Below are 72,089 nucleotides of genomic sequence, written 5' to 3' on the forward strand. Positions count from 1 at the left end.
AGGTCATGTGCCTCCATCCCTGACAATGATATTGTTAAAAATAGGAGCAAGAGGGTGGGACTTTGAACAAAGCATGCATGTGGTTGAAATGAATACACCGGTGTTATTATACCATGTTATTACCAGTTACCACTGTTTTAGGAATGGACGCCACGTTTAATGTGTATTCCTATTTGTATGTATTTGGAAATTATGTGTGTAATTTTGTATTTACGGAATATTAAATAGCTCAATCTCTACCATTGTATTAATTTCAACCACGTGCTTCATTCAAAGTCCCACCCTCTTGCTCCTAATTTTAACAAAATCATTGTCAGAGATGGAGGCACATGACCTTACCAGGCCATGGCCTCATTTAAAGTCCCAATGTTTCCCCTCCCCCTTTTGCCCAATTTTTGCATTTTCATGCTAACTTATGCCCAGGATGGGACTGGGAACCTTTGGTTTGGGGGATAAACACAATCAAAAAGACCTTTTATGGCAGAGAGTGGGATAAAGAAAGTGTTCCAAATCTGGCAAAGATGCAGCAGCCATTGGTGCTCCTGAAGGCCATGGCTTATTGTGACTCATTTTATTACATCTTCCAGCATCAGTCTTCCTTGTGGCTCTTGGTATATGTCACATGACATCTCGACCAGGTGCTGTGATTGTGGGCCTTAACGGGGAGCAGGTAGCTATATAATGTCCAGCAGTTGTCATTGCTTTAATCAATATTAAATCTTTTACTGGGGAAGTTCTCCAACTCAGGGCTACCAACAACTTTTTTAGTTGAACTGGCCCTGAGAACAAATGCCTCCCTATCCTCAGTCCTATTAATCTCATGCATATGCCTAACTGTTTGAATTTTGTAGAATTTTGTAAAATTAATTAAAATGAATTGAAAATCTTGACAATCAAGACTAAATTATTAAATACAAATAGAATAAACATTGATTTATTAGCATCCAAAATGGCTCCCTTCCCATAGTTAACATGTTTTTCTTTACCGTGATAAGCGATGAAAGGTTTTCTTCATACATGAACAGAAAATGCATGGGGGATGTTGGATACAGGCAAACAACTTTTTCTCTGGTGCTTTGTGGTTGAATCCGCTGCCAATGATGCAGCTGGTTACAAGATAAGAATTTAGTTGAATTCCAAAAGTCCCCGAAAGGAACAAGCCAAGCAAATGTCCTGAGGTTTTCTTGGATCATGGGTTGAAAATGCAGAAATCAAAAGATACAGTTTGTGGTTAAAAAAAAACAAAAAAAAAACATTTTTAATACAAACAGGACTTTTTCAGTAGTGAATTTGATTGGGAAAATATACACGTGTAAAATTTATAAGCTTATAGCATCTAGAAATAGCCAGGCTGAGAACAGACAATGTCTCTGCTACTGAGGACATACTTTACAGACAAATAAAAGCTGTAGTCAGTGGCGTAGCATGGGGTGGGGGGCAGCCAGGCCGGTTGTCTCGGGCGCAACATTTAGAGGGGCACAAAAATTAATCCCTTGCCGTCTCGAGTCCCACACTGTGATTGAGTGTTGTCCCGTGTCTAATCATAGTGTTGGCTGCCTGGTGACTAGCACTGTGCTGCTGCCGCCACCCTCTTTGCCTCAGCCCAGGCCTGGACTCCCCACACCACAGAGCTTTCAACCGGGACCACACCAATCCCAGTCCCAGCTCCTCTGTAGCTCTCTGTGCTGTCCAGCCCACATGTATTGAGGGAAGCCAGCTATGGCTAGCAGACGGGGAGGAGGAGGGGGTATACAGCTCACCCCAGACACCCTACCAGTCCAATCCTGGCCTGCTCCTCAGAAAACTCAGGGAGTGTGATTGGAGCACTGCCACTGTCCCAGAGGAATTATCAGGTGGTATGCGTCACAGATCGGGTTGGATGGAGCACAGAGAGGAACCCGATCTCTGTTGAACTCCCCGTATATAGATGTCATATGAAGGGTGATGGGCCCAGTCTGTGTATAGAGACGATTAGCCGGGACAGCCTGAGTCTGTTCCCTGGAGGAGGACCGATGAGAATTGTACACACAGATCTCTTTGTCCGTAGGGTTCAATACCAAGTTGGCCCACCCTTTGCAGCTATAACAGCTTCAACTTTCCTGGGAAAACTGTCCACAAGGTTTAGGAGTGTGTCTATGGGAATGTTTGACCATTCTTGCAGAAGCGCATTTGTGAGGGTCAGGCACTGATGTTGGATGGGAAGACCTGGCTTGCAGTTTCTACTCAAATTCATCCCAAATGTGTTCTATTGGGTTGAGGTCAGGACTCTGACCTCAACCAAGAAGAGATTAAATTGGTTGTATACCCATTCTGATGACTTTTCTTTATGTGGACAATTGAAGGTTTTATAATTATTTGCTTTAGAAGAATGTCTCCTTACCTGCTTTCTTGCGGGATATCTGTGTAATTGTGGCTAATGACGTAGCCCACGCATGCGCCGTATGTCCAAACTTTCCAGCAAGCAGAGACTCTGCCAGAAAAATGCAGTGTCTATGCCAGGGTTGCATCATTTCCTATTGTCAACGTCAGCCCCGTCATCCCGCAATGCCAGCCACAGGATAGTCTGATTCGCTCGACATTCGTTTCCATAGTAACCGGAAACTAAGAAGAGGCTTGGATACTGCAATTAGTGTGCATGTACAGGATTACAGAGAGGAAAATGTAATGTGTGTGGAAGTAAATCAGGAGACAGACACAGAAGACCACAGTTGATATGGCGACGACTATGACAGAGCAGCAGCGTTTCAAAAATACAGTCTTTTTACAGTAAGAACAATTTTTGGGCTTAGTCGTAGTGCCCATTTTATTCTCAATACATCTGTAGGTTGTAATATTGGTTAAATCATTTTTATTTTGACGAGTTTACTACCGCTTTAATAATAGTACATACTTTCAATGTATGAACAGGTATTATTAGAAAAGGGCCCAATAGGAGTCCTGGTGGAATTGTGCACATGTACCTGAGTATTACTAGTTTTTAATAGATATTTCTCCACATGTACTGTATGTTGCAACAAAGTCCAGTTGCAGGGGTCCATGAGGATGCGGTGGTATCTGTCTTTGTGTCAGATACCTGAAGAGAAGAACTGTGGTCATGGGGAGATTCTCCAATTGTTGTCCAATCAGCCTGGAAAGGAGCTTCCTCCTGGCAGGAACTGTGGTGTGGCACTGGAACTCAGAGTCAGTGTCACAGATCAGCTGCGGAGCTGATCTGTGTCTCACCTTTACTGCAGTGGGTCAGCTGGCATCTGTTGTCCACTGTCTGGTGTTCAGCTCTGTGCACTCTCCAGCTATGGGAGTCGACACCCTTCACCTGTTGCCTAATATATGATTCCTTCTTGCTACTTCCTGTCCAGCCCTCATGTGCTTCTCTATTTAAACCCCTTTCAAACATGCTACTGGTTGCATGAGCAACGTTTGTTCCTAGCTCCCCTGTGTAACCTGTTTACCTGTCTTCTCGTGATCTGATCTTCTGTGTACCGACCCGGCTTGTTCTGATTACGTTGTCTGCAGCCCGCCCTGACCTTGGCTCACTACCTGGCTTTCCTTGCTTCATCCATCCATCCATCCTTCTCTACAGTGTCTTCGGGTACTTCCCTAGCGAGCAGGGTGAACCCAGGGGTCATGACCTGGGGTCAGCACGCAGATAAGTCCAAACCTTCGTGAGAGGGTCACTGGCGGAACACCAGCTGACTCTTAGATTCCACGCCCTGGGGGATCCCGTGTCACCTGCTCGCCTGAGGGTTCGCTGTAAGTAGTATCGTGACAGTCAGCCTATGTATTTTATTCATTAGTCCCTCTTTTATAGTTTCTAATCTGGCATGCATCCAGACCTGTAAGGCCTCGTACACATGGTGGGAAATTCAGAAGGGAAAAGTTTGAAGATGAGCTCTGCGGATTTTCGGATCATTAGTACGGTGCATTTGACAGACAATTTGACTTTTACATCAGACAAAATCAGGCTATAAAATTTTTGTCTAATGTTAACTCAATGTCTGATTTTTGGATGGTCAGTACAGAAATCCGCTACACAAAAGTCAAAATTATAAACACGCATGCTTGGAATCAAGGAATGACTGGAAAGAGTTTGGTCTTGTAATCTACTGTCCGTAATCTAGAATTAACATTTGTGATGCGGCAATTGATGAAATGTCAAAATTCTCATCTTCCTTAATGGGATAATAATGAAGCTGCTTTGCATGCAGTTATGCCAAACATATTTTAAAAGGCATTTGTTTTGTATGAACTGAAAATCGCGAATCAACACTCACCAAACTTCTACTAACATGAAATAAGCAGAAGGGGCTCAAAGGGTGGCGCTTGAGAAATTAACTTCCTCTTTATACTCTCATAGTACATAACTACGTACATGTTTGTCACATGAAAATTTGTGGATAGTTAGTATGCTAGCCAAAATCCTCCACACGCCCTGTTGACAACAATCAAACACTTGGTCGTCCAACAATCAAACCATGTGTATGAAGCTTTAGCCTATGATCCGATGCGGCCACTGGAAGCCTAACTTGGCTTTAAGCTATGCTGCTTATGAAGCACTAAACTAAAACAAGCTATAGAATCTCAGACCAGAAGGGACAGGGTTAAAGTATAACTAAACTTCCTGTTCACAGCAGCACCCACATCCCAGCGCTTGAAAGTAAACCGCGCCGATGCACTGATTACAATGGGAGTAGATGGTGAATCAACTAGCAATCATCTACCAAACCCTAAAAAATAATGTTTTGTTTGATCAACCCTTTAATCAAAGGAGAGAGGAGGACCAAATATGCATTTCTTTAAGATATTCATATTAGATGAATTTATCTATTAAAATGATGGCAGCTTTGCTTCTTATTCCTGACCAATAAAGGATTTTGGGCACCTCCAGTCCTCTGCTTATGAACTGTGCTGCAGAATCCAAATGCAAAATAAATAAAAACTATGCATAACAAATTAAATTTTAAAGTGAAATCAGGAAAGTGAAAAAAAAAACAACAACAATGACTGATGCCCGGATGATTGTCAGTTTGGAAAATGGTTAAATCATCACAGAGAACTTCAAATAAGCTATAAATTAGCACACAGGCTGACATTTTAGCATGAAATAATGGAAAGCATATTGCCAGTGTAAAGTGTACAGAAAATGAACATCCTTCAATTTGATGACTGCATGCATAAATAACTGAACGCCGGGTGCTAGAAGTGATAGTTGCTGTACATTTCATGTGTACGCCGTACTTCAGCCATCATAGTGCTAAGTGAAAGATTGCTGAGTGCTAATGGTCTTCTTCCTTATGACGGATGAAGCTGTACTTCATCTATGGGGAGATGGTTTATTATAGCTGGAATTGGCAATGGGGAATGAATCATTTTACATCATTTGCATTTGGCATTGGCCAGGCATGCAGCACCATCGTTTATAGTTCTAAATGAAATAAAAGTGAAATTGCAATAACCTTTTTGTATGTGCATGCTTCAAATGTCCGGAAGCAGTAGTAATACACTGTACTATATTAAAGTGTTTGTAAAGCCTGACAATGAACTTTCCCTCTTTGTTCTCTTTCCTTCTGTTAAACATACAACAAAATGTTTGTTGTGTCTATTTAATCAGTGCAAAGATGAATCTTTTGTTTCTTCCAGAAATCTTGTGTGCTGATAGCTTCTGCCCGGGGGGGGGGGGGGGGTAACTAGAACCTTCAGGGCCCCGGTGCAAGAAACCATGATGGGCCCCCTGACCCCCCTCCCTTTCATCTGACCCCCGTGCTTCCAATTTTGGGAGGGTGTCACTGGACATCCTCCCAGAACTCTGCCTCCCGTATGCCCCCTGGGACATGCATCCAGCACAATCATGGTGGCCCTTTACCATGTGATTAGCTGATCACATGTCAACAGAATTGCAGGGCATTGGTAGCCCTTTCCTCCCACGCTGTGTCTGTGTAAGGAAAGGAGGGGCGTTAACTGCCAAGAATGTCAGTACATAATCAGTGCTGCCTATCAGTGCTAATCAATGCCACCTATTGGTGTCCATCAATGCTGCCTATCAGTGCCACCTGTAAGTGCTGTATTTCAGTGCCGCCTATCATTGCTCATTACTACTTTCTATCAGTACCACCTATTGGCAACCATTAATGCTGCCTACCAGTGCCCATCAGTGCGGCTTATCAGTGCTCATCAATAGCGCCTATCAGTGCTGCATTTCAGTGCCGCCTATCAGTGCTCATCAATACTGCCTATCAGTGCCACCTATCAGTTCACATCAATGCTGCCTATCAATGCCCATCAATTCCGCCTATCAGTGCCGATCAATGCCACCTAGTAGCACCCATCAGTGCTGATTATCAGTGCTGCCTACCAGTGTTTCATGTCCATCAGTGCCGCCTTTCAGTGCCACCTATCAGTGCCCATCAATGCTGCCTATCAGTGCCCATCAGTGCTCATCAATGCCGCCTATCAATGCCCATCAGTGCCACCTATCAGTGCTCATAAATGCCACCTATCTGTGCCACCTATCCATGCCACAGATCATTGCTCACCAATGCCACCTATCAGTGCTGCATATCAGTGCCACCTACCAGAGAACATCAGTGTCACCTATCAGTGCTCATCAATGCTGCCTATGAGTACTCATCAATGCCCATCAGTGCTCATCAATGCCCATCAGTGCCGCCTATCCTTGCCACAGATCATTGCTCACCAATACCACCTATCAGTGCTGCATATCAGTGCCACCTACCAGAGCCCATCAGTGCCACTTATCAGTGCTCATCAATGCTGCCTATGAGTACTCAATGCCCATTAGTGCCACCTATCAGTGCCCATCAATGCCCATCAGTGCCAACTATTCGTACCACAGATCATTGCTCATCAGTGCCACTTCAGTGCTGTATATCAGTGCCACAATCAGTGCCCATCAATGCCACCTATCAGTGCTCAAAAATGCTCATCAGTACCGTCTATTCCTGCCACAGATCATTGCTCATCAATGCTACCTTTCAGTGCTCATCAATGCTGCCTATCAGTGCTTATCAATGCCCATCATTGCCGCCTATCAGTGCTGCATATCAGTGCCACCTACCACTGCCCATCAGTGCCACCTATCAGTGCTCATTGATCCCACATATTGGTGCCCTTCAGCGCCTCTCCAATCAGCACTGCCAATCAGCGCAGTCGATCAGTGCTCACCAATGCCGTCTGCCTCCTCAGCACGGCTCTGAGCAGAGAGCGTATCTGTCATACAGCTCACAGCCATCAGTTCTCCCTGCTCCCTCCATCCTTCCTTGCACGGGATGAGAGAGGAAACATAGCTGATCTGCTCCTTCACCCCCTCCCCTCTCCTGTGTGTGTACTGCGGGAGTGTGAGCTTGGGAGCTTCACACATGACTTCGCACAAAGCACACACAGGAGGAGAGGGGTGACAGGGAGGAGGTTATTAAATGAGGTAAAGTTTCACTTTTAAAAATATACCCAATCACGTGCAAGGAAAATAAAAAAAACAGCAGTTTTCCTTGCACATGATTGGATGATGGAAGTCAGCAGAGCTTCTGCTCATTTACTAAGTTCTGGAGCAAATGTACTTGCAGAGTGCACAGTACATCTGCCTTTAGTAAATCAACCTCATAGATTGTGCACTTTACAAGTGCAGTTGCACTAAATTTCACCAGAGGTGAAGCTCTGCTGATTTTGTTGCGCAAACTGTTGGCGCTAAATAAATTCTGTATTATAATAATAATAATAATAGTAATTTACATCATCCAAGCATGAGCAAACAAAAATGTTGATTTTTATAAAATTTTCCTTGCATCTGATTGGGTATTCTTTACAAAGTGAAGCTTCAGCGCATAAACTAAGCTCTGGGGAAAATGAGTGCAGCTGCTCTTGCAAAGTGCACAGTCTATAGTAAATCAACCCTAAAGCCTTGTAAACACGATCCGATTGTTGGCAGGGGATTGTCTGTTGATCAAAATCAGACCGTTAGTACGCTCCTTCAGACTATTGGTATGTATAAGTGATACCATATAAATTAACAGCTGCAGTGAATAAGACCTTGCAAGTACAAAATGATACTAATAATAAAAATAAATATACAGCGCTAAGTGCCACAAATGTTAAATAAGTATCTATTTGCTGGGAAGTCCCATACAGAAGATTTGTTGCAAACATCAGAAGCAATAAAAAGTTCCAAATCCCAATTAAAGTGCTCGTGCTCTACAAAGTGGATATGAATCCGTGCTTAATAAGTGCTTGATATGTGCTCACAGGACAGTGCCCCCACATGGATGTGAACTCACCCCTCCAAATGGACCAACTATTTCTAGTTTGGTCAAACATGCATGTAGGACAGTCCCCGTGGATTTTCTGTGGACTGATGTAGTTCGGGATGGATACTTCCTCATATGACTGGATATGATAAAGAGGGCCTCATTCCTCTATATACTAGTGTTGTTTGGGGTAGATGTTCCTCATGCAAATGACAGAAAAAGCCTCATTGTGCAGCAACGTTTTAAAAACATTTATTCCATATAAAAAACAGTAATTAAACTCAAATGTAAGGGTGCCTATAAACCTGGCACCCGGTGTGAACAGCAGGTGAGTTTCCAGGAAATATGCCCAAATGCAGTGGTATGCCACCACCGCGGTATACTGGTTAATTTCCTTGGACCAGAAGTGTGAAACGATGCTACGGACCAACCTCTACATGCGTTTCAGCCAACCAAATGGGCCATCTTCAGGAAGCTGTGGTTCCGCCATTTTGGTTAAGGGTACCGATCCGTTCAGATCCGCCTGTCAGTTTTTCAGGCGGACCTGAATGGATGCTCCATAGAGCTCTATGGAGCGTCGGATGTCAGCGATGACATGTCCGCTGACATCCGACCCGCTCCGATCCGAAAAAGTGTGACGGAGGAAAAAGTTATTTTTCCATCCATCATCGGATCGGGTGACGACGGACACTGCGGTCTATCGTCATCCAATCTCCCATAGGGGAGAGCAGCGCTGTGACAGGTCCGTCCCTGCGCAGTGTGCAGAGACGGACCTGCCATCTCCCTGCTCAGCAGAGATCGCTCCGGCGATCCCCGCTGTGCAAACGGATATCCACGGGGCGGATCAGCACTGATCCGCCCCGTGTGAAAGGACCGTACTTCTGGTCACATATGTGATTTTATCCAATCAGGATTTATTGGGATTTTTTTTACCTGCTATTTACTCTAAGGTGCTCACAATCTTTTTAATAACGCATTTGATGTAACAAATACTTAAAACACCATACCTAATCATTGCAGTATGATGTACAGTGGTGTGAAAAAGTGTTTGCCCCCTTCCTCATTTCCTGTTCCTTTGCATGTTTGTCACACTTAAGTGTTTCGGAACATCAAACCAATTTAAACAATAGTCAAGGACAACACAAGTAAACACAAAATGCAATTTGTAAATGAAGGTGTTTATTATTAAAGGTGAAAAAAAATCCAAACCATCATGGCCCTGTGTGAAAAAGTGATTGCCCCCCTTGTTAAAACATACTATAACTGTGGTTGTCCACACCTGAGTTCAATTTCTCTAGCCACACCCAGGCCTGATTATTGCCACACCTGTTCACAATCAAGGCATCACTTAAATAGGAGCTGCTTGACACAGTAAGGTCCACCAGAAGATCCTTAAAAGCTACACATCATGCCGAGACCCAAAGAAATTCAGGAACAATTGAGAAAGAAAGTAATTGAGATCTATCAGTCTGGAAAGGGTTATAAAGCCATTTCCAAAGCTTTGGGAATCCAGCGAACCACAGTGAGAGCCATTATACACAAATGGCGAAGACATGGAACAGTGGTGAACCTTCCCAGGAGTGGCCGGCCGCCCAAAATTACCCCAAGAGCGCAGCAACGACTCATCCAAGAGGTCACAAAAGACCCCACAACAACGTCCAAGGAACTGCAGGCCTCACTTGCCTCAGTTAAGGTCAGCGTTCATGCCTCCACCATCAGGAAAAGACTGGGCAAAAATGGCCTGCATGGCAGAGTTCCAAGGAGAAAACCACTGCTGAACAAAAAGAACATCAAAGCTCGTCTCAATTTCTCCACAACACATCTTGATGATCCCCAAGACTTTTGGGACAACATTCTGTGGACCGATGAGACAAAAGTGGAGCTCTTTGGAAGGTGTGTGTCCAAGTATATCTGGCGTAGAAGGAACACTGCATTTCAGAAAAAGAACATTATACCAACAGTAAAATATGGTGGTGGTAGTGTGATGGTCTGGGGCTGTTTTGCTGCTTCAGGACCTGGAAGACTTGCCGTGATAAAAGGAACTATGAATTCTGCTGTCTACCAAGAGATCCTGAAGGAGAATGTCCGACCATCTGTTCGTGTACTCAAGCTGAAACGAACTTGGGTTCTGCAGCAGGACAATGATCCTAAACACACCAGCAAGTCCACCACCGAATGGCTGAAGAAAAACAAAATGAAGACTTTGGAGTGGCCTAGCCAAAGTCCTGACCTGAATCCTATTGAGATGTTGTGGTATGACCTTAAAAAGGCCGTTCATGCTCGAAAACCCTCTAATGTAACTGAATTAGGACAATTCTGCAAAGATGAGTGGGCCAAAATTCCTCCAGGACGCTGTAAAAGCCTCATTGCACGTTATCGCAAACGCTTGGTTGCAGTTGTTGCTGCTAAGGGTGGCCCAACCAGTTATTAGGTTTAGGGGGCAATCACTTTTTCACACAGGGCCATGATGGTTTGGATTTTTTTCACCTTTAATAATAAACACCTTCATTTACAAATTGCATTTTGTGTTTACTTGTGTTGTCCTTGACTATTGTTTAAATTGGTTTGATGTTCCCGAAACACTTAAGTGTGACAAACATGCAAAGGAACAGGAAATGAGGAAGGGGGCAAACACTTTTTCACACCACTGTAGATGATGAGATCAGAAAGTTAAAATTATAATATAACTTCCAAAAACCGTAATAAACCGGAAGTGAAAGAAAAAACGTTATTTTCCTATCGGAGACTAGTTTGCGCCTGCAAATACACATTAGCGCCATTTGGTGATTGTAAATGGGTAATCAACTCGCTATCTTCACAATACTAGTGTTGTTTGGGGTAGATGTTCCTCATGCAAATAACAGAAACAGCCTCATTGCGCAGCAACGTTTTTAAAACATTTATTCCATATAAAAAACATAGTAATTAACTCACATGTAAGGGTGCCTATAAACTTGGCACCCAGTGTGAACAGCAAGTGAGTTCCCAGGAAATCTGCCCAAATGCATTGGTATGCCACCACCACGGTATACTGGTTGATTTCCGGGACCGGAAATGTGACATGATGCTGTGGGCCAACCTCTACGTGCGTTTCAGCCAATCAAAGGGGCTTTTTTTTTTTTTTTTTTTTTTAGAACAAATGTTGGATGACAGGCTAGTACATTTTCAGCGGACAACAGTCTGTTGTCTGATTTTTGTATCGTCTGTACACAAGTCCATCACACAAAAGTCTAAAGTACAAACACGCATGATCAGAAGCAAGGAATGAGCCGGAAGCGTCCGATCTTGTAAACTACTGTTCGTAATTGAGAATTAACATTCGTGACGCGGCAAAATATGGAATGTCAAAATGCAGTGCACATTCTCTTCTTCTTTAATGGGATAATAATGAAGCTGCTTTGCTGGTGATACCGATGGAGTTATGGCAAACATATTTTAAAAGGCATTTGTTTTCTAGTGATATCAAGAAAAATATTATTATGATTGTTGTTTTATTTTTTGGGCAAGTTACCACAACACCATTATCCCGTAGTTTTTAAAATCAAAGACACAGCTATGTTGGTGTTCTTTGTTAATTTTACATTGTATTTTTTAAAATGTAACTGCCTACTCCCAAACTGTCATTTGAAGTAAAACACATAGCCAAGTATTATTCTACACATTGTTTTTTACTGTGCATCAAAAAAATAAAGCAAATAAAATTAGAGGTGCTATCTGTCATCCAAATACAAATAACATTCTATGCATACAAAAATATAGAAAATATAACAAATAAAATAACTATTCCAAAAAATAAAAAGGAAATTAGTAAGTGGTGAAGGGGTGAAAATCCCCAGTCCAGCGGGCTTGTTGGGGGTCTTGTGGCTGGTATTGCCCCTAACCGCCATGCTGCTGTGGTGGATGGGGTGGCTGTGGAGGTGGTAGATGTGGGGCCACAAAATCACATAGGTGTGTGTTTTCTGAAATTTGACCCCTCACCCCATTGTTGAGGATCTGCAGGATGAGTTCCTCACCCCTGCTCCTTTGCTCGCTGTCCATCTCCCTTAATTTATTGGCCATCACCACGGCAAATCCCTCAGCCTCATCTGGGTCTGTCCGGATGGCAGTAGTGGCCTGGCTGAGGAAGGCAGCTGTGACCTTCTCCATATTCCTGCTCTTCCTGGCCCTTTTAGCAGAAGGGCATAGGGGAGGCATCTGGGACTCTGTCTGGCTGCTGAGTGCTGGCTCCTACAGACTGACACTTTCCTGTGTATGAAAATGGGGCAGAATTAGAATCTTTTTTAGGGTTTGGTCATCAACCACACACAATTTTGATCTCCTCACTTTTGCAAATTGAATGTGGACAAATAGAAAAGACTATGATTCCGACCTAAGCAATTCTTGTTCAAATCATTTTTGATCACTAATGTCTATTGATATGGAAACCACTTTTTTAAGGCAGAAGTTTTTAACAATAACGTCTAGTTATCATCATTGTATTTTTGGATACAAATATGTTCAATAATGCTATACCTAGGTGAAACTGGGGTCCTCCACATCTTCTTCCTGCGCAGCAGGACCTGGGTGTACCTCAGGAGCTGTGGCCTCAGCAGATGTCGAAGAGAGTGTAGACAGCAATGGCCTGGGTTCAGTCTGGTCAGTCAAAAAACGCAGGCTGTTGTAATACAACAGCCTGAGGACATATATGTCATCTGCTGCTGATCCAGATCTCTTCGTCCATGACCTTGTTGAGCTCCCTTTTAAAAGTACTCCTCAGGTGGATTATTTTTGTCTTGACATAGTTGATGTCTGCCCTGGGGTACACTAGTTTCACAAACTCAAACAGTTTTTCCAAAGCTGTCTTCCTCAATATTTTATTAGAACAGTTTCTAATCTTGACCTTCCAGAGTGTCAAGAAGGACGTTCTGATCACTCGGCTGTTCCCAGAAATCTTACCTGCAGAATCCCCAGCAGAAGAGCCAACCGACGCACACTGGTGCACGTTAATGCAGGTGGGTGCACGCGGGTGTGCGAGGGCGCATATGGGTGCACGCGAATGCGCGCTGACGCTAATGGGCGCACGGTAATGATATTGTATGCGCGCATGCGCACAGTCATGCGCGGGTGTGTGCAAACACGCGCGGACGCGCAGTATGACGGATCTTGGTGCCAAAGGGGCTATTTAACCACTTAACAACCGCCCATAGCCGATTAATGGCTTCAGGGCGGTTGTTTAACTCTGAGAGGCTGTTAATTAACGGCCTCCCAGAATTCTGCTCTCGCGCGCCCCCTGGGGCGCGCACACGAGAGCATCCGTGACCGCCGAGTCCAGTGGACCCGGCACATCATGGATCACGGTAAACGGCCGCTCATCGTCAAATGACGGAGTGATCACTTGTAAACAAACCGGCGTCATGTTATGACGCCGGTTCCTCCCTCCCCCTCTCTGTACCGATCGGTACAGCGGAGGGGAAAGAGATCGGTGTCAGCAGCGCTGTGGGCTGCATCTGCAGTGCCCACATCGCTGCTCACCGAATTTAACCCCTCCATACCCTGGCAATACTCTGTAATACCAGCTAATACTCTGCAATACCCCCCAATACTTTGCAATACCCCCCAATACTCTGCAATACCCCCCAATACTCTGCAATACCCCCCAATACTCTGCAATACCCGCCAATATTCTACAATACCCGCCAATACGCTGCAATACCCGCCAATACTCTGCAATACCCCCCAATACTCTTCAATACCCCCAATACTCTGCAATACCCGCCAATACTCTCCAATACTCTCCAATACCCGCCAATACTCTCCAATACCCGCCAATACTCTGCAATACTAGCCAATACTCTGCAATACCCGCCAATACTCTGCAATACCCCGCCAATACTCTGCAATAACCTGCCATAAATTGCCATACCCATCCATACTTGGAGATACCCTGCAATACCCAGCCGTACACGGAGATACCCAGCCATACTCGGAGTACCCAGCCATACTCGGTGATGCCCTGCAATACCCAGCCATAGGCGCCCTCACCGCTTCTACCAACTCGCCAATTACGATCAAAGCCAGAATCTTTTTATTTATTTTTTTTATTTTTATTTCAGGCTTCCCAGCCTAGAGGTGATATGTGGGGTCTTATTGACCCCCAGATCTCACTGTAAAGAGGACCTGTCATCCCATATTCCTATTACAAAGGATGTTTACATTCCTTGTAATAGGAATAAAAGTGATCAAAAATTTATTTCTGGGGAAAAAAATGTCAAACTAAAATAAAGTAAAATGAACAATAAAAAAAAAAAAGTTTAAAGCGCCCCTGTCCCCATGTGCTCGCATGCAGAAGCGAACGCATACGTAAGCCCCGCCCACATATGAAAACGGTGTTCAAACCACACATGTGAGGTATCGCCGTATACGTTAGAGCGAGAGCAATAATTCTAGCTCTAGACCTCCTCTGTAACTCAAAACATGTAACCAGTAAAAAAAATTTAAAGCGTCGCCTATGGGGATTTTTAAGTAGCGACGTTTGGCGCCATTCCACGGGCATGTGCAATTTTGAAGAGTGACATGTTCGATATCTATTTACTCAGCGTAACTTCATCTTTCACTTTATGCAAAAATTGGGCTAACTTTACTTTTTTTTTTTTTTTAAGCACAAAACTGTTTTTTCCCCCAAAAAACGCGTTAGAAAAATTGCTGCGCAAATACCATGTGAGATAAAAATTTGCGACGACCACCATTGTATTCTCTAGGGTCTTTGCTAAAAAAAAATATATAATGTTTTGGGGTTCTATGTAATTTTCTAGCAAATAAATTATGATTTTTACATGTAGGAGAAAAATGTCAGAATTGTCCTGGGTGCTCCAGAACGCCTGATGGTGCTCCCTGAATTTTGGGCCTCTGTATGTGGCCACGCTGTGTAAAAATCTCACACGTGGTATCGCCGTACTCAGGAGTAATAGCAGAATGTGTTTTGGGGTGTAATTTGTGGTATGCATATGCTGTGTGTGAGAAATAAACTGACAATATGACAATTTTGTGGAAAAAAAATAAAAAGGAAAAAAAATCTTGATTTTGCAAAGAATTGTGTGAAAAAATGACAACTTCAAAAAACTCATCATGCCTCTTACTAAATACCTTGGAATGTCTTCTTTCCAAAAAGGGGTCATTTTGGGGGTATTTGTAATTTTATGGCATGTTAGGGTCTCAAGAATTGAAATAGGCCGCCAGTACTTCAGGTGTGATCAATTTTCAGATATTGGCACCATAGCTTGTAGACTCTATAACTTTCACAAAGACCAAATAATACCCACCAATTTGTACTTATTTTTACCAAAGATATGTAGTAGTATAAATTTTGGCCAAAATGTATGAAGAAAAATTACTAATCTGCTAAATTTTATAACAGAAACGAAGAAAAATTCTTTTTTTTACAGAATTTTAGGTCTTTTTTCTTTTATAGCACAAAAAAAAAAAAAATGAGAGGTGATTAAATACCACCAAAAGAAAGCTCTATTTGTGTGAAAAAAAAGGACAAAAATTTCATATGGGTACAGTGTTGCATGACTGAGTAATTGTCATTCAAAATGTGAGAGCACCAAAAGCTGAAAATTGGTCTGGTTATTAAGGGTGTTTAAGTGCCCAGTGGTCAAGTGGTTAAAGGAACCTGTCACCTTGCCTCCCTGCTGTCCGGTCTACAGCATTCCTGAGAGACCCCCCTGCTAATTCCTTGTTACCTGATACCTGTTACTCGGCTTGCCTCTGACTACCCTCTGTTTGCTGCCTACCACCGACCCTGGCTTGTCTTGACTATTCTTCTGCCTGCTGCTTTGGTACCGATCCTGCCCGCCTGTGTATGACCTGGCTTGACTCTGACTACGCCTTACCTGCCACCTTGGTGCTGTTCCTGCCTACCAGCGTCCAACATGGCCTGCTTGAACATCTGCTAGTGTCCTGATCTACAAGACACCTTCCTCTCTGTTCTGGCATTCCTGCTGCTCCTGCTCTTCGCTGATCCCAGTCCCAGCCTGCATCTGGTTCTCATCTGCTACTTTGAGTCTGGACCAGCCCTTTTATTTGTGACCTGCCAGGCACTTGTGCCCCTTCTGTGCTCCTGAACATCTGTCTGCTCTACCAGGAGTTCTTGAGCCAGAGGAATACGAGAAGCTGCTCCCTGCATCCGTGGGCTCAACCATCAGGTATGTGACACAGAGACAGGGCAGCTCCCGGTACAGGTCAATGAACTGGGGCAGAAAATCAGGCGCAGTAAATTTATCCGTCATGATAAATTATGTGGTGCCTGCAAGACAAAACATAATGTCTGGCTTAACTCATAAGCTGGTCCCAATATAGGCCTCAGTCTAAGCAGTATAGGCCACTAATCACCTATGCCCCAATTTCCAATTATACCTTTGTTTTATGGCTCCTTTCTTGCATTGGCAATCATTTGTCCTCCACTCCAAGATCTTTCCTATGGCTGTTCCATCGACCGTGCATTCTAGCTTTATATACACTGCTCATGCATCTATATATGTGTGTTAGGGCAGAACTTAAGGGGTAACGAACACTTTCTGTTTGCTGCCTGGCTCATCAGTGCCCATTAATGCAGCCTTGCCAGTGTAGACATGGGTGGAGGAGAGGCCCCGGGATCACAGTCACACAGAGTCATGCCTGCTAGGATGATCATCATATAGCCCCTATCCCATAGCAGACAAGAGGGGTGGGGGGCAACTGCTGGACTTTTTAAATGTTGGCACTTGTCCAATGTTTGCCCTCTGTAAAATTACATCACCTTCCCTTTTCTATGCATTTTTCACAGAAAAACAACCAGAGTGCAGCATGGTGGTGTCCACTAGTCAGGAGCAAACACTGACATCAGACTAAGTGCAAGGTTGGTCAACTAATGTAGCAAAATGGATGCTAGAAACAGATGGGACTTGGGGTGGCTTAATGAAAGGTGTGTTTCTTTTTAGAGGAAAGTGGGTGTGGTGAGCTCACCCAGGGTGTTTGTTTGGAGCCATGGGATCTGAAAACTGGACCCAGCACAGACCTTGCCATTGTGGACGTCAAATCCCCTGATGTGAATCACACTGAGGGCCAAAGTGACCCAGAAGAGGAAGAAAGTATTCAGGAGCCTCTTGTTTGTGCAAGTAAGTATTCTTGAAATCGGGCTTCAAATGTGTATGCATGTCAAATGTTTAGATGTCCAAACAAAACACCCACTCCACACCAGTGGCGGCTGGTGAAGTTTTAGGATGGAGGGCGCAAGACCACGCCCCTCAGATTTGCCCCCCCCACTTCTCACAAGCCACACCCCTTATCGAATCAACATCATATACCAGGCTGCACATTATACACTGGGCTCTACTAAAGCAGATGAATCATGCCTATCTTGTGTATAACCACATCAGGCACCTTTTCTGCAACCTGTAAATCGCACATATCTGCCTTCTGCAACCTGTAAATGACACATATCTGCCTTCTGCAACCTGTAAATGACACATATCTGCCTTCTGCAACCTGTAAATGACACATATCTGCATTCTGCAACCTGTAAATGACACATATCTGCATTCTGCAACCTGTAAATGACACATATCTGCCTTCTGCAACCTGTAAATGACACATATCTGCATTCTGCAACCTGTAAATGACACATATCTGCATTCTGCAACCTGTAAATGACACATATATGCATTCTGTAAATCGCACATAACTGCATTCTGCAACCTGTAAATTGCACATATCTGCATTCTGCAAGATGTAAATCTCACATCTGCAATATGTAAATCTCACATCTGCATTCTGTAAATCACACATCTGCATTCTGTAAATCACACATCTGCATTCTGTAAATCGCACATATCTACATTCTGTAAATCGCACATATCTGCATTCTGTAAATCGCATTCTGTAAATCGCACATATCTGCATTCTGTAAATCGCACATATCTGCAACCTGTAAATCGCACATATCTGCATTCTGCAACCTGTAAATTGCCCATATCTGCATTCTGCAACATGTAAATCGCACATATCTGCATTCTGTAAATCACACTTCTGCATTCTCTAAATTGCACATATCTAGAACCTGTAAATTGCACATATCTACAACATGAAAATCGCACATATCTACAACATGCAAATCGCACATATCTACAAAATGCAAATTGCACATATCTACAACCTGTAAATTGCACATATCTGCATTCTGTAAATCGCATTCTGTAAATTGCACATATCTACAACATGCAAATCGCACATATCTACAACATGCAAATTACACATATCTACAACCTGTAAATTGCACATATCTACAACCTGTAAATCACACATATCTACAACCTGTAAATCGCACATATCTACAACCTGTAAATCGCACATTTCCACCGCTGTCCCCTGTAGTTCGGTGCATCCATCTTCTCCGTAGGGTCTCGCAGCTCCGCCGCTGCCTTTAGGCGTAATGACGTCACTCCCACGCATGCGCACGGGAGCCGAGACGCACGGCATTGCGCGGCATCTTCGTCATCGAGGATGCCACGTTCAGTGCGCCTGCGTCTTCGGGCAAATATCTTCTAAACCATATAGGTTTAGAAGATATTTCTTGGACCTACAGGTAAGCCTTAATCTAGGCTTACCTGTAGGTCAAAGTGGTTTGTAAGGGTTTACAACCACTTTAACCATCTGCAGCCCTGTCCACGTTTTGATGTTTATTTTTCTCCTTAGTATCTTACCTAAATTATGACCTGATCTTATCTTTACTACGCTCTTGCAGGTCTGATTCTGAAGTGGAAATGTTGTTCTGCCAGGCAGGCATCCTTTATTAACCGCTTCCCGCCCGCCCTATAGCCGAATGACGGCTTTAGAGCGAGCGCTTTCGTCCGGGAGGCCGTCCCTGGACGTCCTCATGTTTACTTCCGCAATGCGCGCCGCCGCGGGCACGAATCAGCGAAGTTTTGTGTTTGCTGTGTCCCCCAGAGACAGGCAAACACAGATCGCTGTAAACGGCCAATCACAGCGGCCGTTTACAGCACGATCGGCATGTCCAATGTGAGATGATCTCATATGTAAACATATGAGATCATCTCTCAGTGCCGCTCTCCCTCCTCACACAGACAGCGTGTGAGAGGGGAGAGATGAACGGCTGCAGCGGCCGTAAGTGGGGAAAAAAATAAAAAAAGTGCCACCCTCCCCCAGTGCCATCCGTCCTAGTGCTACCTGCCCCCAGTGCCACCTGTTAGTGCTATCTGTCCCCAGTGCCACCCGTTGTCAGTGCCATTTGTCCCCAGTGCCATCTGTCATCAGTGCCACATAGTGCCATCTGTCATCAGTGCCACATATTAGTGCCATCTGTCATCAGTGCCACGTATCAGTGCCATTTGTCATCAGTGCCACCTGTCAGTGTCACATGCCATCTGTTGTCAGTGTCACATGTCATCATTGCCACTTATCAGTGCCATCTGTCATCAGTGTCACGCGTCATCGGTGCCACATATTAGTGCCATCTGTCATCGGTGCCACGTATTAGTGCCATCTGTCATCAGTGCCACGTATTAATGCCACGTGTCATCAGTGCCATGTATAAGTGCCATCTGTCATCAGTGCCATGTATAAGTGCCATCTGTCATCAGTGCCACATATTAGTGCCATCTGTCATCAGTGCCACATGGCATAAATGCCACGTATAAGTGTCATGATTGCCACGTATCATTGCCATCTGTCATCAGTGTCACATGTCATTGTCCTGGTGCTCCAGGGCCTTCAAAAATTTAATAGGTAGTCAACATGTTAGATGTGTAATTTATGCTCTTAGAACACCTGATGGTGCTCCCTGCATGTTGGGCCTCTCTATGTGGCTCTATGTGGCTGTGAAAAAGTCCCACACATGTGGTATTGTAATACTCAGGAGGAGTAGCAGAATTTTTTTGGGGTGTCATTTGTGGTATACACATGCCATGTGAGAGAAATAACCAATTACAATGACAATTTTGTGGAAACAAATTAAAAAAATGAAAAATCTTAATTTTGCAAAGAATTCTGGGAAAAAATGACAACGTCAAAAAGCTCACCATGCCTCTTACTAAATACCTTGGAATGTCTACTTTCCAAAAAGGGGTCATTTAGGGAGTATTTGTACTTTCCTGGCTTGTTCGGGTCACAAGAAGTGAGATAGGCCACCAGTACATCAAATGTGATCAATTTTGTATGATTCGCACCACAGCTTGTAGACTCTCTAACTTTCACAAAGACCAAATAATATCCACTAATTTGGGTTATTTTTACCAAAGATATGTAGCAGTATAAATTGTGGCCAAAATTTATGAAGAAAAATTTATAATTTGCATAATTTTTTCACAAACAAAGAAATATGTGTTTTTTTTCAAAATTGTCAGTCTTTTTTCATTTATAGCGCAAATAAAAACCCCAGAGGTGATCAAATACCACCAAAATAAAGCTCTATTTGTGGGGGAAAAAAAGGACAAAAAATTATTTTGGGTACAGTGTTGCATGACTGAGTAATTGTCATTCAAAGTGTGAGAGCACCGAAAGCTGAAAATTGGTCTGGGCAGGAAGGGTGTTTAAGTGCCCAGTAAGCAAGTGGTTAACTCCTGATTAGTTAATTGGCAAGCAACCACCCGCACCCCTAACAATCTAAAACAAAACTACCTTTATGGGGGGTGCACATTTACTGCTGGGGTTCTCTCTAGAATTCAGGGTTATTTTTTTTTAGGTGGGAGCACCTCAGGCTCTGCAATTAAACTATTGCACAATATGAAAATACACAGGAAAATACTTTGAAAAACACCAAACAGAACACAGGTGACATTGTTTACCCCTTCAACTCTCCATCCACTCTATAACATGCACTTTCTATCACTCCTTCTGACAGTTGTGTACTCTCTCCTTAAACTCTCTTTCCTTCACCCCACGCCTTATATATATCACCCTCCCTTCTGTCCTCTCCTTATTACTGCACTCTCCAACTCCTGCTAATTTTAAATCCAACTGCTAATAAAACCTCTAGGACACTGGGGCATGTCCCTTTATATAAATAGCACTTCCACATTACCTCCCTCACCATTCTGCTTCTCCTAACCTCTGGTGATACATCCCCAAACCTTGGGCCTCCATCATTTACCTGCACCCATCACCCTGCACCCTCTGGTAGCAGCCGCAAACCACAAAATGTAGTTTACTTTCCTCCTCTTCCTAAGACCAGATTCCCCCTGAGCCCTTTGGTATGGCCGCTCTGCCTGTAACAAACTCACCTCTTTATCGCTAACTCATCAATTAACCACTTGCTACACTGCCCTTTATTTTAACTGCTACAGATTTGCATCAGATCACACATATATCTGTATCCACTTCCGCTTGCAGGGGGCACTGATTATTCACAGCAGAAGGTGATCTGCGGGTGCTGGACACTCAATGTTCGTAGGCACCCGCCGATTGTCTGGCAGAGATTCTGAATGGAGCACTACCTATATAAACAAGGCAGAGTTCTGTTTTGACAGAGTGGAGGGGATAAATTCTGTGTTCCTGCAAAGCAGGGACTATAATCCATCTCTTTCCCTAGTAAAAGCAGCACACATAATAAAAACAAACACTGGCTAGGCACACAGTTAACCCTTTAATTGCCCTAGATGTTTAACCCCTTTTCAGCTAGTGTCATCAGTACACTGACATTGCATATTCTTAACACTGATCACTGTATTAGTGTCACTGGTTCAGTTAGTGTCAGATTGTCTGTCACAATATTGCAGTCCTGCTAGAAGTCCTTAGATTGTAAGCTCATTGAGGGTAGGGACTGATGTGAAAGTACAATGTATATGTAAATCGCTGCGTAAACTGGTGGCGCTATATAAGTACCTGAAAAAATATATATGTAAGTCGCCAAAAATATGTAGCAGAATACACATTGGCCTAAAATTATAAAGAAATTAGATTTTTCTATTTTTTTTATTGAATTTGTTTTATTTATTTTTTAATCAGTTCCCGACTGGCGCACGCTGATGTATGTCGGCAGAATGGCACGGGCAGGCATATTGGCATACAGGTATGTCCATTTTTATATGCCGCCATGCCATGGTGAGCGCGCTGCCGGCGGCGTGCTCGCGTGCTGGTCAGGACCCCCGTGAGTCCGGTCGCGGGTCCCGCGGACTCAATCACCGTGGGGATACCCATGATCGTCTCATGGGGCGACTGAATGGGGAGATGCAGTTGTAAACCGCAGCTCCCCGTTCTGCCTAACAACAAGTGACGCTGATCTCTGCTCCATGTGATTGGAGCAGAGATCAGTGTTCACTAACACAAAGCCCAGCCCCCCACAGTTAGTAACACTCCCCTAAGAACACTTAACCCCTACACTGCCACCCCCTGGTTAACCCCTTTACTGCCAGTGTCATTTACACAGGAATCACTGCATTTGTATAGCACTGATTGCTGTATAAATGACAATGGTCCCAAAAATGTGTAAAAAAATTCCGATGTGTCCGCCATAATGTCGCAGTCACAATAAAAATCGCTGATCGCCGCCATTACTAGTAAAAGAAAATTATTAATAAAAATGCCATAAAACTATCCCCTATTTTGTAAAAGCTATAACTTTTGCGCAAACCAATCAATAATCGCTTATTGCGATTTTTTTTTTATACCAAAAATATGTAGAAGAATACGTATCTGCCTAAACTGAGGGAAAAATTTTTTTTTATATATTTTTGGGGGATATTATAACAAAAAGTTAAAAATAATTCGTTTTTTTCAAAATTGTTTATAGTACAAAAAATAGGGCGAAAAAGGATGTCAATTTTGTTTGGGAGCCACGTCGCACGACCGCGCAATTGTCAGTTAAAGCGACGCAGTGCAGAATCACAAAAAGTGGTCTGGTCTTAAGCCAGTAAAATGGTCCAGTCTGAAAGTGGTTAAAGTACAAAAATAAAAAACACAAATAAAAACCACCAAAAGAAAGCTGTATTTGTGAGAAAAAAAAATGACATGCCTTTTTTTGGGGTACAGCATTGCATGACTGCACAATTGTTCATTAAAGTAACGCAGTGCCATATCACAAAAAGTGACCTGGTCATGAAGGGGAGTAAATCTTCCAGAGGTTAAGTGGTTAATCCTCTCACCATTACTGAAACCTGGCTTCATGAATCCAACACTGTTTCTCCTGCTGCCCTGTCCAATGGTGGCCTTTGGACTCACTCTTCCAGACCCAGTGGACGGAATGGAGGGGGGAGTGGGAATCCTTCTAGCCCACATAGCACCTTTCAGGTACTTCACCCACTTCCCCCTCTGTCACTCTCCTCATTTAAGGCACATAACCTTTATCTTTTCTCTCCAGTTTCTGTAAGAATAGCTGTGATCTACCTGCCCCTCTGGACCAGTAACAGACTTTCTTGATGACTTCTCTGCCTGGCTACCCTACATTCTCCCTTCTAAAATCCCCCAAATCATTCTGGGTGACATCAACATCCCTGGTAATACTAACAATCCTGCTATCCAATAAATAAATGCTTCTACTCACTCTGACAGCAACCCTGTTACATACCTTGTAGTAAAGCCTGACTTGTAGGAGGAGACCTTTCTTACAGCCCTGGCTCAAGAGCCACTGGAGTTGGGACAGTGGCCTTGAGAGCGCAGTGAGGTAGGAGTGAGATCTGTGGTAGCTGGCATAGATGGGCGGATGATGAACCACCAGTAAGGACCAGGATGTCCATTGCACCAAGCAGCGTCACGCGCACGCGCATATGGTGCTTGCACGCGCGCACACACTAGCTGCTGCCCAGCTCGTTGGACTGGAAACTCATGTGCGCGCTCGCACCTCTGTCTTGCTGCAGTAAGTCCCTGACAAACCCCCTGGACCTTGTTTTCTCCCATCTATGCACTCCACGCAACCTCTCCAACAATCCTTTCCCTCTCTCTGATTTCTACCTTACTAGTTTCACTCTCTCCCTCCAACCGCCTAACAATTACCCATATAAACCTTTGCCACCTCAACCCTTCTCTTCTCTACTCTGCTACTGGCCACCTTTATGACAAAATCCCTTCCCTGTCCTCCAACCTAGCCACTTCTGTCTACAATGTTTCACTGTCATCCTCCCTGGACACACTGGCCCCTTCACTACCTACAGAATCAGTCCCGATCCCTAGAACCTTGGCAAACAGATTACACCAAAAGCCTGAAAAAACATAGCGCCTGTGGCGTAAGACTAAGTTACAGAAAGATTTCAACCAATATAAATCTGCCCTCTAAAAATAAAATCCCTGCCTCCTCACTGCAGACCTATTTTATCATTCTCATTAACAATTTATAATCCTATCCCCATTAACTCTTCTCTACCTTTGATTCTCTACTTTGAAGAGGTTGCTAAACTTTTTTCTAACATCCACCTAAACATTTGCTCCCTGCACCATGTTACCTCTCACATACAACAGTCACCCTCTGACTCTATCCTACACTCTCTAACTCACATCTTCAATCTCTCCCTCTCTTCTGGCATCTTCCCTAACCCTCTAAAACATGCACTAGTCACCCACATACTTAAAAAGCCCTCATTAGGCCCACCAATCTTAAAGTAGAACTATGGGCAAAACTTTCTTTTCCATTTTGCAAAAGAGTGTAAAACCCCTGTCAAAGTTTTATTCACCATCTCTGTCCCATTGCAGAGATTTCCCTTAATTTCTTGTTCCATAGCCAAACAGGAAGTGAGAGGAAATCCCTGCAAATTAAGGGGATTTCTTGGGGACCCCCAGGTCACCAGAATTAGTGGACCAATTGGAAGATTTCTCCTCTATTACTTTTCTGGGATAGCCCAAAATTTGGGATTTTCTTTTACTTTCACTTTCAATGATAATGGTTAACAAGACAGGTGTTCTAATACCTCCCTACTCTATCCAATACTAAAAATAAGTTAGTCTTGCATTTAATTAAACTTTAAAAACCTACGCCCTATCTCCTTGCTCCCCTTTTTATACAAACTCCTTGAAAATCTGGACTACAACCTACTGAGCAACCACCTCACTGAGAATAACCTTCATGATCCCCTTCCATCTGGATTTCGCCCTCAACACTCCATGGAAACTGCTCTCTTAAAATTCACAAATGATCTGCTCATGGCTAAAAAAATGAACACTATCCTGTACGCCTACTCTTGGACCTTTCTGCTGCATATGACACAATGGACCACCCCCTCCTCCTCAAAAAACTCCTTGCCTTTGGTGTTAATGACTGTACTCTTCGCTGGTTCTCATGCCAATTATCCAACTGCACCATTAGCGTTACTTTCAATTCTACTTCTCCTCTCCTCTTCCTTTCTCTGTCGGGGTTGGGTTCTGTTCTTGGACCTCTCCTCTTCTCGATCTACACCTCCTCCCTGGGTCAGCTGATAATCTCCCATGGCTTTCAATACCATCTCTACGCTGATGACACCCAAATTTATCTCTCTACCCTTCAGCTCACTCCTTCAATCTCCTCACCTATCACTAATTTACTAACAGGCATAGTAGCCTGGCTGTCACACCACTTCCTCAATGTCAATCTATCCACGACCAAGCTCATAATTTTTCCTTCCCCTGACTTCTCTGTCAAGATCGATGGCACAACTATCAACCCATCCCCTGATGCCAAAGTTCTAGGTTTAATTCTGGACTCTGAACGATCCTTTTTGGCCCCACATCCAATCACTGTCCAAAGCTTGCTGTTTCATCCTCCACAACATCTCCAAAATACGTCCCTTCCTAACCAGTGACTCCAAAAGCTGTTAGTTTACTCCCTGGCCATCTCTCACCTCGACTACTGCAACTCTCTTCTCACAGGATTTCATTTACATTCCCCTTTCAGTCTATTATGAATGTTGCTGCCAAGACCTCCTGCTCTCTAGCTCCCTTGTCGCCTCCTCCCATGCTCACCTACAGGACTTCTCCCGAACCTCTCCTATCCTATTTAACTCCCAATCCCAATCTGTCCAACTATCTCCTACTCTGTTTGCTTTTAGACAATCACTAAAAACCCTCCTCTTCAGAGAAGCCTATTCTGCTCCTAACAACTGCTTATCCCTCACTGCTATTACCTTTTGTGCCACTTTACCCTCCCGCCCAGAATGTAAAATAAATTGTAAAGCGTTACGCAAACTGTTGACACTATATAAATCGTGTATAATAATAATAATGGCCAAAACAACACTTACAGCCAGCATGTATACATATAATACACAGCTTGAATCCAGATTTAAAAAACTCTTTTACATTTTCCTTTAACTTTTAATTTGAAATACTGTTGTTAATCTGCTCCCTGCCATAATCTCGCATAGATTTTCTATTGCATGTGGCTCCATTATTTTTCATATATATTAATAAAATGCAGAGCTCAAATTCATTGAAGCCCCCAAGCCATACATTTTCGGAATGCTGAATTGAAAATAGCAGCTGTGATAGTCTATGCCCTATGATAATGGTACATTTTTTTTTTTTCATTTCTAAATTTTAGTACAGTGTACATGATCTAGTTATGACCACATGAAAACAAGATAAATGTTAAAATTTCCCCCAAACCTAAAAGATGAACCTGTGTACAATTCATACATAACAACAAAAAAATGAAAAGATGAACCTGAATACAATTCATACATAACAAAGAAAAAAACAAAAATGAAAAGATGAACCTTTGTGCAATTTATAACATCAATAAAAAGAACTAAAAGATGAACCTCTGTACAATTAATAAATAACAAATAAAAACTAAAGGATGAACCTGTGTACAATCCATACATGAATGACATAGAAAAAAAAATTCATAAATATCAATAAAAAGCCAATAAAAAGCCTAAAAGTTTAAACTGTGTACAATTCATAAATAACAATAAAATAAAAAAAGAAATAAAAGAAGAACCTGTGTACAATTCCTAAATAAAATAAAAAAATCCCAAAGGGTGAACCTGTTTATTTCATAAATAACAAAAAAACTACAATAAGAACCTGTGTACACTTTCTAAATAACAAAAACACCTAAAAGAAGAACCTGTGTACAATTCATAAATAACATAAAAATCACCCTTAAAGATGACCCTATATACAATTCATACATAAATGACAAAAAAAAAAAAAAAAAAAACAACGAATAGATGAACCTGTGTACACTTCATAAATAAAAAAACTAAAAACTAAAAGAAGAACCTGTGTAAAATTCCTAAATAACAAAATAAAATAAAAAAATAAAATATGAACCTGTATATAATTCATAAATAACAAAAAAAACTGAAAGAAGAAGCTGTGCACAATTCATGAATAACATAAAAATCACCCTAAAAGATGAACCTATGTACAATTTGTACATTTTATACATAAATAAAAAAAGAAATAAAAACTATTAGATGAACCTGTGTACACTTCATAAATAACAAAAAAAACTAAATTCCTAAATAACAAAAAAAAAAAAACCCTAAAAGATTAACCTGTGTACAATTCATAAATAACATAAAAATTTCCCTAAACTTAGGTTCACATTGGTCTGATTTGGCATGCAATTTGACATGCCAAATCGCATGCCAAATCTGCAGCTATTGGTGGCAATGGCATTGTCAAAATCGGTGCGGTGCTGACTTTGCGGCGCCCCACCAGATTCTCAAAAGTAGTTCCTGTACTACTTTTGGTGGCTTTGGGGGGGGGGGGGGGGTGGTTATTTGTATAGACATCTGTGCAGGAACCCGCACAGATGTCTGTCAAATCGCCCCACAAGTCATTGCCGGGTTGAAATTGATTTCTAACCCGTAGCAATGTGAACCTAGGCTAAAAGTTGAACCTTTAATCCACATAAATAACAAAAAAAAACTTAATAGATGAACCTGTGTACAATTCATGAATAACAAAAAAACCTAAAAGAAGAACCTGTGTACAATTCCTAAATAACATAAAATCCCCCCTTAAAGATGAACTTATGTACAATTCACATATAAATAACAAAAAACAAAACAAAAACATAATAGATTAATCTTTGTACAATTCCCAAATACCTGTGTACAATTCATACATAAATAATAAAAAAAGAAAATCTATAAGATGAACCTTTGTGTAATTCATAACCATCAATAAAAAAATAAAAAAATGAACCCTTGTACAATTCATTAAAGACAAAAAAATCTAAAAGGGGAACTTGTGTTCAATTCACAAATAACAAAAATAACCAAGTTATGCAATGTTGTAAGTAGATTGTGTCTAATATGGACACTCTAGCCCCAGTGCTACTCCCCCCCCCCCTTACCCACGAGAGCCGCCTAAGACTAATGCAGGCCATACATGGTTGAATTTCGAACAAATTTTCTTTTCAAAATCAGAAAATTCTTTTTTTCTTTTTTTTTGTGATCCGATGATGCCACCATTGATTTTCGAAATTTGGCCAACCAAGCCTTCAATTTCACCTCATGTTGTTACAGAAAAGAATTTTCTTGGCCGGGAATCTTCTTTTCTCTCCGTAAATTTTCTTTTCTTATTACATTTCTCACACGATTCTCCCATCATTGATTAGAAAATCGTTTGTTTTTCAAAAAATTTCCAACATGTCCGATTCCTCAAATTTATTTTCTGCACGAAAATCGGCTGTTGCTGCAGTCCACTAATGGTGCAAAATTCATACGAAAATTCTTAGATACGATTTTCGAAAAAGAAAATTCTTTTGAAATTCGAACCGTGTATGGCCGGCATAAGTCAGTCACATTTTTTTCACGTTTTTGCATTCTTGCTGCATGTGTCACTTTTATTGGTTTATTTCAGAGAGTCTTTCTGATCCCTGACGTATCAACAGAGTAGTTAGATTAGGTACTGAAGACCTCTGGGTGTCCAATATTCTGGCATCATTAGTCAGGTGAAGCACTTTCCAAAGTTTTGAGGATATGATAGATGGCTGCTCATATTTAGGCAGGGACTGTAGGGGGGGGGGGGGGGGGGGGAGGTGTATTTGGAGAAGACCATCATCCTTGGTGCAACTTTAAGCTTTTACTGATCCAGAACATAAGTCATTAATTTAACTGAATCAGCGCGCTGGCAACTGTGGTGTTCCGCAGTCAAATTAATAATGCTGGCAGCCAAAAGGTTAAAGCAACACTAAATAGACTTTTAATTTATACACAAATGATGTTTATGGTGCCTCTCCGCTGATAAGAGAGCATCGTTATATTGTTATAATTGTCTCATTATACTCATATTGATCGTTCACTCTTCACCGAGCCATTTAGCACATTAATATAAAGTTAATTCTGCGACTGCAATGTTTGTAGCTCTTGCCTAATTGAGTCCTCTGCTCCCTGATTTTTATCTAGCACATGTCCAATCTCCACTACCGGGGAGCAACCAATCTGCGTCAGTATGATTATCAGTGGCGAAAAGAAGCCAATTTATATGTATGACATTCTTGATCTTTAAAATTGAGTCAAGTAATTCTATTTTCTTTTGTGTGAGAGACTCACATCTTTGTGTTTTAGGATACCGGGGAGTTTAGCCGAAAGCCAAATATAGGTTTCATACTGATATAAATAACAAATGAAAATGTAAAACAGATTCAGTGCGTTGGGAGTCCCACAGAATTACATATTTACCTCATCAAAATTTGATGTTTCCTGAAGCAATGTAATCTGTTGTTTCGCCCGTTTTACTGTCAAGCAGCTGGTGTTTCAGTCATTGAGCGCAGGCCCGGATGACTAATGTGTTTCTGCTGTTAGTTACTTCATTGCCAGTACATGATACTAGCGTTGGGGCTTAGTATTACATACAGAATACGAGTCTTAGCTGAACAGGATATGTATGATGATGGCTGCCAGTATACACTCTATTGTCAAAAGTATTGACATACCTGCCTTTACACGCACATGAACTTTAATAGCATCCCAGTCTTAGTCCGTAGGGTTCAGTATTGAGTTGCCACACCCTTTGCAGCTATAACAGCTTCAACTCTTTTTGGAAGGCTGTCCACAAGGTTTAGGAGTGTGGTTATGTCTCTTCCAGAAGCACATTTGTGAGGTCAGGCACTGATGTTGGACAAGAAGGCCTGGCTTACAGTCTCTGCTCTAATTCATCGCAAAGGTGTTCTATCGGGTTGAGGTCAGGACTCATCTGGACCTTGCTTTGTTCACTGGTGTGCAGTCATATTGGAAAAGGAAGGGGTCATCCCCAAACTGTTCCCACAAAGTTGGGAGCATGAAATTGTCCAAAACATCTTGGTATGCTGCTGCCTTAAGAGTTCCCTTCACTGGAACCCATGAAAAACAACCTCACACCATAATCCCCCCTCCATCAAATGTTTTGGACCAGTGCACAAAGCAAGTTCCATAAAGACATGGATGAGCAAGTTTGGGGTGGAGGAACTTGACTGGCCTGACCTCAACCCCATAAAACACCTTTGGGATAATCTAGAGCAGAGACTGCGAGCCAGGCCTTCTCGTCCAACATAAGTGCCTGACCTCACAAATGCGCTTCTGAAAGAATGGTCAAACATTCCCATAGACACATTCCTAAACCTTGTGGACAACTTTTCCAGAAGAGTTGAAGCTGTTATAGCTGCAAAGAGTGGGCCAACTTAATGTTGAACCCTATGGACTAAGACTAAGATGCCACTGAAGTTCAGTGCGTGTAAAAACAGGCGTCCAAATACTTTTGACAATATAGTGTATGTTCAAGTATATGTATAAGCAAAGCTTTTTAGTTTTGGATGGAGTAAGGAAAGGGTTACGACCTTCTCCAGGCTTTTATTCTTGACTCTCCATTGAGGAGATGTACCCTTGATGATCATTATCAATGAAACAAAAGGTGATGAGAAATACAACATTTGACAGTTGTCACCAGAGCACTCTAATGGGGACATCTGTTTTGGTGACAACTGTCTAAGGGCTCTTTTACACTAGTGTTGTCCTGGGCCAGATCTAGAAAATTTCCAGGTATGTAGATGTGTGGAGCTTGGTTTATTTATAGAAAAATTGGACAGATTCCAAGCAACTTCCAATGTATGATCACTAAGGCTCATTTACCCTACAATATACAAGACCAATTTTTTTCATGTGTTGAGGTGTTTTGACAGCCCATTAAAAATTAAAACACTTGTGCTAGAAGGACCCCGATGTTCTGCCAGCAATGGTCATGTTGGCCAAGACCACCTCCCACCATCCTCCTACAACAGGAACGAGATAGGGCACAGTGTACCTATAGTTTAGAGCAGTGGTCATCAACCCTGTCCTCAGGGCCCACTAAAAGGCCAGGTTTGCAAGATAACTGAAATACATCACAGGTGATATCATTTGCTGCTCAGTGATTGCAGTATTCTAGTCTATATCTCCCCAAGGTAATACATAAAACCTGGCCTGTTAGTGGGCCCCGAGGACAGGATTGATGACCACTGGTTTAGAGGACCTCCACCATCTTAATTACTCACATGGTCCTGGCCTGAGGTCCAATGTCCACACCTTTTTAACTTTTTGCTGTAATCGAAACACTGTGTACAGTTCTTTGCCTAAGCAACACTTTGCCTCTGCTTCCTTACATCCGACATCAGGCACACAGTTCAGTTTCAACTTCAACATAGAATTGCTGACCAGCGTTTTCAGTTTTCCTCACTGTAGGTCTCTATAGGTGGGTTCTCCAATGAAGCCTATACTGAGCCTACCCCAAAGGGTTCTCTTCCTTAGGTTACAAGTTTATATGGTAGTATACTAGGGGTAACCTTTACCAATCAATCTCCACTCCACCCTGAGCTCTTCTACCTCTAGAATATAAGGTACAAAGTTAGCCCCACCCAGGGGAGGGGGTCTCCCTAAAAGGAGCACTAAACTCTGCTTACACGTGTGTTGAAGCTCACTGCTTTATGGAGTAGTTAGGTCCTTAGGCTGGCTTTGAAAAAGCCTTGTTCATGTATTACTAGACATTTGCAGCATTCTTACATACAAATAGGGATGGGTCAAACGGATCCCTGTTTGGTTCGCACCAGAACTTTGGAACACCGCAAAAGTTCGGACCTGAATATCGAACCCCATTAAAGTCAATGGGACCCGAATGTGAAAAATCAAAAGTGCTAATTTTGAAGACTTATATGCAAGTAATTGGGCATATACTGGTTATGGGGTCTGGGTCCTGCCCTTGGGGATATGTATCAATAAAAACAAAAAGTTTGTGAAAAAAAGGTAATTTTTAAATGAGCAGTGATTTTTTTTGATTTTTAACCACTTGCCGCCCGCCCTATAGGCAAATGACGGCTGCAAAGTGGCTTAAAAATCCTATGACATCCTCAGGATTTTGAGCAGCTGCGCACCCCCGGGAGCGCGCATCACGGCGATCGTTGTACGATCTCGGCAAAGAGTCTCCGACCTGTCCAATCACGGCTGATCACAGTGTAAATAGGAAGAGCCGGTAATCGGCTTTTCCTCACTCGCGTCTGTCAGAAGCGAGTAAAGGAGAGCCGATCGGCTGCTCCTCTGACAGGGAGGGTCTGTGCTGCTCGATTATCAGCACAGCCCCCCCGAGGATGCCCACATTGGACCACCAGGAACACCACCAGACCACCAGGGATGCCCAGCACCAGGTATGCCAGTCAGTGCCCACAATGGATGCCAATCAGTGCCCACAATGGGCATCACTGATTGGCATGCATTATTGTTTGGCACTGATTGGCATCCATCAGTACAAAACAATGCAATACAATGTCACTTATCAGTGCCCATCCGTGCCACCTATCAGTGCCCATCCGTGCCACCTGTCAGGGCCCTTCCATGCCAACTATCAGGGCCCATCCATGCCCATTTGTGTTGCCTATCCATGCCCATTCATGCCATGTATCCATGCCAGCTCATCAGTGCCCATCAGTGGCACCTTATCAGTGCCCGTCAGTGCAGCCCCATCAGTGCCCATCAGTGAAGGAGAAAACGTACTTATTTACAAAGTTTTGAAACTGAAACAAAAAAAAAATTCAATTTTTTTTTTTTTTTATTTGTTTAGCAAAAAATTAAAAAACGTAGAGGTGATCAAATACCACCAAAAGAAATCTCTATTTGTGGGAAAAAATTATAAAAATTTAATTTGGGTACAACGTAGCATGACCACGCAATTGTCATTCAAAGTGCGACAGCGCTGAAAGCTCAAAATTGGTCTGGGCAGGAAGGTGTTTAAGTGCCCAGTATTGACGTGGTTAAAGTGAAGGCATAAACATAAAAAAAATCCTTCCAATATAGTGCCTGGGGGGGGGGGGGGGGTCCCCTTAGTCTACCTGTAAAGTGGCAGATCTGTACCATGTCTAGAATCTGCTGCAGCAATAATTGTAATTATAAAGCCAAAAAAATGACATTTTCCCTGCAAGCTGCATTTATTTAGCTCAGCGATAGCTGGGGAGCTAGTGTGTATGAAGCGGCCACAATATTGTGTACTGGGAACAAGATTAGATATTTTTTGGATACATTCTAGTGTCACTTTGACTTTGGAGGAAAGTAACGAGTGCGTAAAATTAGTCTTTGTGTGTTGGTGGCACCTTCCCACCATAACCCTATAGAAGCACTCTTGATGAAAACAAGAATTGGCCTTCCTGTAAAAATTTGCAATGATATGCACCTATCAAACAGGTGCAGAAAAATTAGTCTTTGGGTGTCGGTGGCACCTTCCCACCGTGACCCTATAGAGGTACTCTTGATAAAAGCAAGAATTGGCCTTGCTGTAAAAATTTGCAATGATATGCACCTTTCAAACAGGTGCAGCAAAATTGGTCTTTGGGCGTTAATTATGACCATGAAACATATACCAAAAACATTCTTCTAGATTAAATGATTGAACACCCTCAAATCTAGGCAACCTTGAAATCCTGCAGAGATTCCGCATCCCACAAAGACTTAATCAATGACATCGCCATTAGGGGCTTCATAGCTGGTAATCTAGGACTGATTCATTTTTATAAAAGTCAAACGGTCCATGGAGTCTGTGGACAAATGCGTTCTATGATCAGTAATGAAACCTCCTGCAGCACTGAATGCCCATTCTGAAAGCATGTTGGATGCAGGGCAGCCCAACAACTGAATAGCATACTGGGCAAGTTCTGGCCAGTGGTCTATTCTCATGACCGAGTAAGTCAGTGGATCGTCACCTGGAAAGCTCTCCATCTCTGTTTTGGCCCCAAAGTAATCGTCCACCATGTGATGCAGACGCTGCCGATGGGATGTGGAAACTGGCAGCCCTGGGAAGCAAGGACTAAAAAAATTCCAAAATGCATTGGGCACCTTCTCCAACGCTCCTCTCTTGACCAACAGAAGACTCGAAACTACGTTTTCCACACAAAAAACATTGAATAAAATCCTCTTTAACGTGTCCTCAACAGATTTTATCTTCTGCACTCTCTGTGGGAATGGGATGAGTTCTAAGACCTTCCCCTTATAACGATGGTTAAGGAGGGTTGCCAAACAGTAATCATCCTTTTCCTTTATGCCACGTATTCTTGGGTCCTTTCGCAGACTTTTGAAGCATGAGGTTGCCCATGCGCTTCAAATTTGCAGAAGCTTGAGAAGCAGACTCCTCAGGGTCACCCAGGATGACAACATCTGGAACATCATCCTCCCAGCCACGTACTACTCTCAAGGGTCCTGGGGTTGGAAAGCCATCGCTTACAGGTTAATGCCTATGAAAGTGCCAGAATCTTCCTCCTCATTCTCCTCTCCTCTCTCCTCCTGTGTGTTCTGTCACATAGGAATGATGGTGTCTGGATAAAGTCGGCCTTTAGAGGAAAGGAAGTCCTCCTCTTCCTCCTGCTGCTCTACCTACAGTGCCCTGTCCATAATGCCACGCAAAGTCTGCTCCAGCAGGAACACAACAGGGATTGTGTCACTGATGCATGACCTGTCACGGCTCACCATTCTTGTGGTCTCCTCAAATGGTGACAATACAGTGCATGCATCCTCAAAGATCAGTCATTGGCATAGAGAAAAAAAACAGAGGCGGCCTGAGCCTCTCGTTGTGCCGTATTCGCACAGGAACTCGTTGACAGCTCTCTGCTGCATGTATATGCGCTGCAGCATTGACAAAGACAAGTTCCACCTGGTGGGCATGTCACAAATCAGGCGGTTCATGAGCAGGTGGATTTCCTGCTGAATTTAAGACAACCGAGCACTGGCTGTGTAGGACTGCCTGAAATGTCTACAGATTCTTTTGGCCAGCTTTAGCACATCCTGCAGCCCTGGGTACATATTTAGGAAACGCTGCACCACCAAATTGAGGACATGTGCCAGGCATGGCACATGTGTCAACTTTCACTGTCTAAGGGCAGAAAGGAGGTTGGAGCCATTATCGCACACCACCATTCCTGGCTCCAGCTGGCTTGGTGTGAACCATCTCTGGGCCTGTCCCTGCAGAGCTGCAAGAAGTTCTGCTCCCATGTGGTTCCTGTCCCCTAAACACACCAGCTGAAGCACTGCATGGAACATTTTAGCCTGACTCTGGGAATAGCCCATGAAACTCTTAGGGGTACCTAATGTTCATAGGACAATTCTGCAGAGGAGGGCATGGAGGTAGCAGAGGAGGGGGTAGAACTCACAGGTCTGGCATCATCGCCACCAGCTGTATGGAGACGTGGGGGCACAACAAGCTGCTGCACCGAGCCCTGTCCTGCATCCTTTCGATTTGCAAGCAGCATTACCCAGTGTGCTGTGAACGAAATAGATCATCCCTGCCCAAGCTTGCTGAACCACGTGTCAGCAGGTGGTGGATTTTATGCCTGACTGACTTGCCCAACAATGCCAGAACATTCCCTTCCACGTGATGGTAGAGAGATGGAGCGGCCTTACATGAAAAGTAGTAGCGACTAGGAACCTGCCATTGTGGTACAGAACATTATGAACATTCACGGAAGGGGGCAGAATCCACTAGGCTGAAAGGCAGAAGTTGGTGAGCCAACAACTTTGACAAGTTTGCATTTAGACGTTGGGCATGTGAGTGGCGGGCACTTTTTTTTCTTTTTCCGCTGCAGCAGATGGGGCAGAGAAATTTGCCGGCTACAGTCTACAGCTGGTGGTGTGCTGCTGGCAGATGTGCTGCTAGGACCTGGGACACCCTGTGTTATACCATCATCCCTGTCAGTGGAGGCTGCTGAGAGCTAATGACTCGGTATAGCAGGAGCAGACTAAAGTGGGTATGGAAGAGGAGGAGGAGGAGAGACAGATTTGTGCCCCTTTTTGTGTGGCTTTTAGGTGTTCTTGCCAACAGGCTGAGTGGTTGAATGCCTTGTTAAGCATGTGGTACCCAAATGGTTGGTGTTTTTGCCACATTTGATGTGCCTGAGACAGTTTGCATATAGCAACAGTGCTATCTGCTGCAAATGTGCTGAAAAAGACCCAGACAGCTGAGCTTTGGGGAGTGGGCCCGGGAGATAACAGATGCAGAATGTGATGGAATAGGATGGCGGCTTTCTACTCTTTCTTGATGTCAGCCTCCTTGGGGTTGTGCAGCCTCTCCTATAGTTTCCTCCTCTGCTCTATCTGGCACCCAAGTCGCATCAGTGACCTCATCATCATTATCATCATCTCCATCTCCTCCATCTCCATCATTACCACTGGAGACAACTTGGCAATATGCTGGGGAACATGAATGCCAATTTGTCTACCAGTGTTCCTCCTTCTCTCTAGGCTCATGCTCCTGTCATCCTCAACCTCAGAACCAACATCTGAAATCAGTAATGACTGGGCATCATCAAGGGGCAAGTGGCTGATGCTGTGGTAAACTAACTAAGCTGACTCCTGGGGGGGCATGGCTTGATGGTGAGGAGAGCAGACATGTAGCAGCACAGCCCTGTCTACCGAAAGGAATCCTACAGCCACCCTAGGTCCGTTTTCCTCCAAACCAGCACCAAACTACTCCCCATAGCTGTGGGAATACTTCAGGCTGGAGCATATGGTGAAATACGGGCCACCCACACTGCCATTCGCGGCGGGACAACTAGCCCGGTTCAGATGGCAAGATGGAGCCGAGACACAGGCAGAGCAGTGTGACATGCTGCAGCCGTCCACCACAGACATTCTGCAGCTTCAGTGAGTGACTCTGCTCCTGCCCTGTTTGATACCCAACCTGATCCCCTGCAGGCACAGGACTCCCTCCGGAATAAGGAAGAGAGCCCAGGCCCAGGTTCCCCTTCTGCTGAACCTACACATGCCACCATAATGCTAGCTATACAGGACTGTAAGGCCTCTCTCACTACACAGATTGCATCCATCTGCATGGACTTCTTCTTACTGCAGCAAGATGTGCAAAATCTAAGGGATAGAACGGGAGCTAATGAACAACGTATCAGCTCCCTAGAGGATATTGTACAGCCCTTATCTGTTACTGTGAGAGATCAAATGGGTGAAATGGTGGCCCACCATGCAAAAATTGACGATTTGGGAAATCGTTCGCGCAGGATCAATCTTTGTGGGGTTCCCGAAGCGAGAAGAGGCCTCCCACCCCGAAAAATTCCTGTATACCTGGCTGTGGGATATTTTTGGGTGAGATGCACCTTCCTTCTCTTATATTATTGAACGTGCACACCACACCCTCCTCCCCCCCCCCGTGTGTCCCCTCCTTCTGGAGCTCCAACATGCTCAATAATCGCACGGATCCTTACCTTTCAAATCAAAGTTGCCATTTTGCATCTTGCAAGAGAGAAAGGCCCATTGAAGCATAATGGAAACACCATTTCAGTTTATCCTGACTTTTCAGCAGATGTCCAGCGACAACGCATCTCCTTTGTGGTGGTCATGACCCGCCTACAATTAGGGTCTCCCCTATGCCATGCTTTTTCCCACCTAACTGCGCGTTATCCATGATTGTAAGGCTCACTTTTACACACACCCTAAGGAAGCCATGGCATGGCTTAACGATCGGTATGGCAATATACCGAGAAGCAGAGCGGTTTGATCACGAGTAACTGAGCTCCCTTCATACCCCTATATGCTGGCACCTGGCAGTTTCACCACCCACCATGTTTATGGGGAGAGGGGGGACCCACACACCATGTCATCCACAGTTTTTTTTTTTGATGTTTGTTTTTGTTGAATCTTAATGTTTACAACCTGTTCAGATCTAACTCCTTCACATTCCTTGAGGTCAAACCCTCTTTGAAGATGTTACTATGTCCCTCTTGCATACTCCCAACCACAAGTTTGACTACTCTGAAGCTGGACCGCTTTAATGTTGAGGTATTTCTTTCTTATCTACTGTTGTGTGGTTTGGGAGCCAAGCCAGACACCACAAAACCCCCACACCAGTTAGTGGTGAGGCCACGGAACAGTTCTCTCTCCAATTAAGTGAACTTTTTTCTACATTAAGGGATCCAAGGCTCACTACATTTGGGATGGATGAGCGGGGAGTATGGGGTTTTCCAGGAACTTCCAATTTTTTTCTGTTTTTGGCTGACCTTATTTTTGGTTCTGTTTTTGAACACTTTTTTCTTTTGTACTTTGGTTTTTCATATGTATTTGTGCAGCTTTAACTTGAATTGTGCCTTATGCCTGTTATTGTATGTCTGTTTGTGTATATGGCATGCAATGGTGCACCTATGCCACAAGCCCTTGGAATATATACCTTATACTGATTACTATGCCATGGTCAGACTGCTAAAAATTATTCCTGGAACACTAGAGGACTGAACTCACCTCAGAAGCACTCCCTAGTGTTCTCAGTCCTAAAGAAGCAACATCCCCACATTATTTGTCTCCAGGAAGCACATTTGGTTGATTCTAAAACATTTCCTGGCTGGCTCAATCTTATCATGCCACACATATGGCTTACTCCAGAGGGGTCTCGATTTTGCTAGCTAAATGTCTACATGTGGAGGTTTTGCAGAATGCTTAAAGTGGTTGTAAACCCTTACAACACACTTTGACCTACAGGTAAGCCTAGATTAAGGCTTACCTGTAGGTCCAAGAAATATCTCCTAAACCTACACGGTTTAGGAGATATTTGCCCGAAGACAGGCACCGCTGTCTACGGCGCATGCGCCGTAGACAGTGGCGCGCATGCGCACTGAGCGTGGCACCGTCAACGACGGAGATGCCACGCGTGTCGGCTCCCGTGCGCATGCGCGGGAGTGACGTCATCGCGGCTTCGCCGAATGACAATGGCGGAGCTGCGAGAACCCACCGAGAAGATGGATGCGCCGGACTACAGGGGACAGCGGTGACTTCACTGGCTCCTGTGTCAGGTAAGTGACACATAATGGACTACTATGTGATGCATAGTAGTCCATTATGCTTTGCCTTTGCAGGGAATGAAAGAGGAAGTAAACTCATCAGGGTTTACTTCCTCTTTAAGAGGATGTGACCAGATGGCAGATTTTTTACATTGTTACACGGTACAAGGGTAAGGTTGCCGACCTTATCTTGCCATCGCAGAGGGAGCAGAGGATGAGACATCTCTGGGAGGCCTTGCAGAAAGGTCTTTGCAACGTGTTCCCAGAGACTGGGAGGTTACAAACTCCTGGTCCTGGACAACGTGTTGCTGAGGCATCAGTCAGAAGGAGCGGTGGAGAAGGTGGCCGTCTGACTGATGCTTTCAGGCAATTTTTTAGTCCGCAGCCCCAAGGTATGATCGGTTCCAGCAACCATCACCAGCGTCTGATTTACATGGTGCAGGAATACCTAGGGGCAAGGTCAGACTTGGACACCTTTCCCCCCGAAAATCCTCTGGCTTACTGGGTCTTGAGGATGGATCACTGGCCAGAGCTTTCACAGTATGCAATTGAGCTACTGGCCTGTCCTGCATTCAGCGTTCTTTCGGAACGCAGCTTCAGTGCTGCTGGTGGCTTTGTTACCGATCACAGGGTGCGCCTGTCCACCAAATCAGTTGATCGACTGACCTTCATCAAGATGAATCAGTCTTGGATCACCCACAGCTACCAAGCACCTGAAGCTGATGTAACCGAATAATTTTTTTTGAAATATCACATCCCTTCAAGACTACCTATGCTGATGCTGAGTGACTGTCCCGTTATGTTGATTGTCTATCCTCTTCCTCCTCCACTGATATGTTGGAAGAACATTTCTGGTTTTTCTGCCCCTGTTTAACAACATTTTTTTTTTTAATTACAATTTTTGATGCAATGCTTTGCAGCAGGGCTAATTCCTGCAATAAAACTAGAGTATATGGGAGAGGTTGCAGTGTGGTGGCACCAGCACCAGTGCCTAAGGCCCATTTTTTTCTGCCCCTGTTTAACAGGGGCGTTTAAGTACAATTTTTGATGCAATGCTTTGCAGCAGGGCTAATTCCTGCAATAAAACTAGAGTATATGGGAGAGGTTGCAGTGTGGTGGCACCAGCACCAGTGCCTAAGGCCCAATTTTTCTGCCCCTGTTTAACAGGGACATGTAATTACAATTCTTGATATAATATTTCACAGGAGGGCCCGTTCCTGTGCCCACCCAGAGTAACTGTGAGGACTTATAGTGTTGTGGCACCAGCACCACAACCACCAAAGGTCAATTTTTGTACCAATGTTCAACAATGGCATGTAATTACAATTCTTGATATAATTTTTCACAGCAGGGCGCTCCAGCGCCCACCAAGAGTCACTTTGAGGGCTTACAATGTTGTGGCAAAACCAACACCTTGTTCCGCCATTTCTGCAGAGCATATAGGGCAGGCCCCTACTTTCAAACATCCAACTTACAAACATCTCCTACTTGCAAACGGAAGGAGACAACAGCAAGTGAGATGAAAAAAGATGTACGACAAAACAAATTATACAGGGGTGATAACCCTTCCCTATGTTTTCCAAAAAGCTTAAAAATAGTTTTTTTGACTGGAGCTACACTTTAAAAATGTACCAGTTGAAAATTACAAACAGATTCAACTTAACACAACAAACCTACACAGTCCCTGTCTTGTTTGCACCGCCTGTATACTGCTGTTCTGAGTATAGGGGCCTGGGGGCCACACACATTTCCTTTTTTTAATATGGGTACTGGGTTCCCCTTAATATGCGTACAAGACCCAAAGGGGCTGGAAATGGGCAGGGAGGGCTACCCATGCCATTTTTCTCAATGATTTTCAATCATATTGCAGGAACCAGATATAACATTAAAACCGCAAGCAGTTTTAAATGATGTTATTTCCGTTTAATGTCATTTTGTGCAGGAACTGTTCTAAACACGGGAAACACGTGGCACTTCACAGGCATACTACAGACACCCCCCAGGCACCATATTTAAAGGAATATTTCACTTTTTTTCACTTTAATCGCCATTAAAATCAGTGTTCCCGCCAAAACTGACATTTTTAAAAACATTTTAGGCATTGAACCATGTCCCCTGGGGCAGGAGCCAGGTCCCCAAACCCTTTTTAGGACAGTATCTTGCATATTAGCCATTAAAATGAGCACTTTTAATTTCGAACGTTCGAGTCCCATAGACTTCAATGGGGTTCTAAAGTTGGTACGAATTTGGGGTCCATTCGAAAGTTCTGGTGCGAACCGAACCGGGGGGTGTTCGGCTCATCCCTAGTCCTGGTGACCAGAGAGCTCTGGTGAGTGCATTTAGAGTGGCACTTGTGCTGGAGCACTGTTTGTTGTTTACTGCTCAAGATCCCCTTATAGAAGCAAGGTGGATGGGACTTAATGCATATTTGGAAATAACTGGACATTTAAGGAACTTAAACAAAGCATTTTAAGTTTTTATAAGTATTATTTTCACAATTTTCACGTCACGTTGTTTGTTCATGTTTATATACTTTCTGTAGCAAGATTTACTGTTTGTATATTCATTTTGTTGTCACTAAATCACAGGCACAGCTATGGTTGGAGATTGCATTTATACATGTATTTTGAGATATAGGTTTTTGATTCCACCTTGAGGAGGATAGTGCCTTACTTTATATATTTTTTTTGTTTTTGTATATGAATAAGGCCTAATGCACACAGGGCATTTGAATTTCTCCTCTGAACGCCTTTTAATCCTGGCAGGTAAAAGCAGCTGAAGCTGTGTATTGCACACACGTTTAGGTGCACTTAGATGCATCAAGCGTATGAGAGTTTAAGGATTCCAATGGCTACAATATTCATTTATTCTTGCCATTGCAGTGAATGAAAGCTCAAGCACTAAACAGGCCTAAATGCTAAAAAATTCCATACAAAATATTTAGCACCACAAAACGATACTTGGTTCTCTATTCTCTAAAAGGGGTGGTACTGGGAGGTGGGTAACGCGTGGAACAAAGGAATGGTGCTCGGAGGTGGGTAGGGGACGGAGTCAAGGTCTGACTCAGAAGGGAGGAGTTCTTGCACCCATTCTCTGAGAAAAAAAGCCCTGCTTATACGCATCTGGTGTTTTTTTTGCCCAAAAGCTCCACTTCTAAATGTGCTGGTGATGAGTTTTTTTCATTTGGCCTGTAAATGCTCCTCTTCTAATACACGCATAAATGTAAATGTCTACATGGACACATAAGCTAACATAGAGGTACTTTTACAGGGTGAAAAGAAGAACGTTGAACGTCTGTAAAAGAGACTTTTTTTAAGCTTTGTGTGCATGAGCCCTAAAAGTGCTTGTTTTAGCAGGATGGGGAAGGGCTGGAATCTCTGCAATTGATATCCTGTATGGTCACGCTCACAGGAAGTAAGGGAAAATGATTCCTACTGGGACCCACGCAGTTTTAAAAACAGGAAGTTCTCTTCTCAGTTGAAAAACAGCTAGAGTTCTACTTTAATCCTGAATAGGCTAGCAAGAAAAAGCAGGCCTGCACAGTAGCCTACAGTTGTGTCCAAACTTTGCCAAGCCTGTTAAAACAATTAGATTTGATAGCATTTGAGATGGGTGGAGTGATTTCATCCAGGTTGGTTTAAATTAGTGGTCTCCAAACTATGACCGGGGCCTAGATGTGGCCCTTTGCTTGCCTTTATCCGGCTCTTGGGACACTTTTCCTCCTACAAATGCAAGACACTATTCTCCTATTGCCACCAACAATGGAGCATTATTCCGGTTCTTGACACCAATGATGGGGTACTTTTCCTTCCACTGACACCAACGATGGTACATCATTCCTCCCCCTAATGCTAAAAATGTTTACTCCCACTGGTGCCAGGACAATTTCTACTCCCAATGGCCACAGTCCACCCCCCCTAAATTCAAAAGGACAGTAAACTTGCGTTTGGAGACCCCTGGTTTAGTGAGTTGCTCAGGCATAATTTGGATAAAAAGGTAAAAAAAATGTAGGCAAAAAATTTAGGCATTTGACCTCTTTCTCTATTGTCATGCTACTGACTGAGGAAGCAGAAAAAATAAGAAAAAAATCTGTATAGTAAATTCTTATGCAGACAGTATATTACGATCTCTGCATAAAACCACTTGAAAGATGGGATTCATTTAAAGTCTATATTGCAAACATGTTGCATTACATCAGCATCAAGTTTTTTTTTCCTGTATTGTAATGGAACATATACAAAGACATATTTCGAGAGTCACAGACTTGTCTGCAGCTGTGCAGAGTCAGCCAAAGGTCCCAGATTTAGATATCTGAAATCCATCACCTTTTACATTTCCAATATCAGCTTTTGGCCTGGAAATGAGAAAGCAGGCTGGGAGGACATCAATATTATAGATTTCAGTCTTGAAGTGAAAATAGTTGCAGGTGTAGTTTTAGAATATTTCAAGTTTCCAAAAGGTGTAATGAATTACCTAATGCATTGTATTCCTAGCAGATGTATGATTTGTGCATTGTTGCCAATTGTATTATAGTTTCCAGGGACACCTTGCTGCTGAGCCAGAGCATATGCAACTGATATAAAGATAATAGGCAGAAAAGAGGGAGCTATCCTGCCATATAGTGGGTTTAAAAGAGTCATATTTCAACAGATTGGGAAATCGGTTTAAATTTAGGTGCTGATTATTTTTCTTTTTTATAAGTTTTGAACTGCATTGTGGAACAGATCACAAAATCAGATCTAGGGCCACTATCTTGATGGTGAACACAGTATACCTGTAGGGCCCTTGACATAAATCTGTCAGGATGAAGCCTGGTCATCAACAATTTATATCACATGGCCTATAGAGAAGGTTGCTCTCAGAGGCATAGCCACAGGCAAGATAGAGCATACACTCTTTGAAGGGGACTGTGGAAAGCCTAGTAAAAAAAAAAAAGTTCATATCACTTAAAAGAAGAACTTCAGGAATGGCATCACTTTTTCCTGGACCTCCCCAAGTCAGCCTACTATGGGTCAGCTCCGGCCCCTCTGACCCCTCCAGGACCACCTTTTTCCTAGCCCATAAAGGTTGGCTGTCTGCCCACACCAGTGTTCTTTTTTCTTTTTTTGTCCTTGCTCCGGACGCCTTTTAAAGTTTATTTTTATTTATTTATTTTTATTCTTTTTTCTCCATCCACCATCCATCCTGTTCGGGTTCAGCCTCTCCCGGATCAGAAGACCCCCCCCCCCATATATGCTGTAAATCCCCTGAGGAGGTGGGTTTCCTTGGTGCTGGGATAATAAGGTGCAGTATAAATGACTGTGTATTACTGGCAAAGGTCACTGGCAGTATAAATGACTGTATATACCTTCGTCAGGCAGGTGCTGACACTCTCTCTTTCCATGTTTTTGTGTGTTCAGGCAGTGGTTTGGCTCGCTGGGACTTGTAGTTCACCACCTCCACATGTATTGCTTTCAGGAAGCTCAGAGTTGAGCAGGTGAGGTCAGAGGTAGCTTCCTCTTGGATTGCCTAGCAAACACCAGATATCTCACTGCTGATTTGTAGCAGGCTCTGTCCTCTAATCTCAGCCTCCAGCTGATCAATCTGCTACTCTACTCTGGTAAGCCTAATTTCCAGGACTCTCATTACTTACTGCTGTGTTACTTGTCTGTCATCCTCTGGGACTGTGACATCATAATCCGGTGATGTCCCTATATAAGTCGCCGCACGCCGCTTATTAAAGGGGGCTCCCGAATTCCAATAAGCCCCCCCGCCCGCAGACCCCGAAGCCAACGGCCAGGGTTGTCGGGAAGAGGCCCTTGTCCTCATCAACATGGGGACAAGGTGCTTTGGGGTGGGGGGCGCGGCCTGGTACAGCTCAGGAGGGGGGGGGGGGCGCTTGCTCGTCCCCACCCCCTTTCCTGGCCGGCCGGGTAGCATGCTCGGATAAGGGTCTGATATGGACCTGGGGGGGACCCCCACGCCGATTTTTTCAGTGTAGGGATTCCCCTTTAAGTCCATACCAGGTGACGGGGCCAGCGACGCCTCCTTCGCTGGCCCCGGCTACCTGGAGACGTGCTCAAAATGAGCGGACTTTTCTCCGGGCGGGAAAAGTCCATTCATTTCAAAAGTAGGGCGGACTGGCACACACACGGCCGGATTGTCTGCCGAAATGCGAGTCCGGCGGACAGATTGGAGTGCAAAAATACTTTCTTAGTCCACCGGACTTTTGGGTAAAAAAAGTCCGCCGGAGCCCACACATGGCGGGATTGTCCGGCGGACTTGAGTCCGCCGGACTTTTCCACCGAATTGTTTGATCGTGTTTACGAGGCATTAGAATCAGCAATTCAGCTGGTTTCTGGCGGCAGATCTAACCTAATCCTGCAGAAGAGAAAAAGACAAAAGCAGCCCTTTCGGTTTAACAAGAGATCCAAAGAAGGATTCAGTGAGGCCAGTACTTACAGACAGTTTTTCATGGAAGGGAGCCGGTTCAACCTTCCAGAAACCTTCCAAGCCCAGGGCCAACAAAGCTTCTAAGGCTTCAAATAAGTCCTTCTGAAGGTGTCTCCACTTAACCCTCTCAAGTAGGAGCAAGACTAGCCTAATTCGGGGGGGGTTTGGGCAGACAAATTACAGGATGCCTGGATTGTGGCAGTCATTTGCTCACGTTATCGCCTCGAGTTCAGAACAAGGCCCCCTCAGACCTTGTTCGTAGAAACTGGGCTTCCTACAGATGTTTGAGAGGATATATAGGGGAGCTGTTGGCAGGTTTCAAGGCATGAATTGGGTCAAAGAATATGTTCCCCTCTGTTTTTGGTCCCAGAGGCTTCAGGGGGTTTCGGACCAGTTTTTGACCTCAAAGTCCTGAATTCTTTCATGAAGGTTCCATTATTCAAAATGGAGTCATTGGAAATGATCATTTCAGTTGTGGACTCAGGAGACTGGATGGTTTCCAGTGATAGCCAGGTCTTCTATGATGGTGAAGGAATGCATGCAGTATCTGGGGGTTCTATCAGCCACAGTTCCAGTAGACCCATGGGTCAGGTGGCGCAGAAGGAGGTTTCAATGCAACTTTCTTTTTAAGTGGGATCGTCACTCCTTGTTCCAGAAAATCTATCTGCCAATTCCGATAATCTGGTCCCTGGTTTGGTAGTCAGTAGCTCGCAATCTTTCCCACAGAGTTCTGTCGAAGGCCTCAGAACCAATAGTGGTGATGACCAATGCCAGTCTGGCAGGCTGTAGGGCACACTGCCTGGGACAGCAGGTTCAAGGCCAATGGAACTTTTGTGAATTTCCTGGGATTGGATGCTGTCAGACGCACTCTCTTAGCATTCCAACCTATGTTGCGAGGTTGAGCTGTCAAGATTCTTTGGACAACAACTACGGTGGCTTATGTGTCTCAAGGGGGCACAAGAAGTCTCCCCCTCCTTCAGGTGGCATGTCAATCTTCCTATGCGCAGAGAAGAATCTCGGCTCTTTTACAGCATCTTATCTCCCAGGACCTGGGAATATTTTAGCAGATCACTTGAGTCAAGGCTTTGAGGATCACAACAAATGGGGCCTGAATCGATAGATCTTATGGCATTAGATGAGAATTGTCAACTGCCTTGCTTATTCTCCCGGACCTGGCATCCACAGGCGTTGGGTCAGGGTGCTCTGTTCAGGTCTTGGAACTTCCTCTTGGTTTAGGTGTTCCTGCTGTTTCCATTGGCTCTCAAATTCCTGCTGAAGATTCAGTGAGAAAGGATCACAGCAATAGTAGTCTTACCTTACTGGCTCAGGGACCCGTGGTTTCCTCTGGCTTGGAGGATAAAGTTGGGCTCGCCAATCCCAATGCCTCCTTGTCAAAATCTTCTGCGGAGTGGGACCTGACACCCGAACCTGCAGGAGGATGAAGTTAATAACTTGGAAGTGAGAGGGAGGCTTTAACTGGCTTGGGTCTCTCGGGTGGTGTAGTGGAGACATTATTATAGGCACGTAAGAGGTCCACAAATGTAACCTATTACCAGATCTGGAATACTACAGAAAGGGGTTGGGACCTTGGATATCCTTCAGTATCTAACATTTTGGCGTTTCTGCAGAGTGGTCTCTAAGGGTTAGCTTATAATTCCCTGAAGGGTCAAATCCCCACTTTGTTGGCTATGTCGTGTACAAGATATGCTCTACATCTGTTGGTGATCTGATTTTTAGGGTCATCCATAGGAATCAGATCTCCATTGAAATAGTTTTTTCCAAAAGAGGACTTAACACTAGTCTTGGGAACATCGCGTGTTCCTCCATTTGATCAAGCTTTCTCTTGTTCATTATTTCTTTTAACATTTTTTTGTTTTTTACTAGCCGTTGCCTCAGCCAGAAGAGTCTCCGAGATGTGCGCATTCTCATCTAAAGATTCATATTGTTTGGTGCTCCCAGACAAGATAGTCCTTAGGCCGATACCAAGCTTACTACCTAAGGTTGTCATATCATTTCGTATGAACTGGGAGGTCATTCTCCCAGCCTTTCCGGTGGATACAGCTGATGATGAGTGGAGTAGGTTAGCTCTGGGCTCTGAGGTTTCAACCTACCTGAAATGGACTAAAAGCAGATCAGCTGTAGTTTTTCCCAATGGGGCCTAAAAGGGTATGCAGGCAACATCCATAGTTGTGTCTTCATGATTTGTCAAAGACCATACATATTGCATACAAAATGCTGGGCCTGCCTCCTCCTTCAGAGATCAAAGCACATTCGATGAGGGGTATGGCAGCATCCTGGGCAGCATACGCAAAGGTCACCCCTGGGGTAGTTTGCAGAGCAGCAAGCTGGAGCATGCCCAACACCTTTTATTAGACATTACAGGCTTAATTTGGCTTGTCCACCTGAGGAAACATTTGGCTCTATGGTTATTATGGTGGCCGTCACCCATTAAAAATGTGAGTAGCATTGCATTGAGGGTTGGCTTATTTTTTGTCTTCCCTCCCTTTTTAATATTGCTTGGTACATCCCATAGTAGGCTGACATGGGGAGGTCCAGGACTAAGCAAAATTGTTATCCATACTTACCGTAATTTTCCTTTCCTGGATTTTTTGAACACTGGTATGGGCAAACAGCCGCCCTTTATGGGCTAGGAAAAAGGTGGTCTTGGAGGGGTCAGAGGGGGTGGAGCTAACCCATAGTAGGCTGACATGCGGAGGATCCAGGAAAGGAAAATTACGGTAAGTATGGATAACAATTTTCCTTAATATGCATACTTTTTGTCAGCTTGTCTCAAGCGAATGTTCCAGCTGCCACCTCAGTGTAGTCAATGGTGAACTTTTAATTTATTGTTGTAGCGTATTCTACATACAGGAAGCAGTGTCTTATTACATCGGGTGCTCCTACAACTTTCCCTTTGTGTACTTAAAAAAGAATGTCAAAGAGTAGTATAAGTGTATTTTATTTTCTTGTCATCATTTGATATAACACCACATGACCTCGAGGAGGTGATACCATATGATACCGGATGCTGATGGGCACACCAGTAAACTACATAAAGCATGTTTGCTGTACTCCAGATTGAGACACCACTTGCTCTCGGTGAGTTGCCACTTCACTCAGTATTACACATCAAGACGTTCTAATACTCAACTACTTTGGAAACATTTATTTACATTTCACTGATCGTTGTACCTTGCTAATGACATAGTTCACTACTTTTTTCACTTTTTTTATGTCTCTTTTTTATAATCTTGTGAGTGCTGTGATTTATTTTTATTTAGATTTTCATTGAGGAGTATATATTTCTCTTATTGCTAGCTGCCATTTCTATTCATATTTTTTTGATTTGGGGTGTAGCGCTGATGCTCAGGCACCTCCACCATTCAGGAGAAGGCTTGTATGTTTTTCCAAATGACTATAAGGCTTGCTCTAATGCTAAAGTGGAGAGGCTGGTGGACGACATCATGATCTCCACTGCAGCCAATCTCTTGAGTGGTGGAGGTGCCAGAGCAAGGGGCTCTCTATATTGAGTACACTGAGATAAAGTTGCAGGAGCATCCAGTGGAAGAGGATGCCAACTCCTATATGTAGCATGCGCTATAACACTAAATTACAAATTCATCATCGGCCACACAGTGGTGACATTTGGATCATTCAAATGAGCCAAGCTGGCCAACAATATGTGTTTAAAGTAAGACCATCCCTGGAGTCCTTATTTAAAGTTTTTTATCAAAAATTGTTTACAGTAGTAGTAAACGCCACTTGGTCACTCTTATCTACAGGTAAGCGTATAATAAAGCTTACCTGTAAGTATAATGAATATCTCCTAAAACCTCATAGTTTAGGAGATATTCTTAAAGTAAACCCTCCAATCGTTTTGAAGCCAAGAAAGATGCCATCTTGGCCTCTGTTTAATCTTCAGCAGCCATGATACTGCACATGTGATCAGTTATGACACCAGCCATTGGATGGTTTGACAGTTGCGTTGAGAGCACAGTCAATGTGACAGTTAGCATTTTCAGCATGCTGGGAATGTAACTGCTTTTTTTTAAACTATCAAATCACTTGGTTTACTTTCGCTTTAAGACCCCACACTGTGCCACCACTGGCGTAAGAGGTAAAGCTACGCTATTTTTTGTGCCAATTTACCGTCATTTTAGCGGCGCTATTAACCCCCGCTAGCGGCCAAAAAGGGGTTAAATCTGCCTGCAAAATGCCGCCACAGCTGTGATTTCAATGGGAAGGAGCGGTGAATTCACTACTCCTTCACCGCTCCAAAGAAGATGCTGGCAGGACTTTTTATGACGCCCTGCCAGCACAACGCTTGGGCTTTCACACTGGAGTGAATGGAGTAGCTGTTTTAGGGCGGTTTGCAGGCGCTATTTTTAATGCTAAAGCGCCTGAAAAATGCCCCAGTGTGAAAGGGGTCTAAGTTCTGCAGCTGGTGATTTCACTGGCACATGCACAGTGTGCTCTGAACAGGGCAAATGGAAGCTGACCCTGCTGGGAGAATACATTTATTATTGCTAGCAGCTATAGCAGATCAACTTGGTACATTCAGCCTGCCCATTAACGGTTCAAACCTGGTTTCTGCTGAACTGGTTGAGATTCGAACCGTGTATGGCTGGTGGGGAGATGCGTCCCCATGTCACAGGTGCATATGAGCAGTGCATGCCTGATTTTGGTAGGCTTGCTAATTGCACACCTGTGCGCTGGCTTTATAGTCATCCCAGGAATAGAGGTCAGTGCTCATCCTTAAAGTAAGCTCTGCCCGGCAGACAGGTGTTCTGGTTTAGGAGTCAGGAGCCAGTGCAGCATGAATCTACAAGCACAGAGGTGTCGAACGTCAGGTCTGGGGAAGACAGACCAAGGCCTAAGGTGAAAGGCCTGAGCAGGGGTACTGTGTTTTAGCCAGGAAGGCTGAATGCTGGTTCTGAAGCAGGACTATAATGCTGAATACCCCTGCAAGGGAATCAGATGTTTATTTTTGAACTTTGTTTCTTTTGAATAAAAATAGGCTGCCATGACCTTGAAAATGCAGTCAGGACTGACACGATTTCTTCAATTCGGATGCACCACTAGAGCTTAATCACCCCGGATCATTACACCGGCCTTACAGATGAGCATAAATATAATTAGTATTTTTTTTTGTAATTTGAGCTGAAAAATGTAAGAAAAAAAATGTATTTGATGTTATGTGATATAATACAATAACATGTAGATGTCAGCAAGGGGCCTGAGACACTATGTAGTAAGGGGGCCTGAAATGTATGATTGCGGCTCTGCACAAATCAAATGTTTATTTAAAAATGGCAATGGTAACCTCACCTTGCATAACATGGAAATTATGTAACTTTTTACCATTTTTGAATAAGCATTTGACCTGTTCAGCAATCCCTCTCCTTTTTCTTTATATATGGCCCTGGGAAGGCCTGGTTGCTTGCACTTGTTTTTACTGTGATGCACCCCATACTTTCAGTATATGGTATATACATATATATATTTTCCTCAGCTTTGTATTTAAAAGTACATTCCTATTTTAAAATATTTGTTAACATGAGAGACAAGAGCATCTGTCATCTCTTTTATCAATGCAGCATAATGTCATCAGTTATCAATGTGTTTGTTGTGATTTAACTTCTGTGAAAGTTTGACAATACTGATTGTTCCATTAACTTCTCAGATATATGAGCTCCAGTTTGCACCTGTCACATGATTTCACACAATGATACTGTCCTTTAGGTACCAGTGAATATTACTTCAATGGGCATGTCTGATCGGAAATGTTAATCTTGCCATACTAAAAGTATACAGTAGCAGTTTAAATTTAACAGGTGCAAAGGTAATTTTCTACAATTTTCTAAGCTTCTTCCTTTGCATTTAAGTTGTTATTATCATTATTTTTATTTGTCTTTGGATTATAACACAAAAAAGGAAGGATAATAGCTTCAGGTAATATTCATCAGGTGATGGTAAACTTTCTTGCCTCCAGCCAGGATGCCTGAGGATATAATAGATAAATTGGTTGGAAGGGGGGGAATTTGGATACAAAGTCCATTCAGTCCTATAATGAAGCCCCTATATAAACCCCTATAGGGAAAGTGAGCATTTAATAATTTTTTCATGCAGGAGCCTGGAAAGCAGCAGATCAGTGGATCACAGGCACAGTATGGGCAGACATGTCCTCTGGCTTTCAACCTGTACCTCCTGTAGGGCCTTCTATTTGAAAGCCAGAGGACTAGGGATGACGTTGCGGTTCGCCCAGCGGTCGGTTTGCGGCGAATTTTGCATGTTCGCGATTCGCCAAACCGACAGACTTCTGGCGCTGTTCGCGCAGCGGACATGTGCGTTTACATTGTGAAAGAACTTTGACCCATGATGACACATCCATCATGGGGTACAGGACTAGAGATGGACGAACTTCCGACGGGGACGTTTGGCAAACGCGGCCAAACGTTTGCGAACCGCAAAGTTTGCGGCAGGCCCTATTGACTTCAATGACAGGCAAACATTAAAAACCTACAGGTCATATTTTCAGCCACAAAATACTTACTAGCTGTGCACACATAGTCCCACCACATGGCCACTGACATAACAAAGTATGAAGTGAATCTGGGATCGTCAACGACAAGCATTCTTTTTTTATCTGTGAAATTTTGACAATTCAGGACTCGGGAGCGCATGAAGGCAATGGAGGAGAGGAAAGGTCAGGGTAGGCTATGAAGAGGGTGCAGGAGATGATCACCAGCACCGTGATAGAGAGCACTGACACCAGCACCGTGATAGAGAGCACTGACACCAGCACCGAGAGAGAGCACTGACACCAGCACTGAGATAGAGAGCACTGACACCAGCACTGTGATAGAGAGCACTAGCACCAGCACCGAGATAGAGAACACTGACACCAGCACTGTGATAGAGAGCACTGACACCAGCACTGTGATAGAGAGCTCTGACACCAGCACTGTGAGAGATATAGAGCACTGACACCAGCACCAAGATAGATAGCACTGACACCAGCATTGTGATAGAGCACTGACACCAGCACTGTGATAGAGAGATAGCAATGACACCAGCACTGTGATAGAGAGAGAGCAATGACACCAGCACTGTGATAGAGAGCACTGACACCAGCACCGAGATAGAGAGCACTGACACCAGCACCGTGATAGAGAGCACTGACACCACACCAGCACCGAGATAGAGAGCACTGAGACCACACAGCACTGAGAGAGAGAGCACTGACACCAGCAGCGAGATAGAGAGCACTGACAGCAGCACTGATATCTGCAACTCGCTGCGGGACCCAAAAATATGACACCGCTCAACCTCTTGAAACAGGAGGGTACGGGCATTTAGTACGGTGTGCTTTTTTTGTACAAGGAAGTGAGCCAAAGGAAGTAAAAAGGTCTGTGTGCTCGATTAAATAAATTGTTTATAGAGCTATGCATATGCATGGTCTACTGGTCACATGTGTTGAATTCCTCCGAGATCCATGTCTCATTCATTTTTAGAAATGTGAGGTAGTCAACACTGTCGTGAGCTAGGCGAGTGCGCTTATCGGTCACGATCCCCCCTGCTGCGCTGAACGTCTTTTCGGACAGGACACTGGGCGCACACAAAAGCAGAATGCAGCATTTCTCGAAGCAAGGCCTGGAAGTGCTCCATTCTGACAGCCCTCTGTGACGGTGGTAACATTTCCGCCATTTTGTGTTTTTACCGGGGGTCTAAGTACGTTGCCACCCAGTACTGGTCCTTGACCCTTATGCTTTTTATACGGGGGTCCCTGTTAAAACACTGGAGCATGAAGGCCCCCATTTACACTAAACTGGAAGCGGTGTAGTGGCCTGGCTCCTGCTCATCATCCAGGATAATGTCATCCTCCTCGTTCTCCTCTCCCTATCCACGCACAACAACAGGAATCCCAGAAAAGTTTAAAGCATGCTCTTCTTGCTCCTCCTCATCCGCCCCGGCACCATCCTCCTCTGACTCCTCTTCAGACTCCTGTTGACTTGTCTCTGATAGAGTAGCACCCCCCCCCCCTGGGAATTCATCCAGCATTGCGACTTGCTCATCTTCCTGCTCCTCCACGGCTTGATCAATGACACGACGCAATGCACGCTCCATAAAGAAGACATAAGGTACCATGTCAGTGATGGCGCCATGGCTGCGACTGACTAGTTTGGTGATCTCATCAAATGGCCGCAGAAGTCTGTCCGACTACATCGGGTTAACGGCCGATGTGGACGCACTGAGGAGTGATGAACGCCTGGACTACTGGGTGCGCAGGCTTGAGCTCTGTCCAGAGCTTGCCCAATTTGCAATGGAACTGTTGGCTTGCCCCTCGTCCAGTGTCCTGTCCGAAAGGACGTTCAGCGCAGCAGGGGGGATCGTGACTGATAAGCACACTTGCCTAGCTCACGACAGTGTTGACTACCTCACATTTATAAAAATGAATGAGGCATGGATCTCGGAGGAATTCAACACACGTGACTAGTAGACCATGTATATGCATAACTCTATAAACAATGTATTTAATCGAGCACACAGACCTTTTTTCTACCTTTGGCTCAGTTCCTTGTACAAAAAAAGCACACCGTACTATATGCCCGTACCCTCCTGTTTGAAGAGGTTGAGCGGTGTCATATTTTTGGGTCCCGCAGTGAGTTGCTGGTATCAGTGTTGCTGCCAGTGCTCTCTATCTCGGTGCTGGTGTCAGTGCTCTCTCTCTATCTTGGTGCTGGTGTGGTGTCAGTGCTCTCTATCATGGTGGGTGCTGGTGTGGTGTCAGTGCTCTCTATCTCGGTGCTGGTGTCAGTGCTCTCTATCATGGTGCTGGTGTCAGTGCTCTCTATCACGGCGCTGGTGTGGTGTCAGTGCTCTCTATCTCGGTGCTGGTGTCAGTGCTCCCTATCACGGTACTGGTGTCAGTGCTCTCTAACATGGTTCTGGTGTGGTGTCAGTGCTCTCTCTCTCAGTGCAGGTGTGGTCTCGGTGCTCTCTATCACGGTGCTGGTGTGGTGTCAGTGCTCTCTATCATGGTGCTGGTGTCAGTGCTCTCTATCACGGCGCTGGTGTGGTGTCAGTGCTCTCTATCTCGGTGCTGGTGTCAGTGCTCCCTATCACGGTACTGGTGTCAGTGCTCTCTAACATGGTTCTGGTGTGGTGTCAGTGCTCTCTCTCTCAGTGCAGGTGTGGTCTCGGTGCTCTCTATCACGGTGCTGGTGTGGTGTCAGTGCTCTCTATCTCGGTGCTGGTGTCAGTGCTCCCTATCACGGTACTGGTGTCAGTGCTCTCTATCCCGGTGCTGGTGTGGTGTCAGTGCTCTCTCTCTCTCAGTGCTGGTGTGGTCTCTGTGCTCTCTATCTCGGTGCTGGTGTCAGTGCTCTCTATCTCGGTGCTGGTGTCAGTGCTCTCTATCTCGTTGCTGGTGTCAGTGCTCTCTATCGCGGTGCTGGTGTCAGTGCTCAGTCTCTATCGCGGTGCTGGTTTCAGATAGTGAGGGGGATAGCAGTGGATAAGCCAATCAGCAGGCAGTGCCAGCACCATGGCTGAGGATCAGCACTGGACTGGCACATCTGGACCACTGCAGTGGAGCCCTGCATAGGTGGGGGTAAGGGCCGGGCAGAGGGAGGGGCTCAAGCACAGGTTGGCACACTGGGACACTGGCACAGGACTGTGCTGCCCTGACTGTAGCACTGATCATCTCCTGCACCCCCTTCATTGCCTGCCCTGACCTTGCGTCTCCTCCATGGCCTTCATGCGCTCCTGAATTGTCAAAATTTCACAGATAAAAAAAGAATGCTTGTCGTTGTCGATCCCAGATTCACTTAATACTTTTGTTATGTCTGTGTCCATCTGGTGGGACTATGTGTGCACAGCTAGTAAGTATTTTGTGGCTGAAAATATGATCTGTAGGTTTTTAAGGTTCGCCTGCCATTAAAGTCAATAGGGTCCGCCACGAACTTTGCGGTTTGCGAAATTTTGGCCGCGTTCGTGGTTCGCATTCGCGAAACGTCCCTTCAGAAGTTCGTCCATCACTACAGAGGACATGTCAATGGACTATTAGAGTGCTCATGGGCTCCCCCACAACCCATTGTAATAAGTCCATCTGCTGTTGTTTAAAGCGGGAGTAAACTCACTGACTTTATTTTTTTTTTACACCTGTAAGGAAAGGGGCATAATGAGCTAGTATGCACCACATACCAGCTCATTATGAAATACTTACCCTAGAGCAAGGCACCGGCATCTCACTTTGTCCACGCCGAGGGAGCTGACATGTTCCCTCAGCGTGTCTTCCGGGTATTGCGGCTCCGGGGCTGTGAGCAGCTGGAGCCGCGATGTCGTCATCATTTGTGTTCTGGCGGGAGGGCCGCCCTCCTGTCAGAACACAATCGCTCAGTGGGGGAGATCGCTTTACTAACATTGCTTAGTTCAGCCCGCTGGGTTGAAGGAAAAATAAACTGTTAGTGTATACCAGGCTTAAACCCAAAGCACAGTGCGTGTTTATGATTCATTGGAAACCTCTGTATATCAGCAACAGCCATGGGCAATGACCTTTCAGAGAGTCAGCACCAAGAAATATCTCTCAGATGACCGTCAGCATCAAACCTGCCTTTTAAGTTTGATTTGAATTAGTGGTACTGCACATGCAGGGAGAAGAAGTTGCACAGGCTTCATTAAACAGGCATGCCCATCCCAAGTGTAAGGAGCTGTGTGAATTCAGGTTGCAGTGCATTACAGAAAATCCAGATTCAAGTCTAAAAAGCAAGCCTTCTGACAGAGTTGCGGAACTTGCTTGGTAGCATTAAAAGTCCACTGGTTGCCATCAGTCAGCTTACTTGCTTACATTCTTGATAGATGCTTCCATATAAAAGTCATATGTTTGTAACATTTGCACATTACTTGGAAAAAAATGTAATTTGCAGAATCCAGAATCTTTATTCTGGCCTTAGATATAGTAAATATATTAATTTAGTTCATATAAGATGTATTTTTTATATTTTACATTCCTTCAATTACTTTAACTGCCTGCCATTCAACTGCATCTCTTACAAACTGAACTCTGTACCTCATATTCTAGAAATGGCCTTGCAAGAGATTTATATAAGAATAATACTTTACAAGCATAATGTATTTTTATCTCCCTTTTTATACATTCCAAGATTGTGTTTGCTATTGCAGCTGCTACTTACCATTGAGTGACGCTGGTAAGAATACAGTTAACCATTATTCCCTTTTTGTCAGGAAAATTAAGGTGATACTAAACACACACAGTTTAATTTACATCGTCCCTTCTATTTCTGTATAATCCTATGTGGATTATGGTACTGTAATTATTTTAATTTAAAAAAATTTTACTTTTTGCCTAATCGATATACAGCTGTCACATGACCCAGATCTTTCCCAGCCTTTCTGCAGGGAAACATAAGCACGTAACGCTTCTAGTCCTCTGCTTCTGGCCACATGTTCAAAAAAATAAAAAATAAAATAAAGCCTTTGGAATACAGAATAAAAATAAATAGTTAATATCAATAAACTGTTTTAAATTGTCATACAAATATATATTTTACATAAAATTGTATTATTTTTTGGCAATAAGTTAGTGTGAGCGGATTTCTGCCAGTCATAGGATGTGTCACATCCCTTCAGGCTGTTTCTTAGATTAGGAGGGAGATGAGGCCTCCAGTAATCTACATGTAATATCTCACCCCATTGTGTTTAGCTGGTTAGTGGGCATGGAGGAGGAGGGAGGGACACAACACAAAATAAATTCTCCTGCTCCAGACGATCGTAAAAATATCACATACAGTATCTCAAAAAAGTGAGTAAACCCCTCACATTTTTGTAAATATTTTATTATACCTTTTCAGGTGACAACACTGAAGAAATTACACTTTGCTACAATGTAAAGTAGTGAGTGTACAGCTTGTATAACAGTGTAAATTGCCCCCTCAAAATAACTCAACACACAGCCAATAATATCTAAACCGCTGGCAACAAAAGTGAGTACACCCCTAAGTGAAAACGTCCAAATTGGGCCCAAAGTGTCAATATTTTGTGTGGCCACCATTATTTTTCAGCATGGCAGCATGAAGTTCACCAGAGCTTCACAGGTTGCTACTGGAGTCCTCCTCCACTATGACATCATGGAGCTGGTGGATGTTAGAGACCTTGCGCTCCTCCACCTTCCGTTTGAGGATGCCCCACTGATGCTCATGTAGCGGATGACATTTTGGACAAAGTGTCATTCATGTGTAAATTTAGTTTTTTTGCCTCATAACGGTAATGGGGTTCTGAGGGTTAATTATGTAGGTTAACTTTGACATCAGTTTAGTTGGGCTGTGTTAGAGTTCTGCCTGGTCATGTGTACGGTGAGGTGCACATGACAGGCCAGAACTAGGCCTGGTTGGACGTTTTGGGTATTGGCTTCCTTGGAACCAATCAGTGGGTGCGCCGGGCCCCGCTGAGGAGTCTGGGGAGGGGTTCTTAAGATGTTGAGGTCATGTGTTACGTGTGGTTCATTTGTGAGGCCCTAGCGGTCCTGGACTGGGGTAGCACCGCGAGGGGTCCCGGTCAGAGAGCGTTCGACGCTCCGCAACATGGTTCTGCTAGTTACCCCCGATAGACCCGCCTGGTCTGGGGTAGGGATTCGTCTGTTCCCGAGTCTCGGAACCGGCTGGTCCGACTCTCAGTAACTGAGGGAAGATTCGAGGGGCCGGGTGTGCTCTTGGCTTGGAGAGGCACCACAGCTCGTGAAAGTGACCAGGGGAGAACTCTTTGGAGAAGGCCCAACAAGCTGGCATCCTGAGAAGTGCCTGGTTAATGAGTTGGGAAGGACATTGACGAATCCACGCTTTTTCCAGTACTCTCAAGGAGACAGAGAATGTTCCAGGTGCTGAGGAAAAAAGTTCCTGTTCACTTTCAGTTACAACTTGTTCAAAGTCAGAGATTTTACACGTTCTGAATCAAAGTGCTGACTGCCATAATCTCTGGCTAGAGATTTGTTCAGCCTTGAAGCGCCCAGCTGCGAGTGGCTACTCTCTGGGTGCTACTAGAGACTTTGTTATGTCTGCAGTTCAAGGTGCCTGAGTTCTTCACCCTTGCCCTCTGTTCCCATACGAGACTGTGTTGGATGTTACCCCTGCAAAATAAAACCTTTTAAAAGCACTTTATTGGTGTCAGCGTCCAAAGTTTGGTATCAACCTTGGGGACCCCTAGACGTGGAAGAACAAGCCAAGCGGAGGTAACCGGTAAGCCCAAAAAGTTAAGGCCGCCCTGCAAAGGGTTATGGCCGCTACACTCAATAAGTTTTAGGTCTGGAGACATGCTTGGCCAGTCCATCACCTTTGCCCTCAGCTTGTTTAGCAAGGCAGTGGTCGTCTTGGAGGTGTGTTTGGGGTGGTTATCATCTTGGAATACTGCCCTGCGGCCTAGTCTCCGAAGATAGAGAGGGTGAATCTCCTAAACAGGGGCACAGACAGTAATAAAAACGGACAGGGTCCCTGAAGAAATTCCCTAATTTTCAGGGATTTCCTCTCACTTCCTGTTTGGCTATGGGACAGGAAGTGAAAGGAAATCTCCACAAGGGGACACAGATAATTAAAAAAAAAAATATTTTGCTTATAGTTCGATTTTAAAATATTTTTTAAAAATGTTTTCTTTTGTTTTTATTGTATTTTTTCTTGGAAAATCATTCCTTGTTTAGATGACCAAGGGCTTCCATTACCTAAAAAACTTTGCATTTATAGTTATTTTTTAACTATCCTAAATATTAATTTAAATGTTGTCATGTTGTGGGTGGGCAGTAAAACCAACTTGAATTGGAATATAACATTTGAAAAATAGAGAACCTTGGGTTTGGGAGCTTCTAAGCACAGAATAAATAGTTTGAAGGTACTTGCAGTCATGAATATGTTGCACCCATGTTATTTTTTTGCTAATTAAAGTAGAACTATAGACAAAGATTTTTTTTTTCACAATTTGGATAGAGTAACATAGGGTTATAACCCCTGTCAATTTTTTTTTTCACTATCTGTGTCCCATTTAGAGATTTCCCCTCACAAATAGAGAGGGGGAATCCAAAACAAAAAATAGTTTTGCCTTTAGTTATATGTAGCACCCTCTAGTTGGGTAGGTGCTAGAGTGACGATTTTTCTGGATAGTAGGGAAATTTAGGCAAGCCTAGCTGGTGGCTAGGCCTGTTTGTTTTCATTCTGGGCCGGGAGTGGCCTTGAGCAGGACTGGGTGACTCACAGGTAGCATCACTGTCACCTCCCTCATCCTTCTAGAAAGTGCAGGAAGAAAAGGAGGGGAGGTGGAGCAGCCAGAGGTATCTTGAGGAGCATTGACCAATCCCCAACTTGGATTGGCAGGGGGCAGGCCTGCCTAAATGCCTGGGGTCAGCCCAACTGGGGAGGAGATGTTAGGTGGAAAAACTTGAGTGAGAGAGGGTGGAGGCTGTCGGGGACCTTTCCAGTCAGGGGTGACCTTGGGCCGGGGCTTGGGGGAATTCAGGAGGTGTGAAGAGATCCTGGAAGAGAGGCACATGATAAAGCAATTTGAGAACAGCTCAACACTTCTAGGAGACTCCACGGAGGACAACTAGTAGCAGCAAGTGAAGTGCTGGTGAGTGAGGCACAGTCGGGAGGACTAGGGAGGGATGCCTGAGAGAACTGGGAGATTGCAGTTTGAAATGGGTGCAAAACCCGAAGAGAGGACTGTGGGAAGGGCAGTGAAAAGAGGTCATTGCAGCCAGGCTGGCTGGCAGAGCATGAAGAGAGATATCTGGGATTGGTAGCTGAGTTATTGGAAGAGAACCGCTAGCACCTGAAATATTTCTACACCACAGGGGCCCGAGGTCCCTGCCCCCAAAAGACAGTTCACTGCAGCCTGGCTGAATTAGTGTCAGGCCTGCCATGCAGTTCTAGCTAGTCTGGAGGAGTAACAGTTTGCAGCAAGTAAAGTGCTGGAGAAGTACCAGTGTGCAGCTAGTGAAGTGCTGGCGGAGGAATAGCCTTAAGCAAGAGTCTGTGGTGGAGAGAAGACTGGAGTGTATATACTGAAGTGTATATGGCAATCCTAAGCAAGTTGCACTGAATGTTGCTGGGCATCCCATAATTTCCTTATGCCCATCCAAGTTAAATACCCTCAATAAAAAAAAACAAAGTTTATTGATTTTTCTATGTCTCTGAGTAACTGAGAAATGGATGCCGGGCTGGGCAGGGTGATAGGCGAACCACTATATTCAGCAACCCGCTACATATACTTTTATCACTTTTATTACTTTGACAAAGTTGTAAATTTAGGTAAAATTTTAGACATTTATGCTTCCCTTTTATGAGCCTGTTAGTATTTTGGATATCCAGTGCAAGCCGTCCTAGTTCCGAAAAACTCTAAACGTCACGATAAACCTAGAATAGTCTGAAATAAAAACAGGAAGAAATAATATTTACTTTTCTGACATCTCACTTTTTGCTTAACAAGGTCATCATTGCAAGGAAGATCATTAGTTGGATCCAAGCCCTGAATACTAATGCTCGAGGAGAAATTTTACAAAAAAAATGACATCCTGACACACAGAGTTTGGATTAAGGACAGGCACATCCCTATCCAACCATTTCTTTTACATGAATAATTTAGCTTTTTAGACGAGATAATTAAGAGTCATTTCTCACAGTGTGCTTTGAAGTCAATGATATGTCAAAAAATTCATAGGTTTTTCCTGCTTTGGCTCCCTGAATCATTTACCTTTTTCTTCTATCTACTCTGAGTACAATTAGCAGCAACTGGACCTATTTTAGATGTCTAATTAATATTAACTACTATGGAATAGTGTCCAAGTCCATTAGAGGACGGATACGTTTGATCATTAACTTTTTGTCATTAAGCATACTATTTCTGTACTGTCAGATTATGGCAATATCCTAACATGCTCTGCCGATGATCTGAAACCTATTATAATTTCCACAGACTGAGGTCCATATATGGAAAATTAAAGCACAATGAATGACAGTTGAAGAATGTAGAGCAATGGTGGGAATCCAGTGATAATATGAGAAACTGCTCTTAAAATGTATTTCTAGGTAAAATAAGGCGCAACACGTGCATAGGAATATAGAAGAGTGGTTGCAAAATAAAGACCAATGGGGTCCATCGAATCTGCTCCATTTTTTAAATGTATTTATTTTTTATTTAGTATTTTTTTAAGCTTTTTTTGCCTGAGTATACATTAGATTCAGTGTCAGCTGGTGCTCAATATTTTGAGGGGCTGCCCCCCCATGGGAGATGGACAATGGCAATCAGTGCCCCCCCCACGGGAGACGGATGGTGGTGATCAGAGGCCTTACCTTGGCACCCCAGATGTTTTGGAACTACATTTCCCATAATGCTCTTGAACTCTGCAGTGTAGTTGAGCATAATGGGAAATGTAGTTCCAAAACATCTGGGGTGCCAAGGTTCGCCATCACTGCCTAAGGAGGCCGGGACCGTGTCTTCTCCTCCCGGCCGAACAGGCATTGCTTCTCCCGCTGGTTGAACAGGAAGTGGGCCCTTAGACCCAATTGGCTGGGAGTCCTAAGACTTGTCTTCCCGCTTCTCTTCCCGGCCAATCAGGACCCGCTTCCTGATTGGCTGGGAGGAGGAGCAGGAAGACAAGTGTTAGGCCGAGCAGGAAGAAAATATTAATTTGCTATTGTCACACAACTGGGTGGGCTCAGGGCGCAGTGCTCTGCTTCCTGAACCCAGTCTTTTTTAAAGCCAATTAGAGCCTCAGGCTCTAATTATGTGCTTAAAAAAATGGAATCCATGCATCCGGCGCTTGCATGTAAGTTAGGGGCCGGGCACACGGATAATGGGGGGCGACAACCCTGCGCTCCTAATGGATGGGCGGTCACTGATTCGATGTATGCCCCAAGCATATTTGAATCCACTAAGGCTCGGTTCACTCCTATGCATTTTTAACCACTTCAGCTCCGGAAGGTTTACCCCCTTCATGACTAGGCCATTTTTTGTGATACAGCACTGCATTACTTTAACCGACAATTGCATGTCCTTTTTTTTCCTCACAAACAGAGCTTTCTTTTGGTGGTATTTGATCACCTCTGTAGTCTTTATTTTTTGTGCTATAAACAAACAAACAATCAAACAAAAAAAAAACAATTTTGAAAAAAATAAAAATATTGTTTACTTTCTGCAATAAAACATATACAATAAAAAATGTAGGCCAATATGTATACTGTTACATATTTAATATTTTTGGTAAAAAAAATCCCAATAAGCAAATGTTGATTGGTTTGCGCAAAACATATAGCATCTACTAACTATAGGATATATTTACTGTATGGAATTTTTGTTTATTTATTGTTCACTAGTAATGGCGGCAATCTGCAATTTATTGCAGTACTATTACTATTACATTGCGGTGGACAAATCGGGCACTAAGTGACATTTTTTTGGGGACCAGTGATGCTAATACAGTGATCAGTGCTAGAAATATGCACTGTCACTGTACTAATGACACTGGCAGGGAAGGGGTTAGCATCAGGGGCAATCAAAAGGTTAAATTTGTGCTTGGTTACTGTGTGTGTGTGTGTGTGGGGGGGGGGGGGTGTTGTGCTTGTACGATGGGAAGGCAGAGATCGGTGTCCCTCCTTTGCAGAAACACAGGATCACTACCTTCCCTACTGACAGAACACCAGTCTGCCTTGTTCACACCTGTCTGCTTCTGTCCCGAACAATCAGTGGGAGTGGGTCACGGCGGCGTACGTGCCTGCCCGAGACCCAGAAGAATAGGAACACGTACAGGTATGTAATCCTGCAAAGGAAAGCTGCCTTGCCGCCATATACAGTATACAGTCGGCAAACGGTTAATGCTTTTTGCAGAAACATGCTACGGTCCATTTAACATGATTTCCTATGGGACACGTTCACATCTATGCTTTTTTTCAGCCACTGCGTTCTTGGAAAGAGTCAGGGACTTTTTTTTTTTTTTAACGCAAAGAGGTGACTTTTTGATTCAATAGACTTCAATGGAGAAGTTGCAGAAAAGCATGTAGTGCGGTTTTTTTCCATGATTTTACAGCGATTTGCGTCTTGTGTTTTTTAATCCACCAACAGCAAATTGGCCAAAATAAAATCATAAAAAATGCATCAGGAAAAATACGTCAAACACATGTGTGCACAAACGGAGCACCACAAAAAGCACTGCAGGAATGTATCAAAAGCAAACTGCATAGGTGTGAACCAAGCCAAAGGCCCGATTCACACCTATGCATTTTTAGTGCATTTTGCAGATTTGCACTACCGTCCATTTAACATGGATTCCTATGGAACATGTTCTGTGGTGCAAATCTGCAAAATGCAAAAAGCACTAAAAATGCACAGGTGTGAATCAAACCTGTTTACTGATTCATTACCTCTGTTGGAAGTCTATTCAAAGCATCAACTACTCTTTTGGTAAAAGAATACTTTCTATGATTAGCTTTGATCTTTCCTCATTTGAGGTGCTATTCTATCGTATTCTTGAACCCCCACAGTACATGTCTGCAATACATGTACATTTTCCTATGTTTTGTCTCTTTAGGAATTTTGCATATATCGAAAAATGCTTGTTGATTTTATCAGAAATCCTAACTTCCTGTATGAGCTGACAACTCTGCTGCTTCAGTTGTGTTATAAGCCATGCCTGACTTCTCTTGTGCTGGACTACAGAACAGCTCTGTATATTATGGGGCTGAGGAGAGGTGGTCTGTAGTCTAGCAGAGGACAGTTATGCCGCGTACACACGACCGGACTTTTCGACAGACTAGGTCCGACGGTCTTCCCGACGGACTTTCGGCGGAGGTCCGAAGGACTTTTTGAACGAGCGGACTTGGCCACACACGACCGGACTAAGTCCGTTCGAAAGTCCGTTCGTTTTGAACATGATGACGTAAACGGGACTAAACAAGGAAATTCAATAGCCAGTAGCCAATAGCTGCCCTTGCGTCGTATTTGGTCCATCGGACTAGCACACAGACAAGCGTTTTTCGCGACTTTTAGTCCGTCAGACAGATTTGAAACATGTTTTATTTCTAGGTCCATCTGACTTTTGGGGAAAAAAAGTCTGCTGGAGCCCACACACGATTGAATTGTCAGACCGATTCCGGTCTACCTGACCAAGCCTGCAGGAAAGTCCGATCGTGTGTACGTGGCATTAGGCAGGAGTGACAGCACTGCTTGAGATTTCATTGCAGCAGAGACAGGGTTGTCAGCTCATTACAGGAAGCTAAGTGGTCACTGGATTTCTAGCAAATACTATAAACAGGTATTTTAGCTGTACATTCATCCCTAAAGGTAAAGGGATACAACGTGCATGCATCACAGAGATGTACTGAATATATTATTTCGTTTGGCCAGACATACACTAAGAGTCCATTCACACAGAAGCAACTTTGGATCCGACTTGAAGCCGTGCCAAGTTGCCTCAAGTCACGCTACATGATAAAATCAATGTAAGTGAATGAGAGCCGTCTTAATGCACACTACTGAAGTCGCTCCGACTTCAGAAAAGGTTCCTGTACTACATCAATCCGACTTCTAGGTGACTTGTACCCATTGATTTCAATGGAAGTTGCCTCCAAGTCGGATCCCCTGTCTTAACTGAAGCAACTTTCCAGGAAGTAAAAATAGTTTTCTAGGCAAACCCCTCCCTCCCACAGAGCTGATTATTATGTGATTGGCCACTGGCAAAGTCCCCTGTCCTGGAGGCAACTTCAAGTTGCCTTGTAAGTTGCCTTAAGTGCCCGTTCACACTACCGCGACTTGTCAGGCGACTTAGCCGCCTGACAAGTCGCGCTCTGTTCTGTACTATGGAACCGTTCTAATAGGAGCGACTCAAGTCGCTCCGACTTAGAAAAAGGTTCCTGTAGTATTTTCGGGGCGACTTCAGGCGACTTGCATTGACTTCTATACAGAAGTCATTTTGCAAGTCGCCGCTGAAGTCGTGTGCAGGTCGCGTCTGTGAGACGCGCTGCAAGTCGCGTCGCCCCTGTGTGAACGGGCACTTAGTCATGCTGTGATTCATACTCAAGTCGTGTCCAAGTTGCCTCCCAAAGTCTCGCTGGAAGTCCTGTTGCCCCTGTGTGAATGGACTCTTAAAGGGTGACATATTATATTGTCACTTCTGGTTAACAATAAATATAGGAAAGCATGTTATTTCATTGTTTTCACTGCTGTTATTAAACACATTCAGAGGTGTTTAATAACAATAGAGGATTTAACACACTGCCCAGTGCCCATCAGAAAGGTGAGTATTAACCTTCTTCTTTTACAGTGTAGCTTTAGTTTAATTGTTTAAAGGAAATCTATGATCACAACATACACTTTCATTTTATAGCATCAGCATTGTAATAAAAATACAAACAAGTTTTTATTGACAATCCAATATAAGCTTACTTGAAAAAATGTCCTTTCATGCTGTGAGTTCTGCCTGTCTGTCAGCTGTCTTTCCACAACTGCTTAGCAGTGGCGGCTGATGCTCACAATTTTTTTGGGGGGGAGCAAACAAACTGAAACATTCATAAAAATACTGACAAAAACTCCATCAATTGCCGCCTCACTGTGCCCATCAAATGTAGACACTGTGCCATCAATTGCAACTGCTGTGCCCATCAGATGCAGCCACTATGCCATCAATTGCAGTCACTGTGCCCATCAAATGCAGCCACTGTGCCATTAATTGCAACCACTCTGCCCATCAATATGCATCATATGCAGCCACTGTGCCATCAATTGCAGCCACTGTGCTATAGGCTTGTGCAATTAGTTTAGTAACGAATAGAAATTCGGCCGAATTTTGCATCTTTTGGACATTCGGATGCATCTGAATGTCCGAATAAAAAAATAACGAATTACAATGAATACAAAAGAAATATAACGAATTAATTCAAATGAATTCGACATGATTCGGTAATTCTTTAACGATCTAATGAAACAAAAGGTCAGCTCAAAGTAAATCTTATAGTCCAATCAGCTAATTAATTTTTTGCTGGAGGATGGATTACTGGCAAAGTGCATTCCTGAGAACTGAGTTAGAAGGGTGTTGTATTGTATTTGAGCCGAAGTACTAAATGATTTCAACATGATTCGACATTATTTCAACCGCATTCGAAAATATTTTGTGACCCAAATTTAGGGCCATGTATCTCGGGGTCACTTGGTGCTAGAAACTCCAAATTTGGATATATTGTAGTGCTTGCATACCAAATTTAGAGTTTTTAGCACCAAGTGATCCCGAGATACGTGGCCCCAAATTCGGGTCACAAAATGTCAAGCACTTTTCTGCAGCAGAGAATGACATTTTGCGACCCGATTTTGGGGCCACATATCTTGGGGTCACTTATAGCTAGAAACTACCCGAATTTGGTATACAAACACAATCGTACCAGTACTACAAATTTGGAGTTTCTAGCACCAAGTGACCCCGAGATACATGGCCCTAAATTCGGGTCACAAAATATTTTCGAATGCGGTTGAAATAATGTCGAATCATGTTGAAATAATTTTCGAATGCGGTTGAAATAATGTCGAATCATGTTGAAATCTTTTCAAATGCGGTTGAAATAATATCGAATCATGTTGAAATCATTTCGAATGCGGTTGAAATAATTTCGAATCATGTTGAAATCATTTCGAATGCGGTTGAAATAATTTCGAATCATGTTGAAATCATTTCGAATGCGGTTGAAATAATATCGAATCATGTTGAAATAATTTCGAATGCGGTTGAAATGATTTCGAATCATGTTGAAATAATTTTGAATCCGGTCGAAATATTTTCGAATTTGGTTGAAATATTTTCGAATGTGGCCGATTTTTCGAATTCGGTAGAAAACTAAACGAAATCTGAAAACGAATTTAAGGAAGTTAACGAATATAACTAAACGAAATTAAAGAATTAACGCATTAAAACTAAACTAAACTACACAAATCTTTTCCTTTTGCACATGTCTACTGTGCTATCAAATGCAGCCACTGTGCAATCAATTGCAACTACTGTGCCCATCAGATGCAGCCACTGTGCCCATCAATTGCAGCCACTGTACCCATCAATTGCAGCCACTGTGCCATTAATTGCAACCACTGTGCCCATCAATTGCAGCCACTGTGCCCATCAATTGCAGCCACTGTGCCTATCAATAGCAGCCACTGTGCCCATCAATTGCAGCCACTGTGCCCATAAAATGCAGCCACTTTGCCTGTCAAATGCAGCCACTGTGCCATCAATTGAAACCACTGTGCCCATAAAATGCAGCCACTGTGCCCATCATCGTCCGAGATGAAGCTACGCTAATAGCCAGCAAAACGCGTTGACGTCACACCAGGATGCTGGATGAGGCTTGCATAGGCTGGAGATAGGGGACACGGCTTGGCTAGCAGAGTGCTTTCTTTTCAAAAACCGGCTATATAATACTTCTTTCCCATAAGGAGAACCGGAGCTTTTCCTGCTCCAGCGGGCTACATAAGGTGGACTTCTACCTGCACAGGACTACAAGTGCTGACAAAAGCAATCCACATCGGAAAATAAAAGATCGGTAAGGGGTCGGTCTGTGTGTGCGGTACACTGAGTGGACTTTGTTAAACACTGGACTATAGCGCCTATGATATGCCCGCAGAGTGAATAGTGAAAGGCTGGACCTCTTGCCTTTATTTCAACAGAGAATCAGACAACAGTGCTCAGGAGAGCCGTGGTAACGTACATCTATCTGAACGCTTAAAATCAGCCAATAAATTTCTTGGGATATCGCGGTGTCCATTTATAATATTGTAATGAATAGCCTTGTTGTGTGAAAAGCCCAGCAGATTTGCAACATACTTACCTTGTGTGGCTCCGGTTTTAGTCTGTTCAAAGGAATTGATATTTATATGGACAAAATTCTTTGAAACAATGTAGCATTGTCTAAATGCAAAATATAATTACACAAAATCTGTTTACACTAATACTGATGAATGGACTTGCACTTTATATATATTTATTAGTCAATGAACGCTCTGCTACAAAACTAGGTAGAAACCAGGCTGATATCAATAATTGTAGTCTAATTACCTGCCTCCCCCCCCCCCCTAAGCTTGCTGTTGACTGCTTGGTAAATGTTTAAAGATACTGTGAGTATTTCTCAAGGTTTAATTATTATATAAAGATCAATTACGGCAGCCAACGGCAATCGGTCCGGACCAGTGTCATTTTCTGTGTTTGTTGTGTGTGTTATTCATGTATGTCCTGTTGGTAGTTTGTCTTTCTTGATATATGTACTGTCTATTTATATAAGGGTATTCTTTATGAATTGCTTTTTGGTTTTTAGTAATTTAATTTTGGTGAATAATGTAATCTAATATACAATAATAAAAAACATAATTTTTGTATGAATTAACTTTATTTTGGAATATTGTTTGGTGCCCAAAGTAACCTCTTTTGCAGTTTGTTGTCCTCTGAACTGCGTTTTTTTCTTTCTTCACTGTGCCCATCAAATGCAGCCACTGTGTCTTGAAGCAAAGTGCAATGCTGCCAGTGCCATAATATGCATGTGCTACCTGCAGAGACAAGAGTACCATCTATGTAGCAGATCTTGTCTGAATCACCCCAAGCAAGCACACACACCTATATTAGGCACTGTTAGCCCCACAAACTGCTTCCTCGCTGTTCCTGCTGCTGTCTCGACAAATGTAAGCTGAGCTACTTCCTCTGCTAATGCCGCCCCTGTTTGCCTCACTGCTTCTTCTCCAGTCTTAGGCCAAGTGGAGAACAGAGCTGAGCATGAGCATCATGAGCACAGGAAGATAAATCACCTCGCCAGGGAAGGCAATATGCAGGCCGGGACTTGAGCCAAGATTAACATGCGGAGGGGGCCTGTAATTGTGCCCAAAATAGAAGAAATATTCCCTCCCACACACCCACCAGAACATAATTACAAAGGGAGCCAGGAAGTGGAAAAACACACCCAGATAAGGTAGGCGGAGCAGAGTTGAGGGGGGCTTGGATGGACTGTTTGAAGAGACTTTTTTTTTATTATGCACTTTGTTCAGATTGCCCAGGCCCCCCTGCTGAGCCCAGTTCTAGCGCCTAGTGGCTAACTAGTTGGAGGAACGCTAGGATATTGGAGTGGTTATCCCTATATGAATCAAAGGCAAAACTTTTTCTAGACTCTGGTGAGTGACCATTTTAGAAGGTGGTGGTGGCACATGAAGCGGTGAAAAGTCATTGTTACTAAGCATGGATGAAAATTGAAGCACATGAGCACATTGAATACATATAACAAATGGCAATGGACATTGGGGATCAATATTATATGTTTATGGTTTAAGATTATGATAGATTACAGTTTATAATAATTGGCACTTTATTGTTGCATTGCACTTTATAAATTTAAAGAGCTAGGTTGGCATATAATGTATTAACACTGTATTAGTGGTAACATTGTATGAGCACTTGTTTGGATTAGCGCAGTTACATCATTTGAATACATGTTTTCCTAAATCTATGGTATAGGACATTTTAACTGCAGAAGATCAATTTTGTAATATTACATTATATATTTTTTATACATATATATTTTTTGTGTCGGTGACACTATTTCACAGATTTCAGTTCTTCTGCATATTTTCTTTCAACTTTGAGAGCTGTCATCACGGACCCAGTTCTGAGTAAGCATTGCTGTATTTTCATTCAAGCCTGCTACAAACCTTAGACCTGCATATACATGTGGCCAGTTCAATCACTTTAGAGCCACAGGAAATCTCAAATATGATGTCTGCCAGAAACTACCAATCTACCACCCACAAGTTTGATCGACCATCAGAGTTTGGTCAGTTGTGAAGCTAAGAAAACAATGACAGCTTCAGTAAAGTTTAGGAAATATTAAGTTGAAATGAAAAAAAACTGCAGAAGTTGTAAGTAGTCCGATTTTTGTCTTTGCGCAATTTTGAAAAAATTAAATTTAGTTTGATCACTCATCAAATTACCAGCTTTGGACTTCCCTAAGCCCTTGTACACACGGTCGGAGATTCCGACGGAATGCTTCCTATCGGACCGTTTTGTCGGATATTCCGACTGTGTGTGGTCTGCATCGGACTGTTTCCGTCGGAATATCCGACGGATCAACTTTTCAACCTGCCAGTTAAATTTTCCGACAAAATGCTCCAATCGGACATACTCCGATCATGTGTAGCCTACTCCGACGGACAAAGTGCCACGCATGCTCAGATCAAATTCCTAGACCAAAGCTATTGGCTACTAGCCTGAACGTAGTCCCGTCGTAACGAAATAACGTCATCACGTTATGTACAATCGGATTTTCCGACAACTGAGTCCGACCGTGTGTATGCAACATCACTTCTGGACCTCTTCCGGAATTAATCCGTCACATAACTCAGACGGATTTGGTTGTCGGAATCTCCGACCATGTGTACGGGGGCTAAGAGTAACTTCTCCTCTCACCACAAGCAAAAAGTCATAGCTCACGTTCACATTGTGCTGATTTGGCATGTCATTCGACATGTTAGATCGCATGCCAAATCAGCAGCTATTCCTGTCAATCTTAATCGGTGCGGTGCCAACTTTGCAGCACCACACCAATTCCAAAAAGTAGTTTCTGTACTACTTTTAGTGGCTTTAGGGGTGATTTGAATAGACAAACTCACATGAACCCACACAGATGTCTGTCAAATCGCCCCCCCGAAGTCAGACAGCATTGCCAAATAGAAATCATGCGAGTTCAGCTGAACTCTACTGATTGTAGACTTTTGTATGTATTCTGTTTGCTATGGTCAGACTGAGACTAAAATAATGAAAAGAAATGTATATACAATATATGGGCATATGTGTGTATAATATATTTATTTGTAGTTTAAGCCCAAAGTTTGGCTTAAACTTCATGTTTATTCTCTCTTAAACTCAACTCCTTGGTGTCGAGCACATGCAAATATGCGGCTGGGCCTCTCCATCTGTTTCTTCAGCGGGGATCCACAGGCCTGCATCTGCGCCTCTGGACCCAGCCTAAAGACAAATAGTAGTGGCGCCAGCTTGCTTCCTCAAACCAGCCGTGGTCTGTAGGTATACAAACAGGCTAGGGTTGTATATAGACAGGCTAGGGTTGTATATAGACAGGCTAGGGTTGTATATAGACAGGCTAGGGTTGTATATGGACAGGCTAGGGTAGTATTTGGACAGGCTGGGGCAGGCTAGGGTAGTATATAGATAGGATAGTATAAAG

This window comes from Lithobates pipiens, unplaced genomic scaffold (assembly GCF_037356315.1).
Source record: "Lithobates pipiens isolate NorthernLeopardFrog02 unplaced genomic scaffold, aLitPip1_a1.2 Scaffold_19, whole genome shotgun sequence".
Taxonomy (NCBI): Eukaryota; Metazoa; Chordata; class Amphibia; order Anura; family Ranidae; genus Lithobates; species Lithobates pipiens.